Below are 72,089 nucleotides of genomic sequence, written 5' to 3' on the forward strand. Positions count from 1 at the left end.
ACTTGAAAAATGTAGCATATTGGAGTAATCCAGTTCATAAGCAAACAATAAGTCATATGTACATTTTAAATAGTTTCAAAATGATGTTTATAGAAGCAATTCAGTAGTTGAGAATTAATTCAGTTCATGCTTAAAGTTCTCAATATCCTAGGAATAGAAGGGAACTTTCACAGCCTGGGAAAGGACATGTCTAGAAACCTACCACTAGATTTATAATTAATTACAAAACACTAAATGCTTTATCCCTAATATGTGGAACAAGCTAAGGATGTTTTACCATTTCTGCTTAACAATGCATCAAAAGTTCTAGAAAATGCAATAGGTTAAAAAAAAAAAAACACTGGCATCCAAGTTAAAAAGAAGTAAAACTGTTTTTATTTACCTGTGACATGATTTTCTATGTAGAAATTCTAAGGAATCCAAGATAAAATTATTATAATTAATATATTAGGTAATATGATATAAGGTATATATTTAAAAATTTAATTACAGAACAGAAAAAAATAAATTGTGTCTCTATATATTAACAATAATAATCTGGAAATAAAATTAAGAAAATACTTTTATTTACAAAAATATTAAATACTAAGAATAAATTTAGCAAACAAAATCCTAGGTTTATATACTGAAAGCTCATAGTAGTAATGAATAAACATAAAATATGCTATATCCATACAATGTAACACTACTCAGAAATAAAAAGAATTGAAATACTGGTATAGATACATAGCCAAAATATCCATCAGCTGATGAATGGATAAAGAAGATGTGATATATATATATATATATATATATAATGAAATATATAATATATAAATAATATATATTTATATAAATATATATAGTGAAATATTACTCAGCCATCAAAAAGAGTGAAATCCTGCCATTTGCAACAATATAGATGGAGGTAGAGTGTATTATGCTAAATGAAATTAGTCATAGAAAGAAAAATACCATATGATCTCACAATTGTGTGGAATTTAAGACAGAAAATAGATGAACATATGGGAAGGGGAAAAGAAAAAATGGAGAGAGGGAAACAAACCATAAGAGACCCTTAAAGAGAGAGAACAAACTGAGGGTTGATGGAGGGAGGTGGATGGGGGATGGGTTAGATTGGTGATGGGTATTAAGGAGGGCACTTGTAATGAGCACTGGGTGTATGTAAGTGAAAAATCACTGAATTCTACTCCAGAAACCAATATTGCACTGTATGTTCACTAACTAAAATCTAAATTAAAAATAAAAAAGAAGAAATCACATGTAAATACGGGGGGAAAGAAAAGATGTAAGGTATGGGTTGATTTTCCCTTTTTATTTTTTTTGCATATGAACACACAATGTTTTCATCGTCATTTGTTGAAATGACAAGTCTCCACTGAATTTTCAGTACACATTTGTTAAAAATCAGTTGGCTGTATTCATGTGAGTCTATTTCTTGGCTCTCTATTCTATTCTGCTGATTTATGTGCCTCTCCTTTTGACAATACCACACTTTCTTGATTATTATAGCTTTGCAGTTAGCCTTAAAATCATGTACGGTAAATTCTCCAAATTTGATCTTCTTTTTCAATATCGTTTTGACTATTCTAGTTTATTTGTATTTCTATATGGGTTTTATACTCAGACTACAAAAAACTTGCTGGAATTTTGATTGGTATTGTATGGAACTGTTATATTAAATTAAAAATAATTGATATATTAACAATATTGAACAATATAATTCATATACTGCTGATGAGAATGTAAAATGGTGCAGCTACACTGGAAAGAGTTCATCAGTTTCTTTTTAAAATATTAAACATAAAGTTCACATATGACCCAGCAACTCAACTCCTAGGTTTATATTCAAATAAGAACATGTGGTCTGTACAAAAAAACTTGTACATGAAAGTTTATAAGTGCATTTTTCAAAATAGGCAAAAAGTGGCAACAACACAATGCTCATCAATTGAATGGATAAATAAAATGTGTTATAACCATAAAATGGACAGTATTTAGCAATAAAGAAGAATGAAGTACAAACATATGCTACAATATGGATGATCCTTGAAAATAGTATACCAAGTGAAAGAAGCCAGCTAAAAGGCCATATACAAAATGAAATGTCCAGAATTGGGTGCCTGGGTGGCTCAGTTGGTTAAGCAACTGCCTTCGGCTCAGGTCATGATCCTGGAGTCCCGGGATCCAGTCCCACATCAGGCTCCCTGCTGAGCAGGGAGTCTGCTTCTCCCTCTGACCCTCTCCCCTCTCATGTACTCTCTCTATCTCATTGTCTCTCTCAAATAAAAAAAAATAAATATTAAAAAATGAATAAAACAGTAGAAATTAAAAAAAAAAAAGAAATGTCCAGAATTGACAAATATAGAGAGATAGAAGTAGATCAGTGGTTGCTGAGGGCAGGGGCGTTCAGAGTAAATGGGAGTGACTGCTAATAGGTACAGATTTTCTTTTTGTCATGACCAAAATGTTCTAAAATTGAGTGTGGTGACTGTTGGACAACTTTGAATATACTAAAAACTATTAAATTGTAAATTGTAAGTGAGCAAATTTTTAATGTGTGAATTACATCTTAGTATATCTGTTTAAAAAGACCTATGTGAATGTTTATACAACTTTGTTCATGCATTCATATCTGGAGGCAGCCCAGATGTCTTTGAACAGGTGTGTAGATAAGAAAAACAGTGCATCCATAAAACGGAATGGAATATAGTCAGCAATACTGATTCAGACAATGAAATGGATCACTCTTAAAATACTTTTTGGTAGGTAAAAAAGCCAGACCCCAAAAGCCATATATTTAAAAATCCTACTTATATGGCATTCTATAAAAGGCCCAACTCTAGAGACAGTAAAAAAGATCACTAGTTGTCAGGCATTTAAGAAGGAGAGAGATGTTTTGTATAAAGATGATACATAAGAAAATTTTAGGTTGAGCACTTTTTCATGTGTCTGTTGGCCATTTGGATGCCTTCTTAGGAAAAATGTCTGTTCACGTCTTCTGCCCATTTCTTGATTCGATTATTTGTTCTTTGGGTGTTGCGTTTGATAAGTTCTTTATAGATTTTGGATAGTAACCCTTTATCTGATATGTCATTTGCAAATATCTTCCCCATTCTGTCGGTTGTCTTTTGGTTTTATGGACTGTTTCTTTTGCTGTGCAAAAGCTTTTTGTCTTGATGAAGTCCCAATAGTTCATTTTTGCCCTTGCTTCCCTTGCCTTTGGTGATGTTTCTAGGAAGAAGCTGCTGTGCTGAGGTCGAAGAGGTTGCTGCCTGTGTTCTCCTCTAGAAATTTTGATGGACTCCTGTCTCACATTTAGGTCTTCAACCATTTTGAGTCTATTTGTGTGTGTGGTGTAAGGAAATGGTCCAGTTTCATTCTTCTGCATGTTAGAGGGTATTATGCTAAGCGAAATAAGCCAATCAGAGAAAGACATGTATCATATGATCTCACTGATATGAGGAATTCTTAATCTCAGGAAACAAACTGAGTGTCCAGGAGTGGCGGTGGGTGGGAGGGATGGGGTGGCTGGGTGATAGACATTGGGGAGGGTATGGGCTATGGTGAGCGCTGTGAATTGTGTAGGACTGTTGAATCACAGACCTGTACCTCTGAAACAAAGAATACACTATATGTTTAAAAGAAAAAAAGAAGCTAGTAAGAAGGGAAAAAATGAAGGGGGGGAAATTGGAGGGGGAGACGAACCATGAGAGACTATGGACTCTGAGAAACAAACAAATGATTCTCCTCCATCAGAAACAGAACCGGGAGAAGTTGTGGACAGCCTGGTAGGCAAGCAGGTAGAATATGCCAAAGAGGACGGCTCTAAAAGGACTGGCATGGTCATTCATCAAGTGGAGGCCAAACCTTCTGTCTATTTCATCAAGTTTGATGACGATTTCCATATTTATGTCTATGATTTCGTGAAAACATCCTAGATGTCATCATAAACTTGGCCAAATTTGTGTTCTATAGGGAAGGGTGTGGGGGGATGGGTTAGCCTGGTGATGGCTATTAAAGAGGGCACGTATTGAATGGAACATTACATCACTGGGTGTCATATGCAAACAATGAATAATGGAACACTACATCAAAAACTAATGATGTAATATATGGTGATTAACATAACAATAAAAAATAAAAAAACACTAATGATGTAATGTATGGTGATTAGCATAGCATAAAATAAAAATTAAAAATAATAATAAAATGTTCTTGCAAGTTAAAAAAATTAGGCTGATGGAACTGTTCTGTAAAGTACCGTGGTGATGTATGCATGGATCTATACAATAAAGAGTGTACTTCACTGTATGCAAATTAAAAAAAAATCAACCAGAGAGTCTGAGGAACCCAGGGTGGGATATGAACAATGACAGACTTATCTAGATGTATTGTAAATGTGTGACATAACCTCAGTGAGAAGGAAGGGTGAAGGAACAACCTGGACAACTTTGGAAAACAATGCTTGACTTGGTTCTGTACGTCTAAAGACAAAAAGAACTCTACACAAAGACTACTGTAGTTGTTACATTTATTTCTCACATGTTTATAGGGCAGTAACTCTGAAACTATTAACCTAGGGTTAAAAGAATAAGTAAATATATTGACGATAATGAGAACCAGATTATCATTGTCAGAGGAAGAAGCTACAAATGATGAGGGAATGCTATAATAAACTGATTGGCACTACATCAGAATATAGGATATTAATATGAACTCATCATTTTAATTGCTTCGTTCTATTTTCCAAGAAGAAGATCCAGAATTCCCTGGAGAAGTGGCTTGTTTTAGGAAGAATGGACCAAGGGGAACCATAGGATGAGTCTGGGGCATCTTATAGTGCCAGAAAGTGCTTTAAAAAAAAAGAAGAAAAAAAGAAAGAAAATTAAAAAAAAAAAGACAAGAATATGCTGAAAGATGCATGAGACAATCTGAAAAAGATCCTAATGGAACAAGCTAGATAAGTTTTAACAACAAAATAAATAACATAGATTGGATTATGACCTGATGATAAAATAAAATATCCATAAGGCTACACTGATATAAATGAGTGACTGAGTAAATAAATGGAGCAGATGAGATAACTTTTCCTCACAAAAGAATTCTAAAATAGAAACAGAGAAGGGTGAGGAACATAAAAAATCACCATTAGAATACCACAGAAATAAATGTTGCGGGCAAGTTCCATTGATGAATGTTAAAATTAATGGACAAGGCACTTTAATAAAAGCATAGCTGCCTACCATTGAAGTATCTTTTTTTAAAAGCTTCTTAATTTTTGTGGTGGTTTTAACACCTGTCCACAGATACTGCGGTACTTCTTCCAACAATTATGTGGAGGGAGCATAATTCCCCTTTCCTGGAGCGTGACTGCACTTGGTGACTCATTTTCACAAAAAGGGTATGAAAAGTCAGAATAGTAATGTTACAGTCCAGAAACCTGGAGGTGTCATTAACCAAGTGATCGATGTGAACATTATGTTGATATCCTGCACCTCCTGAGATGATGTGATGAAGAGGACACTTTACCTCTACGGAATTTTTTCCAAAAACTATAATCCCAGTCTACACATGGAAAAGGCAAGAAACTGTCACAGATACCAGGGCACTAAAAAGACTGAAGACTAAATGCAATATATCCTGGATTGGATCCTTGGATCAAAGAAAGAGGGCATTAGTGGAAAAACTGATGAAATATAAATAAAGCATGTAGTTTAATTAATAGGATTTTAGCAATGTGAATTCTTAGTGTCGATATATGTGTCATGATTATGTAAGTTTTTAACATTGGGTGAAGCTAGGTGAAAGGGATATGGAAACTCTCTGGACTATCTTTGCAACTCTTCTATAAATCTAAAATTATTTCAAAATAAAAGAAGAATAAAAAAATAAAATCAGCAAAAGTATAGATTCTAAATCTTCTGCTCTTATTCTTTCCCCCCAAATAACCTATGTTTATATTGATTATAGAGGTAAAATATATAAATGTATTCCATATGCTTCAATCAATAAAATCAGGGATGAAAAATGATATAGAGTAATATGTGCCAAATATATTTTTCAATCTCATACCTTTTCCTCAATATTTTGACATTCTACCATTGAAACTTCCATTGATTACAAATAAACATATTTGTACGAATTTATTAAAAATAAGGGTTGTACAGCACTTTAAATCATAAACTGAACATGTGCTATCAATCAATATATTTTTAAAATTGATTTCAAAGTGTTGAGATAATATATATCCTATACTGGATATAGGATACTGGTTTATCTAACATAGTTTGGATTGGAGGTCTGCTAATTAGCTGAAGCAATCACTAGAGGTACATCATAAATCAAAAAAGCATGTGCAACAAACATTTTGTCTAAAGTTAAAAAATAAATGCACATGAATTCCTCAAACTTAAGAGTGCCTCCAAGGCCTTTTCTATGTGTGTAGCTGCTTTTGACTATCTGCATAAGCCATGTCCACAATAGTCTGTGATTTCTGTTTCATTTTCTTTTATCTGAGCCATCTACAGCTAAGATTGAAACTTCTTCCTAGATGTTTATAAAATTTCCTAATAGTTGAACCACCCATATGAAATTTGAAAGAAATATTTTAACTATTTTCATTGAGTTTTTTCAAAATATTCAACTTATTTTTCATGGAAAGAACTCTTTTTACAGCCATATTTTATCTTTTAACATAATATGTAACTGAGTTGTACAATTACAATAAACACTACTGGCAAAACAGGTAACTGCAAGTAAGGAAATGACTCAACACATGGGATTAGAATTACCTGAGCACAATAGAGAATGATCTTCTAGAAGAGAGGACTCAGTGAGTAATGACTATAGCTCAGTATGATTGTCTGAAAAAGACATCAGTTAATTCAGTGAACTGTTTCACTGATTATATGTCTTATTTTTTAATTTTTACACATTTTAATTAAACTGTTAAATCTTTTCATTTGTAGTTGAGTATACATCTGCACTAAATACTATCCAACTATTTTACAATGATCTGGGCAAGAAAGGCAAGGGCTGGAACTAGGGTGATGGAAGGGGAAAAAGGATGGGAAACTGTAGAGGCTCTACAAAAGCAAAATTGCCTGGAGTTCCACTATGCTTGGGATGAAAGAGAGAAGGTTATCTAAGATAAATATCAAGTTTCCCATCTGGGTAACTGGATAGATAGCTGAGTAAGAGAAAAGTGGAAGATAAGTTTTGTTAAGGAAAGGGTTGGTTCATAAACTGGCTATGCAGAGGGCAAGGAAAGACCCAAGAAAGAGGTAGATCACTCCAGATTAGTAGGTGGCAGCCTTAATAAGCAAGGGAATTTACATATGAAGTTTTTCTTGTCTTGACTTGGGCAGTAGATCTCCACACCTTCCCACTTTATCTCAAAAGTTTATATAAAAACCTTAACTGAGTTCAGTCACGTATATCATCCAGATGGTATAAATAACACATTATTTTCTCAAGGTTATGTCCTTAAAAAATGGCTACTAGTATGGTATACATTCCAAGGATAGGGGTAGGAATAATGAACCTCCAACTGCCTAGGTTCAGCTTGCTGGTCAACTGGGGGTTATGTCCTCTTGATGACCATCTCAACAGAAAAGAATTCAGGTTTTGTCATATTGGATTTTATGTACTTTTGGCATAATTATGCAAGTGGAGAGGCATTGTGGAAAACAAAATAAAAGTATGGAACAGTGATATGAGTTTGGAATTCAGCAAATCCTTTTCCTTTTGCACTACATGATGCTTTTGTGAGGGTCTCTGTAAAATGCCTTAATGAATTCTTGTTACCCTATATTGATAGTATTCTGATCAATTTGACTGTTTCTTCTAAAAAGGGAAATCATTTTAGTCTAACATTATATTCATAGCAATCAGGTTAAAAATTATACAATTTTTAATCAAAGATCCAGCTTTTGAAAGCTCAGAAATAAAATAATTTTAGTATACTTTTACAATAAATTCATTTCACTGTTAAAAATACTTGAAAACTTTTTTAGTAAAATATGTTAACTGTGACTAGTGTAAACAAATTCCAGAGCCCCAAAATCATAATCTACTTATTCAAAAATACTTATTGCAATGTATAGACATTGAAATCTACTATATTACAGTAATTGCTCTATAATGACATTTGAGAATCTTCAGTGAGCAAAACAAAAGTGACTGTTGTGGGCCAGGCAATTTATGACAATTACTCATTCTATGGAGTATCATTTAAGCCTTTGCCTGTCTTAGGAAAAATAACTTTTAATCTACTTTATGTGTGAAGAATCTAATCTAACATCAACATTTTCAGGAAGCCTGTGATTCTGACTGGTGTTGCTACATACCAGAGGAACCTCTTGAAAACCTGAAAACAAACAAACAAAAAATACAGAAAATAATAAACATTAACGTTTGTTATGTGCTTAAAATCTTTTGAAGAGGGCATGTACTGAATGGAGTACTGGGTGTTATATGCAAACAATGAATCATGGAACACTAAATCAAAAATTAATGATATAATGTATGGTGATTAACATAACATAATAAAAAAAGAATTGCTAAAAAAATCTTTTAGACACTGGACATAGTATGTATGCATTTTCTCATTTATTCTTTACAACAACCCTATGAAATAGACATTTATCACTTCTTCAGTGTGATGGAAATCAGGTTTAGAAATTTAGGTAAATTCATTAATATCATACATATCATAAAGTGGCATGGCTGGGCAATCCTACTCTACATGCTGTGCTTTTATCACTATGTTATGCTGTCTCCACATGTAAGTTTTGTGTAAGAAAATGTTTAAATATTTTTATTGGTTTATCCTCAGGAGAGTAGAGCTATCCATTTATACTTTTTTCATGAATGCATAGAGGCAGAGAAGAAAAAATGAATAATGTCAATGAGAAATGAATACTGTCAATATTCAATAAGAATAATGTCAATAAGGTCAATGTATCAACAAATTAAGATGATTTCCAAAAAATTTTAATTAGGCATTTTTATTTAAAAATGGAAAATTTAGTTACTTTCTCTTTTTAAAAATAATTGTTTTGTGAGATTCAGCTTTGTATATGCTTCAACATATATTATTCTTTCAATCTTCCAGAAGTTTCACTTAGGGGATGGTGGAGAAGTGCTAAAGTGGCCGTGACAGTAAATCAGCTTTACATCATGTACTATGTTTTACAAGGTGATGGATTACAGGCTGAGAAATCATGCTGATCACTGGATATCACCACTGATAGGCTAGGGTCAGCCCAAAGTCATTCAAATATCTTTGAACATTAATCAGTGTAAATCTCATAGGTTTAGAGATGAAAAGAATGTCACTGATTATAAATAACCACTATCTCATATAGTGACTATTTAAATTCATCAACAGGGAAAAGAAAAAAAAATTTTAAAGATATAACTGTCATATACTATTTTAATTGACTACAATTTACTAGACAACTTTCATCCATGGAAACATTTAAGGGCAGACATTACAGGTATACAGAATATATGGTATATTCAAAAATGTTAAATTTCTATTCATATTTTTGAGATATTATTTACATACAGTGAAATGCACAGATTATAAGTAGAATAGTCAATGAGTTTTGACAAATATACACACTTGTGTAACCACTATCACAATCAACATATGGGTTATTTCCATTACCCCACAAAGTTCTCTTGTGCTTTTTTTGTATTCCAGCTACCGTTACTCACTACCCATCACCACCAATCACAACCCTGGTCCCAGGTGACCACTCTCCTGAATTCTATCAAATTAGTCCAGTATCATCCACTGGAACTTCACATAAATTGAATCATTTAGTGTTTTTGTGTGTCTAGTTTTTTCACCCAGCATAGTGTTTTGGAGATTGATCCATGTTTCAAGACTCAGTAGGGGCACCTTGGTGGGTCAGTTTGTTAAGCAACTGACTCCAGCTCATGTCATGAGCTCAGGATCCTGGGATCCAGGCCCGCCCCCCATAGGGCTCCCCACTCAGTGGGGAGTCTGCTAATCCCTCTGCCCCTCCCCCTGCTCATGCTCTCTCTCTTTCTGTCCTTCTCTCTCTCAAATAAAATCTTTTAAAAAGAAGAGAGACTCAATAGTTTGTTCTTTTTTAATGTTGAACAGTTTTCCATTCTACAAAAAGGCCACGATCTCTTTACCTCTTCACCTGTCAAAAAATATCTGGATGGTTTTTCCATTGGATCTAGTATGAATAATGCTGATATGATCTTTCTTGTAAAAGTCTGTGTGTGTTCAAAAGTAGACTCAAAATGGATGAAAGACCATTTTGAGTTGAGGATAGGAATCCAGGGGGAGAGGAAGCATGAGGGACTATGGACTCTGAGAAATAAACTGAGGGTTCTAGAGGGGAGGGGGGTGGGGGATGGGTTATCCTGGTGAGGGGTATTAAAGAGGGCATGTATTGAATGGAGCACTAGGTGTTATACGCAAACAATGAATCATGGAACACTACATCAAAAACTAATGATGTAATGTATGGTGATTAACATAACAATAAAAATTAAAGAAAAAAACTAATGATGTAATGTATGGTGATTAACATAACATAATAAAATAAAATTTAAAAAATGAAAAAAATATCCTACAGGAGAACACAGGCAGCAACCTCTTCGACCTCAGCTGCAGTAACTTCTTGCTAGACATGTCTCCAAAGGCAAGAGAAAGGAGGCAAAAATGAACTATTTGAACTTCGTCAAGATAAAAAGTTTTTGCACAACAAAGAAAGCAGTCAACAAAACCAAAAGGCAACTGACAGGATAGGAGAAGATATTTGCAAATGTCTTATCAGATGAAGGGCCAGTATCTAAAATCTATAAAGAACTTATCAAACTCAACACCCAAAGAACAAATGATCCAGTCAAGAAATGGGCAGAAGACATGAACAGACATTTTTCCAAAGAAGACATACAAATGGCCAATAGACACAAGAAAAAATGCTCAATATCATTTGGCAACAGGGAAATTCAAATCAAAACCACAATGAGACACAATCTCACTCCAGTCAGAATTGCTAAAATTAGTACAACAAATGTTGGTGAGGATTCAGAGAAAGGGGAGCCCTCTTAGACTGTTGGTGGGAATGCACCTGGTACAACCACTCTGGAAAACAGTATGAAGTTTCCTCAACAAGTTGAAAAGAGAGCCATCATATGACCCAGCAATTGCACTGCTAGGTATTTACCCCAAAGATACGAACGTTGTGATCTAAAGGGGCACTGGAGCCACAATGTTTATAGCAGCAATGTACATAATAGCCAAACTATGGAAAGAACTGAAATATCCCTCGATAGATGAATGAATAAAGAAGATGTAATATGTACACACACACACACACACACACACACACACACACGCACGCACTGGACTACTCAGCCAACAAAAAATGAAATCTTGCCATTTACAATGACATGGATGGAACTAGAATGTATTATGCTAAGCGAAATAAGTCAATCAGAGAAAGACAATTATCATATGACCTCACTCATATGTGGAATTTAAGAAACAAAACACAGGATCATAGGGGAAAGGAGGGGAAAAAATAAGACAAAATCAGAGAGGGAGACAAACCATAAGAGACTCTTAATCATAGGAAACAGTGTTAATGGAGGGGAGGGAGGTGGGGGGGACGGGGTAACTGAGTGATGGACATTAAGGAGGGCGTGTGATGTAATGAGCACTGGGTGTTATTTAAGACTGATGAATCACTGAACTCTACTTCTGAAACTAATAATACACTGTATGTTAATTAATTGAATTGAAATTTAAAATTATTTATTTATTTATTTTTAAAGATTTTATTTATTTATTTCACAGAGAGATAGCAAAAGCAGGAACACAAGCAGGGGGAGTGGCAGAGGGAGAAGCAGGCCTCCCACCAAACAGGGACACCAATGTGGGCCTCAATCCCAGGACCCTCAGATCATGACCTGAGCCGAAGGCAGATGCTTAACGACTGAGCCACCCAGGCACCCCTAAATTAAAAAAAAAATTAAAGTGTGTGTGTGTGTTTGTGTGTGTGTATACATTTTTATTTCTTTTGGTTAAATACTAGAAGTGGAGTTTCTTCTAGTATGTTTACATTTATAAGAAACTGATAAACAGTATTCAAAAGTGGTTCTATTGTCTTACACTCCCACCAGTTATACATGAGAGTATTGGTTGAGCCACAACATAACTATTATTTAATGTTGTCAGACTTAAATTTTAGCTATTCTATTGGGTACACAGTGGTACATGATTTTGTTTTCACTGTGTATATCCTGATGATTAAGTATGTTGAACACGTTTCATGTGCTTACTGGCTCTTCATATATTTTCCATAGTGAAATATCTGTGCAAGTATTTCACCCATCTTTAGTGGACTGCCTTCCCATTATTATGTTGTAGGAGGTTTTTCTACAGTACAGTTGAGTTCTGTATCATATACATCCATATTTCCTAACTGTGATGTTCCCATTCTGTTTTTCATTAATTTTGTAACCTGGAATGTATTTGCCTACACTAACAGTACAAAAATATTTCCCTTAGTTTAAATTTAGAAATTTCATATTTTGGGGGCACCTGGGTGGCTCAGTCATTAAGCGTCTGCCTTCAGCTCAGGTCATCAACCCAGAGTCCTGGGTCAGGGCTCCATGCTTAGTGGGAAGCCTGCTTCTTCCTCTCCCACTCTCCCTGCTTGTGTTCCCTCTCCTGCTGTGTCTCTCTCTGTCATATAAATAAATAAAATCTTAAAAAAAAAGAAATTTCATATTTTTAATGTTTATATAAGGCCATGATTCACCTTAAATTGTAGTGTGAGGTAGGAATCAAAGATTTTTGTTAGTTGTTCTTATACAGATATCCAGCTTTCTGGTATTATTTGTTGAAAAGACTTGCTTTCCTCATTAAATTCCTTAGATGCCTTTGATCTATTTATGTACTCTATTCTGTTTCAGAGATCAATTTATCCATTCTTATGCCAACACTCACTTTAACTTTTGAAATTAGACAAAATAAATACTACCAGTTTGTTCTCTTTATGAAGTTATTTTGCCTTTTTAACTATTTTATATTTCTATATCAATTCTATAAACAACTTGTTAATTTCTACCAAAAAAAAAAGGAAGCAGAGATTTGATTTATATTAAATCTACCTTAATAGGGGGCACCTGGTTAGCTCACTTAGTATAGCATGCGACTCGATCTCAGGGTTGTGAGTTCAAGCCCCATGTTCGGTGTAAAACTTAGCTAAAAAAATATAAATAAACCTTTCTTAATGCAAAATCATGGTATTTTTCTCCATTTTTTAGATTATTATTAATCCCTATCAGCCATGTTCTGTAATTTGTAATGTCGCTCTCTAGCATATCTTTCCTCAAATATACTTCACATATTTTTTCTTTGATGAAATATAAATGACATATAAAATTTTTAATTTCCAATTATTCTTTGCTAAATTATAGAAAAACAAAATAGTTTTATACATTGACTTTAAATTCTGCAACCCTAAAATTTCAACTCATAATTTGAGTAGATGTCTAGATTTCTTCAGATTTCCTATATATGAAAACATTGAGTCTGTAAATCCAGTTTTATATCTTTCTTTCTAATCATTATACTTTTTACCTATATTTTTTGCTTTATTGCACTTATTAAGGCCTCCAATGAAATGTTGAACAGAAGTGATGAGGAGAGATATTTTTGCCTTGTTCCCATTCACAAGAGAAAGTGTCTAAAGTTGCAACATTAGAATAAAATGTTATCTGTATTTTATTTTTTTCTATTTGTGAGATTGAAAATATTTTCTTCTAAGATTTATGATAACTTTTATCACAATTTTTAAATGCCTTTTTCTGCATGGCTAAAATTAACAAGTCAGGAAACGACAGATGTTGGTGGGGATGTGGAGAAAGAGGAACCCTCCTACACTGTTGTAGGGAATGCAAGCTGGTGCAACCACTCTGGAAAACAGTATAGAGGTTCCCCAAAAAGTTGAAAATAGAGTTACCATACTACCCAGTAATTGCACTACTGGGTATTTACCCCAAAGACACAAATATAGGGATCTGAAGGGGTACATGTACCCTGATGTTTATAGAAGCAATGTCCACAATAGCCAAACTATGGAAAGAGCCAAGATGTCCATTGACAGTGAATGGACAAAGAAGAAGTGGTATATATATACAATGGAATATTAGGCAGCCATCAAAAGGAATGAGATCTTGCCATTTGCAATGACGTGGATGGAACTGGAGGGTGTTATCCTGAGCAAAATGTTAATCAGAGAAAGACATGTATCATATGACCTCACTGATATGAGGAATTCTTAATCTCAGGAAACAAATTGAGGGTTGCTGGAGTAGGGGTGGGTGGGAGGGATGGGTTGTCTGGGTGATAGACCCTGGTGAGGGTATGTGCTATGGTGAGTGCAGTAAATTGTGCAAGACTGTTGAATCATAGATCTGTACCTCTGAAACAAATAATGCAGTATATGTTAAGAAAAAAAAAGGAAGAAGAGAAAAGGAAGGGAAGAATGAAGGGGGGGAAATTGGAGGGGGACTCTGAAAAACAAACTGAAGGTTCTAGAGGGGAGAGGAGTGTGAGGATGGGTTAGCCTGGTGATGGGTATTAAAGAGGGCACGTTCTGCATGGAGCACTGGGTGTTATGCACAAACAATGAATCATGGAACACTACACCAAAAACTAGTGATATCATGTATGATGATTAACATAACAATATTTTTTTTTAAAAAAGAAGGTAATGTGAAAAAAATAAATCAATCATAAATGCCTTTTTCTGCCTCTATTGAGATGATCATATGATTTTTCTCCTTTAATTATCTTAATTCAATGAATAATATTGTCATATTTTCCCATTTTAAAATAAACATGAAATCCTGTGATAAATACTACTTGGTCATGATACATATTTTTTTTTTTACATATCACTGGATTCCAGTATCTAAATTATTTTAAGGAATTTTGCATATATGTTCCTGAGAGATATTATTCCATAATTTTTTAATCTTTCTCCACTAAGTTTTATTTAATAATTTACAATATCATGATTACATTTATGGCTTGTTGACTTCTGGGGAATGCAGACTTTTTTTTTTTTAACTGTCTAGCTCTAGTGGAGTTTTTTGTTTTGTTTGTCTTAATTTTTTATTACTATTAATTTTCTTTTAGTTGTTTGGGTATTGGGATTATGTGGCAATATAAAATGACTTGGAAAGTATCAACCTTATTCTGTATTTTCTGAAAGTGTGTAAAAGTGTTATTTTTTTCTTCCTTAAATGTTTAATTGAATTTCCCACAGAAACTACCTTGGCTTGGAGTGTACTTTGTGGAAATGTATTAATTATACATTGAATATTTTACAAAGATATAGACTATTCTGTTCTCTATTCCTTCCAGTATAAGCTTTGATAATTTGTCTTTCAAACAATTTTTCCATATTATATGTTATCAATTGTATTAGCCATAAAGTTCATAATTTTTATTTATTATTCTTTTATTAGTTTTACAATCTACAATGATATACCTTTCTTCATTCCTGATGTTGGTCACTTTTTAATCACATAAATTTTACTTCTACCACAATGGTTTGATAGTGTAGCATTAAAGTAAGCCTTGAAATCATATTGTATAAATCCTCCAATTGTGTGTTTTTTTTCCAAAATTGTTTTAGATAGTTTAGATCATTTACATTTCAATGTACATTTTATATAGTTTTATTAATTTATATAAAAAGAAAACAACTGGAATTTCAAATGGGAACATTTTGAAGCTACATATCATATTGGAGAAAATTACTATTTTAATTATGTACTAGACAGTGGCTAATTGAACATAATAAAAAAATATGTTAAGTATTTCAAAGCGTTAAGTGGGTATATTTCTCCATGTATTTAGGTCTTCCTTATTTCTTTTTTATTTATTCATTTCTTCCTTCAGTTTTATGAGATATAAGTGACACATAACATGTGTAAGTTTAAGATAGACAAGGTGATGATTGGACATGTATATATTGTAAAGTGATTACCACAATAAGGATAACAAACACATTCATCACCTCACATAACTTAACTAGATTTTTTGTAGTAAGAGCATTTATGATCTATGCTCTTAGCAACTTTCAAGATTACAATACAGTATTGTTAACTAACTGAATCATCATGCTATATTTTAGATGCCCAGAACTTATTTATCTTTGACCTGGAAGTTTGTACCCTTTGACCAACATCTCCCCACTTACCCTATCCCTTAGGCCCTGGCAACCACTTCTTTTTTTTTTTTTTTTTTTAAGAATTTATTTATTTGACAGAGAGAGACACAGTGAGAGAAGGAACACAAGCAGGGGGAGTGGGAGAGGGAGAAGCAGGCTTCCCACTGAGCAAGGAGCCCAACGTGGGGCTTGATCCCAGGACCTTGGGATTATGACCTGAGCCAAAGGCAGACGCTTAACGACTGAGCCACCCAGGCGTTCTTCTATGCCTTTGGCTATTTTTTAAGTTTCCACATACAAGTGAAATCTTCATTATTTATCTTTCTCTGTCCTACTTATTTCAATTAGCAATAATACCCTTAAGTTCTGCCTATATTGTCACTGAAGGGTGTTTTCCTTCTCTCTCTCTCTCTTTTTCTTTTTCTTTTTGGGTGAATAATATTCCATTGTATATTGTACAATAAATTTTCATTATCCATTCATGTGTTGAAGGACACTTAGGTTGTTTTCATATCTTGATTATTGTGAATAATGTTGCATTGAACATGGGAATGCAAATATTTTTTCAACCAGAGATAGATGGTTAGATGATAGATAAACACCATTTGAGCTCCTTATATCATTTATGCCTGAAGCCAGATGCATATCTCCCACTGAAGCTGGAAAATTCTCTTTCAGTTTTATTTTGGCCTAACAAATTTATTTTGAGTTTTTGTCACTTACATATTCAGAGTTCAGAGATACAAATTTCAGGATTTTTTTTCTTTTTTTAAATGCATGATTACCATCTAAGTGCATATTATGTACTACAAAAACACATGTTGATAAGAACACTATTTTCATTTAATCTAAGAAAAGGAAATCATGTGTGCAAAATATTTAACATTTTCTTTTACCAATATCCTGAAAATCAAGTATTAGTCCATCAATACACATTTAAGATTTCCTTATCAATCTTTTACCAAGAGGAAATATAAGCACTACTCTTTAAAATATAACTATCTATGTGTTCCAGAAATTCTCTTCTTCAAAGTCAGATACTGCCTCCAGCATATTGATGTAGCTGTCTGGGAATAAAAAGCATTTGGCTCATTTTTCTGTACTTATTTTTATGCCACTTTCTAAATGACAATGTCTATATTTGGGGGAGTAACTTTATAAGTTCACAGATTGCAGAAAGTGATTTGAGATGGAGATAGAGGCTAAATTCTTTATTACCAAGTTAATGTTATTATTTCTCATGATTTCCTTAAACAATTTAAAAATTTTCAGTTAAAATAGTTTGTTTTACTTGTGTGCTAAAACAGCACCTATCATTTTGAGAGCATTTATTTTTAGTGAAATGCAATCTTGGAGTTGCATGAATGCAGGCACAAGGTAATAATATTAGAAGTCAAGTAAGTTGAGGGGTGCCTGTTTGGCTCCGTTGATTAAGCCTCTGACTCTTGAGTTTGGCTCAGGTCATGATCTCAGGGTTGTCAGATGGAGTTCCCTACTGGGCTCTGCAGTGGGTGTGGAGCCTGCCTAAGATTCTCTCTCCCCTCTCCCTCTACCCCTCCCCCCTAAAAAAAGAAGAGAATTTTAATAAGTTGGGCTAAGAATCAGACGTGAAGTTTCAGAAATGTAAAACCCCTCTATTCTCATTGTTATAGTAGCTATAAAGCAAACTTGGGACAGACAACAAGATAAACTAGACATATACAGAATTCTGGCTGCCAATTTTGGTTATCATTGAAAAATATAATAAATCTGGAAAACATAATTTTTGAAGTAATTAAATTAATCATAGAATAATTACTCTTACAGAAAGTAAGCATCTTTTAGTGTGGTAAAAATAACATTAAATTTACGATCTTAACTATTTTTAATTACACAGTTCAGTAGTGTTAAGAATATTTACATCATTGTGCAACAGATCTCTAGAACTTCATCTTGCAAAACTACACTCTATACTCATTGAACAGTAAATCACCATTTTCCCTCCCCCCCCAGCCCTTTTTCTACTTTCTGTGTCTACATTTTGACTGCTTCCTAAATATCTTATGAATGGATTCATACAGTATTTGTCTTTTTGTAACTGGCTTAATTTGCTTAGCACAATGTCCCTGAGGTTAATCCATATTGTAGCATGGGACAGAAATTCCTTCATTCTAAATGCTGCATAATATTCCAATGTATGTATATTCCACATTTTCTTTATCCATTCATCTGTTTGACATTTGGGTTGCTTCCATTTCTTGGCTATTTTGAATAATGCTGCAGTGAACATGGTTCTGTAAATATCTCCTCTAGAAAATAAGCATGCTTTTATTGGCCCATTTGTGGTTGGCTTATCCTATTATTTTTTAATAGAAAAAAAGTAAAAAGAAACCTGAACTCTTGTCTACACTTGAAAGACATATAATGAACATGGACCAGGTACAAAGAAAGACTGTATTTTTCAGTCTTGCTTGGGGACCATGATGAAAACAACCAGCAGAGTTTATAAATGATCTACAGTTAGACACAAGAACAGGATTTTATATATAGCAAGGTGTTGCCTGGTGTGAGAGATGGTGAATGGAGGCAAGATTTACACCTTTTCTCATCTCTATATGCTAGCCCCCTACAACTATTATTTGAACAATATAAGTAGACACAGTGCTATTGCCACACAGGTTGATAAACCAGAGAAATCCTTTCATGTCTCCTTTCAACCTCTTTATCAACATTACTGATTGCCTAAAACTTTACTGTATATTAGAGCTTCCTGCTCCATTTATTTCATATACCTGTGTGGCCTCTGGTCTTGAATTTCTTTTCATGGCTATTACATAAGCTAATATATGTATGGTTTTAACATGCAGTTATAAAACCCATAATATTTGAAATAATTGCATATGGTAAAATAGAAGTGAATATATTTTATTACATAGACTTATTTTTGCATGTGTAAAAATGCTCATCTGAGAAATCCGATCAATAATTTTGTTCACTTACCCAATGAAGCAGATAATTTTAAAATAAAGGGAAAAATTGTGCCCTCTTCCTTAATGCTTAGTTCGTACAAAATATGAAGCATGCCATTTACTTTAGTGGTCATATTATCCTATGCTTTATTAATTTTAAAGCTATTTAATTGTAAAAGGTTATCAAAAGTAAGAAAAACCCTTTCTTCAACAAAATATTAAGATTGTATCTAAAACATCTGCTTTTTCTATCTTGGTTCTATAAATTTAGAAAAAAAGAAGTCTGATTCTATTGATTAAAAAAATAAACACAAGATGTCTATTTAACCCATCGACCATGCACTGCTACTGGTTGGTGGCTACTCTGCCTTTTCCAATCTAAATGCAGTTTTTATTAAATATGAATTCTAATTTTAAATTCTGAGTCTGAACTTTATGAAAAAAATGCATTACCTGTGTTTAGGGTTGTTTTAGTGATTTATATTTAGAAAAATGAAGGAAGAGAAACAAATGTAAATGAGACAGGATAATTAGAAACTCCAGAAAAATACAATATTTTGTAGAAAAGAAATATAATTTAAGGTATGCATTATGTATCCTAGGGCTTCAGTAACAAAATACCACTAACTGGATAATTTAGAACAACAGAAATTTATTCATAGTTCTGGGAGATAGAAATCAGAAATCAAGGTACACGCAAGTCCAGCTCCAACTGAAGAAAATAGAGAAGAATCTGTTCCATGTCTCTTCCTTAATTTTGGCTTGTAGATAACCATTGTCTCCCTGTGTCTCTTTGTATTGTCTTCTCTATGTGCATTTCTACCTGTGTTCAAATATTTGCTTTTTATATATAAGCACAAGAGTCATAGTGATTTAAGGCTCACTCTAAGGACTTCATCTTAACTTAACCACATCTGCAAAAACTGTATTTCCAAATAAGGTTATGGTCCAAGGTACTAGGGGTTAGGACATCAATGTAGCTTTTGGGAGAACACAATTAAGTCATAATAGTATACAGCTTGACTTAGTGTAAATAGTGGGATCATGTCATAATGATAATGGAAGCAGTTAATATTGACCTAGCCAAGGGGAATTAGAGGTGTATGTGTGTATAAAATGAAGGAGCTTGGGAAAAAAAAAGTTAAATCCTCAAGAATCTGAAACTTAGAAAAAAAATAATGAGGTGGCAATGTAAGCAGTTTATTTACATACTAAAACTAGTGTCAGTAGAACCTGGAAAGTTGAAAATAGGTCTGAAGAACTAAACAAAGTTTGGTTGCAGGTAAATGAGATTGGGATGAAATTGCTGTTTTTGTAATATATTTTAGAATTTTATGGATATAAATGTTAATTTTGTATGTGAATGTACTATGATAAAATAAAATCTAAATTAAATACACATCTAAAGTGTCCCAGGCATTTAGAAGCATGGCAATCTGTAAGCCCTAAGTTTTAGACTAACTGATTTTAAGACTGTTGAGGTCCTGTAAAAATTAAAAATGGATTAATAAAATAAATGTTTACTGGACTCTAATAGAAAAAAATTCATTGATACTAAACATTCCTATTTCTTCTTTCTTCCCTTCCTTCCTTCTTCCTTCCTTTTTTTCTTCCTTCCTCCCTTCCTTTCTTTGCCTCAAACTCTGTGACTTTCCAATTTAAGGAATTAATCCTTTTTCTTTCATCACTTGAAAGATAGTCTCCTATTTCTTTCTGACGTACATAATTTCTGATAAGAATTCCACCATTATTTGAATTGATTTTCCCTTATAGGTAAAGTGTCATTTTTCTCTGGATGTTTTCAAGAGTCCTTTTTCACGTGTCTTTATCTCTCAGATGTTTAATTATTTATGATGTATTTTGGTGTGAATTTCATTGGGTTTATTAGTTTTGAGATTTTCTTATCTTCTTGAAACTGCAGGTTTATGTCTTTTGCCAAATTTGGGAAGTTTTAGCTATTATTACTTCTACTACTTCTTCAGCTCTGACCTCTTTTTCCTCTCCAGAATTCTTATGACTTAAAGTTAGATCTTTTATTATAGTTCCACAGGTATCTATTTTTTTCTCTTTTGAATATAAATGTCCAACTGTTTCAGCATCATTTGTTAAAAAATGTATTATTTTTCTTTTGAATTGCTTTTGTATTTTCATTGAAAATCAATTGACCAAATATACATAGGTCTATTGTTGGACTTTCTATTCTGTTGCATAATTTACATGTCTATCTTTTCATGATTCCCACACTTTCCTGATTACTGCAAGTTTTGTCTTAAAAAGCAGTTAATGGGCGCCTGGGTGGCTCAGTTCATTAGGCGACTGCCTTCTGCTCAGGTCAGGATCCTGGAGTCCCGAGATCGAGTCCCACGTCGGGCTCCCTGCTAGGCGGGGAGTCTGCTTCTCCCTCTGACCCTCCCCCCTCTCAGGTGCTCTCTCTCTCTCTCATTCTCACCCTCTCAAATGAATAAATAAATAAAAATCTTAAAAAAAAAGCAGTTAGTGTAAGTCCTTCAACTTTATTTTTTAATTAGTTTTGTAGTTTCTAGTCCTTTTGCTTTTCTATTTACAATTTAGAGTAATTTTGTCATTTCTTAAAAACCCAAAATCTGTAAATTATTTTTATTGAGGCTCTCTTTCATGTATAGATCAATTTTGAGAGACAATTAGTATCTTAACAACATTAGCCTTCCAATACATGAACATGGAATATCCTTCCATTTATTTAGACCTTCTTTGATGTCTTTTATTACTATTTTATAATTTTAAGAGTAAAAGTTACCTACATACCTGTTTGATTTATTTATTGGTATTTCAGGCTTTTCATTGTTTATGGAAAATAAACTTGTTCTGTTCTTATTTTGTTGTTGTTGCTGTTTGGTTTGGTTTGGTTTTAGCTTTAGTTTCCAACTGAATTGAAAATGTATTTTTGTATGTTGCCCTAGTACCCTGAAGCATCCTACATATGCCCATTAGTTCCAATAGCAATTTTTGTGTATTTTTTTTTATTTTTTAATGCATACAACCATGGATTCTATACACACAATTTATTTTTCTACTTTAATTAATTCACAAACTAAGACCTCCATTGCCATGTTTCATAGGGTCCATTAAAGTAGCTTACATACCTTGTTTCTGTTAAGAAGGAAGGATTTTTCTACCCTTTGAGATGCTTCTAGCTGGTCTAAGAATTAAATTGACATGAAACAGATTTATAAGAGAAAAAAACAAGTTTAATTACATACACACAGAGACCCAATAATGAAATTGAGACCCTAAAGAAATCACCAAGGCAGGCAGTTTTTATGAATTTTATTTTTTTAATTTATTTTATTTTTTTAAAGATTTTATTTATTTATTTAAGAGAGAGAGAATGAGAGATAGAGAGCACGAGAGCGAAGAGGGTCAGAGGGAGAAGCAGACTCCCTGCTGAGCAGTGAGCCTGATGTGGGACTCGATCCTGGGACTCCAGGATCATGACCTGAGCCAAAGGCAGTCGCTTAACCAACTGAGCCACCCAGGCGCCCAGTTTTTATGAATTTTAAACAAAGAAACAATGAATCGGTGAGGAATTGACAGGAACAAAGAAAACTTATGTTTGGGAGTTTTGATTAATAAGGATCTCTAAACAAAAGAACTCTAAGGAACTTCCTTATCTCTGTGATAAGGATCTCCTTACCTCCTGGTACAGATAGATACCTTTCGCATGGAAGATTTATTTCTTGCTTTCTGTCAGAGTATTCTTTTTGCACTGGCTGTTTCTTAAGTAATTTTTATTTAAAATAATCTATATGCCAAAGTGAAACATTAGGTTTGCCTACTCTTGGCCTCTATATTCCTGAAATTAAGAGAAAAGATTTAGTTCATCACGAAAGATGGCTATATGGTTTTTCTTCATAAACTCTTGATATGAATTACATTGAGTGGTTCTTGTATTAAGTTCCTTGGAACTACCCGAGGGTTGGAAGCCTCTCTAGTCTAGTATTTAATACCATTTATTTTCCATTTCACTATTTTTAAAGATAAATTTAATCAGGATATTGATAAACTAAAAGTAGAGAAGGCAACCCAACTGCCATGTTAAAATCTGTGCTGGGCTAATAGGAGCATGCAATAAATACTGTTTAAATTTTCAGAAATTTCTTGGTAAAAACATGTATCTTGGTAAAAACTTGGTGCAATGAATTTCCCTAAAACTCTTTACATTAGCCACTAGAAGGAACTCCTAGCTCTTAAACCTGGTGTATATGTTCTTCTGTGGCATGGTCCTTGCCTACCTCTCCAGCCAGCATTTTGTTTTATATATTCTATGTCAGCCACAATATAATTTTGAGAAACCAAACAACTATAAAGTCATCTTCTTCCTTTCCTTGTAACTTTGGATGCTCTGTATTCTTTCCTGGCTTATTCTTATTTTTATTAAAAAATTTAAGCAATGGGAAGGTGCCTTGGTAGCTCAGTCAGTTAAGCGTCTGCTTTTGGTTCAGGTCATGATCCCAGAGTCCTGAGATCCTGTCCTGTGTCAAGCTCCCTGATCCTCAGGGAATCTGCTTCTCCCTCTGCCCCTCCCTCCACTAATTCTCTCTCTCTCAAACAAATAAAGAAATAAATAAAATATTTTTTTTTTAAAATTGAACAATGGTGTATCATTACATGGTGGATATTGTCATTCCCTTCTACTATGTGTAGAATGTCCTACTCTATATTACACAATATTAAATATCCTATATCATAGATACTTCATGATTTTATTTGCATGTCTATGCCACTAGACTGTAAGGTTTTTGAAAGAAAAATTTAAAAAAATGCTACTCTGATTCACTCTATCTCAGGATTTAGAAATGTCAGCACATGTACAATTCTTAAAAACAAAACAAAAAAAAGCTGAGAAATGACTGAACATATTGATTAATCCAGGTCTGATAAAGTTTTACTGATAAGAATTTCTTCAGGAATGCATATTCTAGCTAATTTAGCTTATTGCTTTAAAATATATTCATTATAGGTATGTCTCCTAAGACAAGGGAAACACAAACAAAAATAAATTATTGGGACTCCAAAAAAATAAAAACCTTTTGCACAGTAAAGGAAACCATAAAATGAAAAGGCAACTTACTAAATGGAAAAAGATACTTGCAAATGATAAATAAGAGCTCAATATGTAAAATATGTGAAATAAAAAAAAAACTTATACAACTCAATACCAAACAATATCTGGTTAAAAATGACAGGAGTGCTTGTGTGGCTTAGTCATTTAAGCCTCCAACTCTTGATTTCAGCTGAGGTCATGATCTCAGGGTGATGAGATCGAGCCCTGCATCAGGCTCCATGCTGGGAGCTTCTTTCTCTCTCTCCCTCTCCCTCATCTCCCCCCTCCCTGCCCCTGCTTGTGCTCTCTCTCTCTCCTTCTAAAATAAATAAATTGTGTAAGACTGATGAATCAAAGACCTCTACCCCTGAAACAAATAATACATTATATGTTAATAAAAAATTTATAAAAAATAAAATAAATAAATAAATCTTTAAAAAGAAAATGGACAGAGGACTTGAATAGATATTTTCCCAAAAAAGACATAGAGATACCCATGAAAAAATGCTCAACATCACTAATCATTGGGGAAATGCAAATAAAAACAATTATGAGATATCACCTCACACCCGTCAGCATGGCTAGATTTAAAAAGATAAGGAAAAAAGAAAAGACAAGAAATCATAAGTGTTGGCAAGGTTGTGGAGAAAAAGGATCCCTTATGCACTGTTGGTGGCAATTAGATTGGTTCAGTCACTATAGAAAACAGTATGGACATTCCTCAAAAAATTAAAAATGGAGATACCATATGATCCAGTAATTCCTCTACTGGGTATTTACCCAAAGAAAGTGTAAACATTAATTTGAAAAGATATATGCATTTTATTTTGTCATTGCTTATAAAGCAAGATATGGAAGGAATGCAAGTCTCTGTGGAAAGATGAATGGATAAAGAAGTTGTGGTATATTATTGTTATGGAATATTAGCCATAAAAAAGTATGAGATCTTGCCATTTGCAACAACATGGATGGACTTAGACTGTATTATAATAGGTGAAATAAGTCAGAGAAAGACAAATACCATATGATTTCACTTGTATGTGGAATCTAAAAAACAAAATGGATGAATAAAAAAAACAAAAAGCAGAATCAAATCTATAAATACAGAAAAAAAAAGGACAGTTGCCAGAGGTTGGAGGATGGAAGGATGGGTAACATGGATGAAAGGAAGTAGGAGATACAGGCTTCCAGGTAAGGAGTAAAGAAGTCACAAGAATAAAATAAATAAAATATACTTAATGGTATTTCAGTAGAATGGTATAGTGACAGATGGTAGTTATACTTGTGAGCATAGCGTAACATAAAGACTTGTTGAATCACATAGTGTACACAATTCTTTTTCATGGCTGAATAATATTCTTTCAATCTCCCAGCAAACAGGTGGACTGGAGATTTATTTCAATCTCCCAACAACCAGGCAGGACAGAGATTTCTTTCAATCTCCCAGGCCCTAGACTAGTCTCTGTTAAATAACTTCCATCGTCCAGGATGCTATGGCAGGGTCCTGTGATTATTTGTTACCTGGGGATGTCTAAACTCAACTGTATACCCTAAATGAGTGTTCAGTCCATCACAGTGCTTACTGAAGAGGCTCTGTTTACCCAGAGCATTCTAACTCTTATGCCAGTTGGTCAATCCTGCCTGAATGTATTTTTCATTATGAAATATCTGACAAACCTGGATGAAGAGTAATGTGCAATGTAAATTTAAGAAAATTAAAAAAAAAGAAACTCCTTTAATTAGTTATGATAACAAGGTTGCAGGACAAATATATAATATACAAAATCAATTGCTTTCTTAGATATCAACAAGTGGAATTTAAAACTAAAAGCATAGTATTATTTACATTAGCACCATAAAGTACGAAATACTTAGTTATAAATCAAACAAAATATACACAAGAACTATTTGAGGAAAACTATAAAATTTTGATGAACAAAATCAAAGAACTAAGTAAATGGAGAAATATTCTATGTTCATGGATAGGAAGACTCAATATTGTCAAACAGTCAGTGCTTCCCAACTTGATCTCTGTAATCCCAATCAAAATACAGCAAGTTATTTTGTAAATATGGACAAATGGATTCAAAGTTTATATAGAGGAGCAAAAGACCCATAATAGCCAACACAATATTGAAAGAGAAGAACCAAGTCTGAAGACAGATCCCCCCACCCCCAACAACTACAAGGCTTACTTTAAAGCTACAGTAATCAAGACAGTGTAGTATGTGCAGAAGAATGAACAGATCAGTGGAACAGAGTACAGAGCCCAGAAATAAACCCCCATAAATATAGTCAATCACTCTTTGACAAAAGAACAATGACAATTCAATGGAGTAAAGTAGGTTCTTTAACAAATTCTTCAGGAACAACTGAACATCCATATGCAAAATAATGAAACTAGACACTGACCTTATGCCCTTCACCAAAATTAACTCAAAATGGATCACAACTTAAACATAAAATGTGAGACTATAAAACTCTAGAAAGTAACATAGAAAATCTAGATGATTTGGTGTATGGTGACTCATTTTTAGGTACAAGACCGAAAAACAGATCCATGAAAGAAGTAAGTGATAAGTTGGATTTCATTAAAATTAAAACTTCTGCTCTGTGAAAAACAATGTCAAGAGATGAGAAATCAAACCACAGACTGTGAGAAAATATTACAAAAGACACATCTGATGAAAGACTGGTAGCAAAATTGTACAAAGAACTCCTAAACTCAACAATAAGAAAAAAAATGTTAATGGACAAAAGACTTTAACAAAATCAAGATCTCTTCAATAGATGAGTGGGTAAACTGTGGCCCATTCAGACAAAGGACTATTATTCAGTGCTAAAAAGAAATGAGCTGTCAAACCATGAAAAGACATGGAAAAACCTTAAATGCATGTTACCACATGAAAGAAGCCAATCTTTCATGAAAAGATGAAATGAAAAGACTGCATACTGTATGATTCCAACTGTATGACATTCTGGAAAAGCCAAACTATGGAAACAATAAAAAGATCTGTTAGTTGTTAGCCAGAGTTGGGGGTGAGGTTGGGGAAGAAGGATTTTTAGGGCATTGACAATATGATAACATAATAATGACTATATATCATTATACATTTGTCCAAATCCATAGAGTATACAATATCAAAAGTGAACTGTAATGTAAATTGGGACTTTTGCTGATTATAATGTGTCATATGCATTAGTTAAAAGTAACAAATGTATCACTCTGGTAAAAATGTTCATAATGGGGTAAGCTTACCTGAATGGGGGTCTATATAGGAAATCTCTTTAACTTCCTCTCAATTTTGCTATTAACCTTAAACTCCTCCAAAAATAAAATAATCTTAAAAAAATTTTTTTTGAAAAGCCTCTACTTCAGAGATAAGGCTTTCTGTTTTTTTCTGTAAAATCTCCCTGAATACAGATGGGAGAGACATTGAACATAAACAATAAATTCTTTGAGCATGGATAACCAAATAAAATAATAAATAAAAATTGATGGGATGCATATATAAATCCCAGCCTTAGAAATCCAAAGGAAATTTTTAGAGTAAATTAAAATATTTTCTAGACTTGATTCTCACTACTGAGAGAGCTCTCTATAATTTTAATTGACTACTTTGCCATTATTTTTTATTCAATTAAAACGTGTGCCACAAAGTATGTTTTTTTGTTGAGGAACGTGGCAAGGAAGAGTGTGGTGGTGAAAAATCAACTAACACGTTTCTGGAATAAGATTTGTTTAATTAGATTTGAGGCACCCACCCAAAGCCCCAAGATCAGTAGGACAACGGGAACAACAATAATAATATTATGTTGATGGTCACTTAGTACTTGCATTTTTTATGATGATGAATAAAAGTAAAATCCAGAGTACTCTATTAAGCAATTTGGCCAGAAATCCTTCATTGTAATTGCCTATAAACTATTTCATATTTGAACAAACACTACTGGATATCTCTGCAGCTTCTTTTTAGACATAAATACCACATGTTCTGAAAAATATAAAATTGGTAGTAGTATATTTCACTGCCAGCTGTATTTTCTCTCTGCCAATTATGTAATAAAATCAATTGAAATTACTGCTTTGCTAACTTGGCTTTTATAATATGCTTGCTGGTTCAATATAGTGAATGTCAATTTGTCTATTCAGGTATTTATACATCTTATGTTTTGTTTTTATTAATTTTTTAGTGAAAGAAACCCCCCAAATCCTAGGTTAATAAAACTCACTATTCATTAGCCAGCAAATAAAATAAAATGTGTAACAAAATATTATCCTGGGTAATAGGAAAGCTCAAGATTTTAGAAAAAAAAATTGTTGAGTACAGCTAGAAATATTTACATTTAAACATTTCAAACACTGTTTTTCTTTATAAAAGATGAAAGCTTAAATTTACTTTTTAGGAAAGTATTACTTGATTCTTGGAAAAATGATAATAGTATGTATATTTCTTTCAGTCATGCTAATGTAGGCAAGTGCCTAAATATTCTTGGGGTAGATTCACATGCAATAAAATATCTTGAATAATGTTTGACATAATACGGGATCATTTTGCAAATGTAAATTGGATGATATTTATTTGAACTGAAATTTCCATATATTTTGTGGATTTTTTTGAGGAGAAATGCTAAATTTCTCATTGGATCTAGATTACCAGATATATTCCTGTACTGGATAAATTATGTCTTGTTCTTATTTGAGGACAGTTTTTAAATTTGTTTCCTTTTCTCATTTTCCTCCCTTGATTTGTGTCTGTGGGTGTTTCTTTCATCTTTGTATTGTGTTTATTATTCAGAATATGTTAATTAGAAATGGTGAAAAGTGTCAGATAAAAATACGAGCCTCTTTGTGTGAGACCATGGACCGGAATCAGACCTCACCATTCAGGGTGGCATGGCTCATTCTCAGAGAAGCCCCATTTGTCCACTCTATTTTAATTAGGTCTCTTCTACTATTGTTTATGTCTCAAAACCTTTTTTGTTTTGTTTTTCCCTAAAAATTAATCCTTATATATTTTTACATTAATTACCTGATAGCATTAGAATATAATTATTAAATTTACATGTGCAAATCACCAAGGAGTTTTATTTTATTCCTGTAACTGTCCTCCTTGTACTCTTGAGATTCCGTCTTAAAAAAAAAGATTTATTTATTTGAGAGAGAGAGCAGAGAGAGAGAGTTTGATCCCAGGACCCTGAGATCATGACCTGTGCCCAAGGCAGACACTTAACCAACTGAACCACCCAGGCACCCTGAGATTCAATCTTTTTGAAAGGAACTTGAAAATGTCAATTAATAATAGCCTGGTTTCAAACTTTTTTGTCTCACATAAACTCAGTGTCATATACATAAGAAATAAGTCATTAAGGCTTTGCTTCCTTTCCCTTGACAGATGGTACAGTCACTAGAGCTAGGCTACTAGTTTTCTAAACATGGTGATATATGAAAATAATTGCTTTGTTTATTTTTCCCGTGGAGTCTTTCAGCACTTTGAGGTGGACTCCATGGCACGGAGATAATTAGAATACTTGTGTACATGTTTGTGTGAGAGAGCAAGATGAGGTAATCTGGCCTTTGCCTACAACGTCAAAGATAAGACTGGGGTTGTAGACTCTGCAAGTGGCCACATCAGCCACAACAGTAAAATATCTTTGCTGCTCTTCCCTTCCCTCCATCATTATGGATTATTTGACAAAGTTTTATGTAACGTCACAGATTCACAAGTGAAATCTTATGTCTGTTCCTTATGCAAATGCACAATTTGGTTTCTTTATTAGTGTAGTGCATTAAGAAGTAAGGTTTGTTCTATGTGGTAATTTATTATTGAGTATAATGGCCGCATCCTAAGGGAAAATATCTATAAAATAGGTCTAGGTTAACTTGATTTAATAAAGAATAAAACTGGAAGACTGGCTGAGGATGAATTTGTGGAAATATATTAATCCTCTGGGTATTCCTAGAAAAACAGAAAATGAAGTGGGCATTTGGAGTTTAAAGATATGTTTCTCTGATAAAAAAAATTTTTTTTGAGGAGAATCTGAACTTTATTGTTTTTTGTTTTAGTTTTTGCGATGAGGACAAAAAAAGAATGCAAGCTTAATGGCTGATGAAGCCTTGTAAAAATTTAATCTTACTCAGATTACTGGGTATTTATCCACTTACAATTACCATCCTTGATTTTCATATTGAAATATAGATTTAGACTGATTTTATCCTTTTAAAATTTTGTGTGTGTGTGAGAGAAGTGTTTAAGAATGTTGTTGGGGCTGAATGATATCTGGGATTTTGCTCATTTAATATTTCTACATGTATTTTTTAATTGTGGTAAAGTATATATAACATAAAAATACCATTGATAGCTGTTTTTAAGTGTACAGTTCATCAATATAAAATGTATTCATATTATTGTCCAGCTATAACCACATCCATCTTTGGAAATTTTATCTTCCCAAATTAAAACTTCATACCCATTAAACAATAACTCCCTATTACTTCCTCCTCCCAGTCCCTGGCAACCACAATTCTACTCTGTCTCTATGGATCTGATTACTCTGCACTTCATGTAAGTGGAATCATACAGGATTTGTCCTTTTGTGACTGGCTTATGTCACTTGGCATAATGTCCACAATGTCCATCCATTTTTGAGTGTATGCCAAAATTTCCTTTCTTTTTAAGTCTGAATAATATTATATTGTATATATTGAGCTCTGTGTTGGGCTCCACACTGGGTGTGGAGCCTACTTGAGATTCTCTAGCTTTCCCTCTCTGTTCCTCCCCCCCACCCCTGCTTGTTCTTTCTAAAAATACAAAATATATTATATATATGTTATATATATATATAGAATTACCATATGATCCAATAATTCCACTTTGTGGTATATACCCAAAATTATTAAAAGGAGAAAGTCAAACAGATATTTGTAAATCCATGTTTATAGCAGCATTATTCACAATAGCCAAAAGGTTGAAATAACCAGTGTCCATTGACATGTAAATGGATAAACAAGGTGTGGTATATACAATTAGCCAACATATATTATATCATTAGTTTCAAATGTAGAGTTCAATAATTCATCAGTTGCATACAACACCCAGTGCTTATCACATCATGTACCCTCCTTAATGGCCATCACCCAATTACCCCATCCTTCCACAGTTTGGCTATTGTGCACATTGCTGTTACAAACATTGGGGTGCATGTGCCCTTTCAGATCATTACATTTGTATCTTTGGGTTAAATACCTAGTAGTACAATTGCTAAGACATAGGGTAGCTCTATTTTTAACTTTTTGAGGAAACTCCATATTGTTTTCCAGAGTGGCTGTACCAGCTTGAATTCCCACCAACAATGTAAGAGGGCTCTCCTTTCTCTGCATCCTTGCCAGCATTTGTTGTTTCCTCACTTGTTAATTTTAGCCATTCTGACTGATGTGAGGTGGTATCTCATTGGTTTTGAATGGTATTTTGCTGATGCCAAGGGATGTAGAACATTATTTCATGTGTCTGTTGGTTATTTATATATCTTCTTTGGAGAAATGTCTGTTCATGTCTTCTGCCCATTTCATGATTGGATTATTTATTCTTTGGGTGTTGAGTTTGGTAAGTTCTTTATAGATCTTGGATACTAGCCCTTTATCTTATAGGACATTTGCAAATATCTTCTCCCATTCCAGAGGCTGCCTTTTAGTTTGTTGACTGTTTCCTTTGCTGTGCAAACGCCTTTTATCTTGATGAAGTCCCAATAGTTCATTTTTGCTTTTGTTTCTCTTGCCTTTTGTGATGTGTTTAGCAAGAAGTTGCTGTGGTCGAGGTCGAAGAGGTTGCTGTCTGTGTTCTCCTCTATGATTTTGATGAATTCCTCTCTCACATTTAGGTCTTTCACATATTTTGAGTTTTTCTTTGTGTATGGTGTAAGAAAATAGTCCAGTTTCATTCTTCTACATGTGGTTGTCCAATATTTCCAGCACCATTTGTTGAAGAGACTGTCCTTCTTCCATTGGATATTCTTTCCTCCTTTGTTGAAGATTGGTAGACAATAGAGTTGAGACCCCATTTCTGGATTTTCTATTCTGTTCTATTGATCTGTGCCTGTTTTTATGCCAGTACCATACTGTCTTGATAATTAAGCTTTATAATGTAGCTTCAAGTCTGGCATTGTGATGCCACCAGTATTGGTTTTCTTTTTCAACATTCCTCTGGCTATTCAGGGTCTTTTTTGGTTCCATACAAATTTTAGGATTATTTGTTCCAGTTCTGTGAAAAATACCGGTGTTATTTTGATAGGGATTTCATTGAATGTGTAGAGTGTTCTGGGTAGCATAGACATTTTAACAATATTTATTCTTCCAATCAATGATCATGGGGTGTTTTTTCATTTCTTTGTGTCTTCCTCAATTTCTTTCATAAGTGTTCTGTAGTTTTTAAAGTACAGATCCTTTCCCTCTTTGGTTAGGTTTATTCCTGGGTATCTTATGGGGTTTTTTGTGCAATTGTAAATGGGTTAGATTCCTTAATTCTATTTTTTCTATCTTATTGTCAGAGTACAGAAATGCAACTGATTTCTGTGCATTGATTTTTATATCCTGCCATGTAGCTGAATTCCTGTATGCATTCTAGCAATTTGGGGGGGGTCTTTTGGGTTTTCCATGTGGTATCATGTCATCTGAAAAGAGCTGAGAGTGGGACTTTGCCAATTTGAATGTCTTTTATTTCCTTTTGTTGTCTAATTGTTGAGGCTAGGACTTCTAGTACTACGTTGAACAAGCATGGTGAGATGGGGCATCCCTGTCACGTTCCTGACCTTAGGGGAAAAGGTCTCAGTTTTTCCCCATTGAGAATGATATTCGCTGTGGGCTTTTCATAGATGGCTTTTATGATATTGATGTATGTTCCCTCTATCCTTACACTATGGAGACTTTTAGTCAAGAAAGGATGCTGTATATTGCCAAATGCTTTTTCTGCATCAATTGAGAGGATCATATGTTTCTTGACCTTTCTTTTATTAATGTGATGTATCATGTTATTTGACTTGCAGATGTTGAACCACTCTTTCAGCCAAGGAATAAATCCTATTTGGTCATGGTGAATAAACCTTTTAATGTACTGAAGCCAACATTAGAACAGATCAATGAAACTAGAAGCTAGTTCTTTGAAAGAATTAATAAGATCGATAAACCCCTAATCAGACTTACCAAAAAGAAGACAGAAAGGACCCAAATTAATAAAATCATGAATGAAAGAGGAGAGATCATGACCAACACCAAGGAAATGCAAAATAATTTAGAACATGTTATGAGAAACTATATGCCAACAAATTAGACAATATGGAAGAAATGGATTCACTCCTAGAAACTTATAAACTACCAAAACTGGGGGTGCCTGAGTGGCTCTGTAAGTTAAGTGTCTGCCTTCATCTCAGGTCATGATCCCAGGCTCCTTGGATCGAATCCCGCATCCAGCTTCCTGCTCAGTGGTGAGTCTGCTTCTTCCTCTACCCTTCTCCCCCGCTCATGATTTCTCTCTCTCTCAAATAAATAAAATATTAAGGAAAAAAAAAAAAACTACCAAAACTGAAACAGGAAGAAATAGAAAACTTGAACAGACCCATAACAAGCAAGGATATTGAAGCAGTAATCAAAAATCTCCCAACAAACAAGAGTCGAGGGCTGGATGGCTTCCCAGGGGAATTCTACCAAACATTTAAAGAAGAATTAATACCTATTCTTCTGAAGCTGTTTCAAAAAACAGAAATGGAAGGAAGGCCTCCAAACTCTTTCTATGAAGTCAACATTACCTTGATCCCAAAACCAAAGTCTGGCACATGGCATAACAGTCCAACTTCAAAGAATTACAGACCAATAACTTTAATGAACATGGATGCTAAAATTCTTACCAAGATACTAGCTAATAGGATACAACAATACATTAAAAGGATTATTCACCATGACCAAGTGGGATTTATTTTTAGGTTTAATGGCAATTCTAATGGATGTGAAGTGGTATCTCACTAGGAATTTGATTTCCATTTCCCTAATGATTAGTGATGTTGAGTGCTTTACATGCACTCATGGCTCATTTGTGTATCTTTGGAGAAATATTTATGCAACTTCTTTGCCTATTTTTTAATTAAGTTTCTTGCTTTCATTTTGTTGCTTTATAGGTGTTCCTTATATATTTGGTATATTAACTCCCTTATCAAAAATATGATTTGCAAATATTTTCTCCCATTTTGTGGGTTGCCTTTTCATTTAGTGATAGTATCTTTTGACGCACAAAAGTTTCAAATTTTTATTAGTCCAATTTTTTGGATTTTTCCAAATAATTCCAAAGAATTATTTTTCTTCTGATGTCTGTGCTTTTGGTGTCCTAAGAAATCATTGCTAATTCCAATGTCATGAAGCTTTCCCCCTAGGTTTACTTCCAAGAACTTTATAGTTTTAGTTCTTACATTTAAGTGTGATCTATTTTGAGTTAACCTATTTTTTAGTTAAATATATTCTTGTACATGGCATAAGGGTCCAACTTCATTTTTTTTTGTATATGGATATCCCGTTTTCCCAACATTATTTGTTAAAAAGACTGTCCTTTTCTCTACATATATTTGTAATGAATTTAAAATGAATTTTATAAGAAATGATAGTACTATGTTGCTATCATTTGAAATGATTTCTAATATGTGGCACATTTTGTTTTGTTTTTTAAAGATTTTATTCATTTGAGAGAAAGACAGAGAGCATGAGCAGGGGGAATGTCAGAGGGAGAAGCAGACTCTCTGCTGACCAGGGAGCCCGATGTAGGCTTTGATCCCAGGACCCTGAGATCATGACCTGAAGCAACAGCAGATGCTTAACCAACTGAGCCACCTAGATGCTCCATAATATGTGGTATATTTTGAATAAGGAAGATAATGTGATTGCAGATAATGAGAATTTATGTTTGAAAGAATTTTGTTATTTCATAACAAAATGCATTTGTTATTTTTTTATATTGTATCCTATTCTTTAGTCTACTTTATAGTGTACTATTCAAAATATAGATTACCTTAATTCCTAAATCTGAGAACAATAAAATAACATCTAAGCTCATAGAAACATATAAAAATGTACTCTGGAAGCAATAAAAACTGTTTTTGTGTGTTTGGTGCATAAAATTTTAGGGACCTATAGTTACGGGATTTTTTTTCTCTTTCTTTATAAACTATAACTAAAATAAGTACTTTCTGTTGAATTTTGTGTATGAAAATTCCAATCAGTGAGAACACTATTAGTACACAATTTTTTATAAGTGGAATACAATAAATATCTTAAAACTCAAAAGGGAACACAAAAATTGAAAATAGCAAGAGTTAAGATTTTCACTTTGTTGAAGTTATTAAGATAATACAGTTAATTAATACATACTTATAATTTGAACAATTACATAAAATCAAAGACATGTTATTTTTTGTACAGTTAATTCATATTTTTAAGATTTTAAAGATTTGCTATTGTCAAAAAATAAAACTAAAAAGTAAAGATTTGCTATTGTACCTTTTGAATATTATTTAAAATTTATTAAACCATAAATTTGGAATATTAGGGGCTTTTTTCTCACATCTCTATTACTTTTAAATAGCAGTATGATAACACATCATATCATTACTAAATGCTTTTCAGTAGTTTTTCATTGAACTTTAAGGAAAATTAAGTCTACTGATGATTTGGCATTTAGTCACAGAGTAGCTTGATTGGACTAACCCTCTTTCCTGGAAACCAGGAAAAATTGTAGAAAAAAGAAATAAAATGCAACATTTTTAAGGCTCTGGAGTGTGACCAATACATTACATTACTAAGTACAAGACATAGTTAAAAATAAATGTATGGCTTACCTCAGGGATCTCTGGTTGGCTCAATATTTGGAAGTCAATTCATGTAAGCAGTTCAGAGCCAATGGGATAATACAGCTTAAAGGAATGGAATAGGACCATGGCTCTATTTGTTGGTCTATCGAACTGAGGCCATGATTAAGAGGGACAGACAGGGGCTTTCAGATTCCATCACTGGGGGTGAAATTCTTGGGACCAGTGCAAGATGGACCAGAGCAAAAACATTTGCCAAGATTGGTTTAATTAATCAAGAATGAATGAGTTTTGAGGACAATCAGATACCATGGTAATTCTGACCATAAAATGATGGTGACTAGTGATAGAGTGGCATTATTTCCATGACCCTCTGGGCAGGTTCAGGAAAGCCAAAATCTTCGGATTCAGGGGAGTATTGTTGCAAAGCTGAAACAGAGGAATTGATAAAAGGGCACCAACAGGATTGGAGCTTGCAACTTATTTTGACTCAACACAGGAAACCTCACTATTGTGTTAGACTGAAGGAGTAAACTACCACAGCAATATTTAATTACCTCATTACTGGCCAAAAATGCACTTGACAAAATGCATATTGGTCATTTGCTTTATTCCTGGTTTGCTGAAAAATTTTATCCTGATTTTGTGTTCCATTTTCTTTGTCAGGCAACCTCTGAATATATTTGAATAAAACAATTGCAGTGTACATTTTTAGGAACTGACTAGTAGGTCTAACTGAGTAACACATATTAGATGTTAAAATTTCTGAAAAAAAGATTGAGCTAAGCACAGTACACAAAAACGAAGATACAATTTCAGTTCTCTAGCACATGGGATTAGCTAATACTATGCTTTAATTGCTGGAATACTGAGAAAGTTTAATTGGCAGAGAAAGAATCTCAGATGGGGTAGTTGATTACATCATTCTAGTCAGTAACAATGAACTTAACTGGACTATAGAATTATCTGGTGAATGAAATGTGCTTTTATTGTTGTTGTTTGTTTTATCGTTCTTGAAGTGTGGACAGAGGCTATCATTTACTTACCTGAATAAGATATGCGGTAATATAGTAATGTAGAGTTGTCTGATATAAATTTAGTTTGTCTTGACCTTACCAAAGCACATTTTTTTTCTTATGCTATTACAAATCATGATGTAATCAATAGGTGTGAATTAAAAAATGTAAGCAGAATTCAGTCTGATTTTAAGATTTTTTTTCTAATCTATATCTAGATTTTCTATTTTCATCTCTGTAATAACAGACACACAGCATAGGAAGTACAAATCATTTCAGCTAAGAGATAATGTGGAGGAAGTCCAGAAAGAAATCTTAATTATATCTTAATTAAATAGTTTACATTGTAAAATGCTTCATCAAAATTTAGTGCTGTAATTCTGGAGGCTACATTTTTGTCCCAGAGGGTGACTGTCACTGTTTATTCTCTTGACTCTGATTAGAACCCACCTGCATAGGACAGTCTGTTTTACTGAACAAATGTCCAGCTATAGAATTTGTGCACTGACTCTCGTTTTTTGACTTAAATTTCTACAATGTTGTTATGTTCCAGGCACATGATCTCTTATCAACCCATGAGGTATATATTATGATTGCAATTTTACAGATGAGAAAACTAAGGTTTAGACAAAGTAGCTTACAAGAATTAAATTTAATAGCCAGATGAGTGGCACAGCAGACTTATATCAAGGTCTATTTCACACCAAAATGAGAACCACTATGTAACACTGCCCCTTATGAATGGTTGTTAAATCCAGGTACATTTTTATGAATAAAATAAAGAAACATTATTGAATTTCACCTTAGAAATCCATATGGAGAAAAACAGGCTACTTGTTCCCCCTTCTATTTTTTTAAAATATAAATAGTACATACTTTTTAAAAGATTTTATTTATTTATTTGACAGAGAGAGAAAGACAGCGAGAGCAGGAACACAAGTAGGGGGCATGGGAGAGGGAGAAGCAGGCTTCCTGCTGAGCAGGGAGCCCAATGCTGGGCTTGATCTCAGGACCCTGGGATCATGACCTGAGCCAAAGGCAGACACCCAACGGCTGAGCCACCCAGGCACCCCATCTATTCTCACAGATATTACAAACTTTCCAGTGTTGTCAGTTTCCAATTCCCACCCCCAGCCCCAGATATTGGAGATACTTTTCAATGATTTTTTTTCTTCCCAATCCAATTAGTCAAGAAAGACCTTAGAAAAGAAGAGATCTTTTAGATATTCAGCAGCTAATATTTCTGGAATTTTCCATTTTTCATTAGATTGCCCATTTACAATGTTTTCCAAGTCCTTTTTAAGGTGCTGTTGTCCTAAAAGCAAGAAATATATAAAATAATTTATTTCATGTTAAAAGCTAATATTGTTAAGAATATTGTTTAAGTCAGATTATCCAGAAAGAACAACAAGAAGCTGAAAATTTGGTCAATTAGATCCTAAAATTTACCTTTGATATAAAAACAGAAAAGATAAATTGACTCAGTTCCCACATCTTTGATCATGAACAATCCTGGAGGAAGGAAAACCAAAAAGTCTTTTTGTAGAATGTCAAAATATAAGATATAGAATTATAAGACAACATTTAATGAGTCACCTGAAATCCCATGAAGAAGTCTAAAATAAATTGGATGAACTACTGACAATCATTCTATTAACAATTTCAGATATTATCAATTGAAGCCCAACATACACTAACTTAATTATACATTTTATTTTAACTTAGAAATTTGTACTTGTCAGACATAGATGAATTGCTTCAACAGGCTTGGGTACTTGAGCCCAAAGGGAGAGATTTGAACAAACATTTTAAGTTTAGAAACTAATTCAATCTCAGTATTTCAAAAATGTCACTGATAGTTCTTCTGCTACGGTGGAATTATGTTAGCTATTAGATAATACCTCTGACAGCCAAAATTTGATTTTGAAATTAACACACATATATATGTTATGTGATTACTGATCCTAAATAATAGAAACTTGGCAATAATCTTGGGAAGGGGAGATGTTAGTGAGGGAAAAAAATCTGTGTCAACAATTATGAATGGATGTGAACTTTTGGTAGTTTTTACTCGACAGAATAAATGGTGAGAATAACAATGTGCTATTGATAGTTAAAGATGGTATTAGTCTTGTTTTTAAAGAGTTATAAAGTATCAGAAGGCTTGCTTTTTAATCAAAATTTAATGGAGACGTTTTATATCTTATTTAGTCTATAAGGGAAATTACAAAGTGAATGTGGAGTTAAGAACAAATTAAAACACTGATTGAATAGTTTACTAATTTAGTTCAGAACATGCTAAATATATTAAAGGTCTCAGAAGGTCTAGATTCACTATGATATATGAAAGGGAAAAAAACACAGTCATTGTTGGAGACAATTAACTAAACCTTATGGCACCCCTCATTTTTCTCTTCTTCCAAAAAAGGCATTGTAGATCAAAACTTTAAAGTTTTGTAGATATAGTCAAATTCCCCAAGAAAGGTTCACATATTTTTAATACTGCTGAGACTGTAAAAGTGTTCATTTTCTTCCTGCACTCACCAACACTTGGTATAACTAAATTTGTGCCAATATAGTAAATAAAATATGATATTGTTAACTTATTTTAATTCATTTTGCCTTTCTCATTTTGAGGTATAGAGACATATCAAACATTTATTGGCCAATTGTATTTTTCTTCTGGGTTCTATATATTCATATCATCAGCAAATTTGATATTGCTCATATACGTTTCAAATTTTACAATGGTTCTAGTATTTTCTTAGATATAGCACAGTTTTAAATAACAAGAAGGTGAAAGAACATAAATTATCAATGTCAGATATGGATTTTGTTAGCCATTAAGTTAAATTAATTTCCTATTGTCACTGAATATTTGTTTAGGAAGTATTAAGTCCAATATACTAAATAAGATGGATAAGTTCCTTGAAAATATTACCTAAACTGAAATGAGACGAAATAGAAAATCTAAATAGCCTTTGTGATATAAACAGTAAATAATTGTTTATTTTTTTTCAGTTGCAGCTGCTAAAAGTGCTATCATCAGACATCCTTCATCTGTCAACCTTCTAGGGTTGTTTCAGCTTCAGAGAGTCATCCTCCACAAGGCTGAACCCTTCCCCAGAGGCTGCCATCCAATGGTTAATTATTGGGGGTGGAGGGCAGTGTGTAATGCCTCCACTATTTTAGCCTAAAGTGGAATAACTCTAATAATCTATTTTAATAACAGAAATTTCTGTGTATCAAATGAGGTTGAGGTGCAGTCTTGGCTTTTTCTCTACACAAACTTGTTTTTCTTTTTTTGTTTGTCTTTTTGTTTATTCCTGTTCCCTTCAAGAGGGATTGCTATTAAGGGCCATTATAAATAAACGCCCCGCCCAGTAAATCTAAAAGTTTGCTTCCAGAGAACTCAAGATGCAACATCCTTATATGTATTGAGAAAAATGAATTTATTATTTTTTTAAAAGCTCCCAATAATGAAAATTTCAGGTGCAGATAGTTTTATTTGTAAATTCTGTCATGAATTAAAAAAGAAAAAAACACCAAACTAAAGTAAACTCTTCAAGAAAACAGAGACAGAAAATATGTCCTAATTTGTTTTATGAGGCCAACATAACCATAACACCAAAAACATACAAAATTCTAAAATTAAAGAAAAGAATAGGAAGGAGCAAGGTGGCAGAGGAGTAAGCGCCCAAAATTTCATCTGGTCTCAGGAATTCAGCTAGATAGGGATCAAACCATTCTGAACACCTATGAACTCATCAGGAGATCAAAGAAAAGAATAGCAACAACTCTGAAGAGAAAAGCGACCACTTTCTGGAAGAATCTTATTCTATCCCTTCATAGTAGTTAACCTTATTTTTGGTATATGTATATAACTTGTTCTCTCCTTAAAATTTTGGATACAGTTTCTTCTAACAGACCAAAATATACCATAACTCTTGATTATAAGGCTTTGATCTGGTCTCCTGCCTGATCACATTCTCTCCTTTTTTTTTTTTAATTTCTCTTTCTTTTTTCAACAACTTCTTATCTTATTAATTCCTTTTATAAAATCTTTTATAATTTTCATCTTTACAGTAATATTCCACCCCTTCATTGTATTTACCCTTATTTTTGTATATATATAAGCTTTTTTTCTTTAAAATTTTGGGAGGCATTTCTTCTAACAGACCAAATTCTCCCAAAATCTACTGTGTGGCACTGATCTATTCACCAGCCTGCTCATATTTAATCATATTCTTTTTTTCTTTTATCTTTTTCTTTTCTTTATTTTCTTTTATCTTTCTTTCCCTTTCTTTTTCCCTGGATTCAGGTCTCTTCTGATTTGTTTAGGGTATATTTTTCTTGGGTCATTGTTACCCTGTTAGCATTTTGTTCTCTCATTCATCTATTCTCCTCTGGAGAAGATGACAAGACGGAAAAACTTACCTCAAAAAAAAAAAAAAAAGAGGCAGTACTGACTGCCAGGGACATAATCAATACGGACATTAGTAAGATTTCAGAACTAGAGTTCAGAATAACGATTTTAAAGAAACTCGCTGGGCTTGAAAAAAGCATGGATGATATTAGAGAAATGCTTTCTGGAGAAATAAAAGAACTGAAATCTAACCAAGTCGAAATCAAAAAGGCTATTAATGAGGTGCAATCAAAAATGGAGGCTCTAACTGCTAGGATAAAAGAGGCAGAAGAGAGAATTAGTGATGTAGAAGACCAAATGATGGGAAATAAAGAAGCTGAGAAAAAGAGAGATAAACAACTACTGGATCACGAGGGCAGAATTCGAGAGATCAGTGATACCATAAAAAGAAACAATAGTAGAATAATTGGGATCCCAGAAGAAGAAGAAAGAGAGAGAGGGGCAGAAGGTAAATGGGGCAAATTATAGCAGAGAACTTCCCTAATTAGGGGAAGGAAACAGGCATCAAAACACAGGAGGCACAGAGACCCCCCTCAAAATCAATAAAAACATGTCAACACCCCAACATCTACTAGTAAAACTTACGAGTCTCAGAGAAAAAGAGAAAATCTTGAAAGCAGCTCAGGAAAAGAGATCTGTAACTTAAAATGGTAGAAATATTAGATTGGCAAAGACCTACCCAAAGAGACCTAGCAGCCCAGAAAGGAATGGCATGATCTATTCAGAACACTAAATGAGAAAAATATGCAGCCAAGAATACTATATTCAGCTAGGCTGTCATTGAAAATTGAAGGAGAGATAAAAAGCTTCCAGGGCAAACAAAAACTAAGGGATTTTGCAAACATGAAACCAGCCCTAAAAGAAATATTGAAAAGGGTCCTATAAGCAAAGAGAGAAGCTAAAAACAACATAGACCAGAAAGGAACACAGACAATATACAGTAACAGTCACCTTACAGGCAATACAATGGCACAAAATTCCTATCTTTCAATAGTTACCCTGAATGTAAATAGGCTAAATGCCCCAATCAAAAGACACAGGCTATCAGGTTGGATAAAAAAAACAAGACCCATCGATATGCTGTCTGAAAGAGACTCATTTTAGACCCAAAGACACCCCCAGATTGAAAGTGAGGGGGTGGAAAATCATTTATCATGCTAATGGACACCAAAAGAAAGCTGGGGTGGCAATCCTTATATCAGACAAATTAGATTTTAAACCAAAGAGTATAATAAGAGATGAGGAAGGACACTATATCCTACTTAAAGGGTCTGCCCAGCAAGAAGATCTAACAGTTGTAAATATCTATGCCCCTAACATTGGAGTAGCCACTTACATAAGCCAATTAATAACAAAAGTAAAGAAACACATTGGCAACAATACAATAATAGTGGGAGACTTTAACACTCCCCTCACTGAAATGGACAGATCATCTAAGCAAAAGATCAACAAGGAAATAAAGACTTTAAATGACACACTGGACCAAACGGACTTCACAGATATATTCAGAACATTCCATCCCAAAACAACAGAATACACATTCTTCTCTAGTGCCCATGGAACATTCTCCAGAGTAGATCACATCCTAGGTCACAAATCAGGTCTCAACCGGTACCAAAAATTGGGATCATTCTCTGCATATTTTCAGACCACAGTGCTTTGAAACTAGACTTCAATCACAATGGAAAAGTAGGAAAGAACTCAAGTACATGGAGGTCAAAGAGAATCCTACCAAAGAATGAATGGGTCAAATAGGAAATTAAAGAAGAATTAAAAAAATTCATGGAAACCAATGAAAATGAAAACACAACTGTTCAAAATCTTTGGGATGCAGCCAAGGGAGTCCTAAGCGGAAAGGATATAGCAATACAAGCCTTTCTCAAGAAACAAGAAAGGTCTCAAATACACAACCTAACCCTACACCTAAAGGAGCTGGAGAAAGAAGAGCAAGTAAAGCCAAACCCAGCAGGAGAAGAGAAATAATAAAGATCAGAGCAGAAATCAATGAAATAGAAACCAAAAGAACAGTAGAACAGATCAATGAAACTAGGAGCTGGTTCTTTGAAAGAATTAACAAGATTGATAAACCCCTGGCCAGACTTATCAAAAAGAAACGAGAAACAACACAAATAAATAAAATCATGAATGAAAGAGGAGAGATCACAACCAACACCAAAGAAATACAATTATAAGAACATATTATGAGCAACTCTATGCCAGCAAATTAGATAATCTGGAAGAAATGGGTTTAGTCCTAGTGATGTATCAACTACCAAAACTGAACCAGGAAGAAATAGAAAACTTGAACAGACCTATAACCACTAAGGAAATTGAGGCAGTCATCAAAAATCTCCCAACAAACAAGAGCCCAGAGCCAGATATCTTCCCAGGGGAATTCTACCAAACATTTCAAGAAGAATTAATACCTATTCTTCTGAAACTGTTCCAAAAAATAGAAATGGAAGGAAACTTCCAAACTCTTTTTATGAGGCCACCATTACCTTAATCCCAGAACCAGACAAAGACCCCATCAAAAAGGAGAATTACAGACCAATACTCCTGATGAACATGGATGCAAAAATTCTCACCAAAATACTAGCCAATAGGATCCAACAGTACTTTAAAAGGATTATTCACCACCATCAATTGGGATTTATTCCTGGGCTACAAGGTTGGTTCAACATCCACAAATCAATCAATGTAATACAATACATTATTAAAAAAAGAAAAAAACAAGAACCATATGATCCTCTCAGTAGATGCAGAAAAAGCATTTGACAAAGTACAGCATCCTTTCTTGAACAAAACTCTTCAGGGTATAGGGATCGAGGGTACATACCTCTCTAACATAAAATCAATCTATGAAAACCCCACAGCAAATATCATTCTCAATGGGGAAAAACTGAGAGCTTCCCCCTAAGGTTAGGAATACGACAAGGATGTCCACTATCACCACTGCTATTCAACATAGTATTACAAGTCCTAGCCACAGCAATCAGACAACAAAAAGAAATAAAATGCATCCGAATTGACAAAGAGGAAGTTAAACTCTCACTGTTTGCAGGTGGTAGGATACTTTATGTGGAAAACCCAAAAGACTCCACCCCAATACTGCTAGAACTCATACAAGAATTCAGTAAAGTGGCAGGCTATAAAATCAATGCACAGAAATCAGTGGCATTCCTATACACCAACAAGACAGAGGAAAGAGAAATTAAGGAGTTGATCACATTTACAGTTGCACCCAAAACCTTAAGATACCTAGGAATAAATCTAACCAAAGAGGCAAAGAATCTGTACTCAGAAAACTATAAAATACTCATGAAAGAAATTGAGGAAGACACAAAGAAATGGAAAAACGTTCCATGCTCATGGATTGGAAGAACAAATATTGTGAAGCTGTCAATGCTACCCAGAGCAATCGACACATTTAATGCAATCCCTATTAAAATACCATCAACTTTTTTTTGAAGAAATGGAACAAAAAATCCTAAATTTGTATGGAATCAGAAAATGCCCTGAGTAGCCAGAGGAATGTTGAAAAAGAAAAGCAAAGCTGGTGGCATACAATTCCGGACTTAAAGCTCTATTACAAAGCTGTAATCATCAAGAGCATATGGTACTGGTACAAAAACAAACATATAGATCAGTGGAACAGAATAGAGAGCCCAGAAATGGACCCTCAACTCTATGGTCAACTCATCTTTGACAAAGCAGGAAAGATTGACCAATGGAAGAAAAGACAGTCTCTTCAACAAATGGTATTGGGAAAATCGGACAACCACATGCAGAAGAATGAAACTGCACCATTTCCTTACACCACACACAAAAATAGACTCAAAATGGTTGAAAGACCTAAATGTGAAACAGAAGTCCATCAAAATCCTAAAGGAGAACGCAGGCAGCAACCTCATCGACCTCAGCCGCAGCAACCTCTTCCTAGAAACACTGCCAAAGGCTAGGGAAGCAAGGGCAAAAATGAACTGTTAGGACTTCATCAAGATAAAAAGCTTTTGCACAGCAAAAGACACAGTCAGCAAAACCAAAAGACAACCAACAGAATGGGAGAAGATATTTGCAAATGACATATCAGATAAAGGGCTAGTATCCAAAATCTATAAAGAACTTATCAAACTCAACACCCAAAGAACTAATGATCCAATCAAGAAATGGGCAGAAGACACGGGCAGACATTTTTTGAAAGAAGACATCCAAATGGCCAAAAGACACATGAAAAAGTGCTCAACATCACTCGGTATCAGGGAAATCCAAGTCAAACCTCAATGAGATACCTCTTTACACCAGTCAGAATGGCTAAAGTTAACAAGTCAGGAAATGACAGATGTTGACAGGGATGTGGAGAAAGGGGAACCCTCCTACACTGTTTTTGGGAATGCAAGCTGGTGCAACCCCTCTGGAAAACAGTATGGAGTTTCCTCAAACAGTTGAAAATAGAGCTACCATACCATCCAGCAATTGCACTACTGGGTATTTACCACAAAGATACAAATGTAGGGCTCCGAAGGGGTACGTGCATCCCTATGTTTATAGCTGCAATGTCCACAATAGCCAAACTGTGGAAAGAGCCAAGATGTCCATTGACAGATGAATGGATAAAGAAGAAGTGGTATATATATATACAATGGAATATTATGCAGCCATCCAAAGGAATGAAGTCTTGCCATTTGCAACGACATGGATGGAACTGGAGGGTATTATGCTGAGCAAAATAAGTCAATCAGAGAAAGACATGTATCATATGATCTCACTGATATGAGGAATTCTTAATCTCAGGAAACAAACAGGGTTGCTGAATGACTGTTGACTCACAGACCTGCATCTCTGAAACAAATAATACATTATATGTTTAAAAAAAAGAAGATAGAAGGAAGGAAAAGTGAAGGGGGGCAATCGGAGGGGGAGATGAACCATGTATTCTGAGAAACAAACTGAGGTTTCTAGAGGGAGGGTAGTGGGGGGATGGGTTAGCCTGGTAATGGGTATTAAAGAGGGACATATTGAATGTAGCACTGGGTGTTATACGCAAACAATGAATCATGGAATACTACATCAAAAACTAATGAAGTAATGTATGGTGATTAACATAACATAATAAAATTTAAAAAAAGAAAGGAATGGAATATTAAAGACTAATACCCTTATTTAAAATAGATTTCTTAATCAAATATAAGCAAATCAAATACGTCAGTATATACATGATAATATCTTATAGCCAAGCAGTATAGAAACCAGTAATGTGAGATTTGTTTATCATCAAAAATCAATTAATAAAATTTACTGTATTAATGAATGAAGAGGAAATATTATCATCAAAATAGATACCTGCAAAGTATTTCAGAAAATAAAGTTGGAAAGATGAGAGAGAAGAGAGAGCCCAAATATTGGGTCATACACAACAGTTCTTTGGGGTTTTTTTGTATGTATATTTTAATGGATCCAATGGCAAATCTATGAGCAAAGAAAAGTATTTCAACTAATGGTACTGGTAAAACTGAGTATGTATATGTACAAAAATTAAATATGCATGCTGTATGTTTCATACCATACACACACACCCAACAATTTGAGATACATTAGCCTAAATCATGAAAGTTGAAACTATAAAGCTTCTAGGAAAAATTTGATAAATGTCTTTGTGACAGGCAACATTTTCTTTAGTAAGTTTTAGAAAGCAATAATGATAAAATTTTATAATGTTTCATTACATTTAATCAAAATTTTAAATTGTTTATTAAGATATAACATTAATAAAATTAGTAAAGATACCACATACAATAAGAGGAAATATTGACAGTACATATATTTACCAAAAGAATTGTATCTGGGATATAAAAAGAACTCACAATTTGATAATAAAAAAATAAACCATCCAATACAAAGAAAGGAATTGAAAGAACTGAACAAAAACCTCACAGAGGAAGTTACATAATTGCCAAAATCACATGAAAATGTGTTCAATATTATTTCTTATCAGGGAACAGAAGATGACAACTACAGTGAAATGCTATTACATATACACTACAACAACTTGTACTAAAACATTACAATACCAAATGTTGACAAGTATACGGAATGGTGTTGCTCAAGAGTGCTTCCTATAATGATGAAAATATGTATGTACATACTTCCTAACAGAGTAGTCACTAGCCACATGTGGCCACTCAGCACTTGAAAAATGTTTAGTATTATTGCAGAACTAAACATTATGTAATTTCAATCAATTTAAATTTGATAACCATATATCAGTACTGGGGCAACTAAAATCCTTATACATCATATATAAGATGAGAAATTATACAATAACTTTAGTAAATTTCTGATAGGTTTTTATAAAACACTCCTAGATATTTATAAAACTTCAATACAAATGTGATTTTACAAGATGACCAAAAATACTTGAAAAAGAGGTGCCTGGGTGGCCCAGTCAGTTGAGCATCTTACTCTAAATTTCAGCTCAGGTCATGATCTCTGGGTCATGAGACTGGGCCCTGCATTGGGCTCCAAGCTGAGCAGGGATTGGGCTCGAAATTCTCTCTCCTTCTCCCTCTGCCCCTCCCCACTCTCTCTCTCAAATAAAAATAAATAAATCTTAAAAAAAAAAAACTTGAGCAACTTAATAACAACTTTATATCTAATAACCCAAACTGGAAAGAAATGCCTACCAAAAAGTAGTTAAAGGACTTTGGTATACAATGCAATACTACTAATCAAGTACAAGGTGTGAAGAAAACATAGACAAGTCTCAAAAAAATATTGTGCTAAGTAACAGCTTACAGAATATTTTATATTTCATATGATTCCATTTATATGTATTTCTAGAATAGACAAAATTAAAATGGTTGAAAAAAATCTAAACAGGTTGTCTTTGGGAGCTAAAGGCAGGAATATAATGAAAAGGGGTGTGAGGGATCTCTGAGGGTAAGTTTCTGTATCTTCATAGATACTGATGTTGTGCAGGTATATGCATTTTTCCAGAACTTTTCAAATTATACACTTAAGATTTAAATATTTCATTGCATATAAACTTTACCTCAAGTAAAGGAATCTTAAACAAATGTACAACACTAGTTAATGATATATGCATGCAGACATATTTTAGTGGAAATTTACTATTCCCTGTAGCTTTATTTTTTATTTATTATTGAAGTATAGTTTCCATACAATTTTATATTAGTTTCAGGTATATACTACATATTGATTTGAGAATTCTATATATTACCCATGTTCACTATAGTAAATGTAATCACTACCCTTTGCCATATATTATTTACAATATTAATGACTGTATTTCCTATGCTGCACATAACCACAACTAGATTCTGTACTTAGTATTTATTATACTTGTTTTATCATCTATCTATCCCTTTATTCATTTATCAATGCATCTTTATACGCTCTTAAAGTAAACCTGTAGGTATATGGATTTTTAGTATAAAATTCTTTCCATTTTGTGAATTTTTAAAAATTTTGGATGGATGCATATGAGGGCTTAATTTTTTTATTATATATATGATATATGTTCTAATAATTATTTTCTGATAATTTTACATTTCTTATCACTCCAAAACCAAAGGATCTTCTAATCTGTAAAATAACTTTTGAATTAATTCTTTTCTAAGGACTATCCCCCCTAAATAATCACTTGAAGATATCAAGATCTTACACTGTGATACTTTTTATTAGACTTTAGCTGCATCTATGGCAGAAAATACATTATGTGGGAGGAGTAGGAATTCTGGTGGGTATTTACCCCAATATTTAAATTCACAAAATATAAAATTATGTACCATCATAAAATGCAGGCACCTAAATACAAACACTTTTCAAGAGGGACATTTTAAGAAGATAGATACTAGGTTTATCTTGCTTGAAAGTTGGAGATTCAGAGTGTCTTTGGTGGAATTATTCCAAGAAATAGAAAGAAAATTATAGATTGGCTAATTTAAAACAAACTTCCTCATGATAAAATAATTTATTGGAAACATAAGGTGTATTTACAACTCACGTTAGCTGGGAATACTATATTTAATAGATAATATAAACACAGTGAGAGATATATAAATAAAAAGCAAATACATAAAAACTCAGACCTCATTGAGGAAAAAAATGATTGATTGAACCAAATTCACTTTATTCAAACAACTAAATCACCACTGCCAATGGATGTTTTAACAGCTTTGATAATGGAGTGAATTTTATACAATATATAACTGTACTATATCATGTTAAGTGGGTTAGTGTATCCTTCTGCAATCAAATGAAAGTACCATAAGTCACATACAGCATTTTTAATTTATGAAGGATCTCAGAATCCCTAGAATATTCTAACATTGCTGTGTCATATATTCAAACTCTCTATCCATTTATGTAGCCAGAGCTTAAAAACTAAAAGCTTTTATCTTTCTTTTTTCTAATGGTGAAATCATTGGGACATGGTGCACAATGTATGCAAGACATTTTCAAGCATAATAAGATTAGACAGTAAATGTCAGAATCCTATTATACTAATTCTACACAAAGCATGAATTATTAATGGTTCACCTCTAATTCCAATGATCGAACATATATAAATATAAAGTGGACTCTTTGTGGGGAAGATATATTTTCTAGACAAGAATAAACATAAATACAAATTGAAAGTTCCGTTGGATTAATAACACAGAAACTTTGATGTATAAGTATACTTATAGGCAGACCATGATTTTAGTTACTAAGAATTCCTGGAAACTGCATCATGAATTGAAGATAAAATATTTGTTTGCATGCATTTTAGAGATACTGTGTAGTATAACTTTGTAAAAGGGATACCAAATGTTTTATTATTTTGGGATGATTATCTACTGGAAAAACTAAAGGTAATCAATGGAAAATCATTAGGCTAGGAAGAAGAGCACTTCTGGATAGTCATTTATAAAATAAATGGTTCTAAGGTAACAGAAATAGATTTAATTTTCTTCCTTCCTATTACCTTTAAACAAAAATAATAATAAATAAGAGTACAAATATCATCTATAATTCTACATTATAAATATCAAATGCAATTTATATGAAGTGTTGAAGTGGGAAGACATGAAGAACAAATACTGTGACTCTGGAATTCAAAGATAATTTGTAGGTCAGTTTTTCAAAAGAGGCAAACCAAAAAAACAGACCCTTAACTAGCGAGAACAAACTGATAGTAACCAGAGGGGATGTGGGTGGGAGGTTGGGTGAAACAGGTGATGGAGATTAAGGAGTGCACATGTTGGGATGAGCACCAGGTGATGTATGGAACTTTTGAATCACTATATTGTACACATGAAACTAATACTACACTGTATTTTAACTAACTGGAATTTAAATAAAAACGTAAAAAAATAAAAATTAAAAATTAAAAAAATAAATTTAAAATTAGGTGATGTAACCTAAGAAATAAGTCCAACCATTTCTTTTGGAAGCCAAAAGGACAGCAGCTTCAGCTGGTGATGGGACCTACCTGAACAACACTTGGTATCTTGGAATAATATGCTAAAAAAACAAAGGGGTGAAAGAATCAGGAAAAAATAAGTCAGATAAAGAATACTCAACAACTTCCCTCTCCCCTCCCCCCAAAACCTGCAACTTTGTAAGCAAATAAAAAGTGTGACTAAATACATTACTATGCATTAAACAACTCAATAAAGGGACACATATTTCACAATGGTGGAAAAGAGCACAAGGCAACATACAGAAGTGAAACAAGAACTGACAGGGTTCAAGGAAAGAGTGAAGGACAAAGATAAATCATCACACAAGTGCTCCACATGCAAAGCAGCTTAAAGAAAGGAAACAATCCTGAAAACAACAAAGGTGGAAAAATTGGATTTTATAAAGTGAGCAAATATTTTAATAATGATTACATTGTTAGATAGGCTTATAGAGAAAATAATAGCTATGAAATGTGATGTTTGAGCCCCATATTTCTTAATTAGTGTTTCTTTTTTTTTCTTTCTTGGGGGGTGGGGAACAGGAAGTGCAGAGGGAGAGGGAGAGAGAGTCTGGGTGTGGAGCCTGACAGCAGGGGGCTCAATCTCAGAACTCTGAGATCAGGACCTGACCCAAAATCAAGAATCAATGCTTAACTGACCAAGCCACCAGGAACCCCTTAATTAGTGTTTCTGATGAAGAGAATGGAAAAATGGAAAAAGAGAATTATACAAAAACCTTTAGAAAAAAAGAATCAAAATATTGAAAAGTTGCATGGTGTCTATGAATAAATGGATAGAATTAGCAACAACGAGATCTATTCTAGTTAAAATCCTGGAGGAAAAAGGAAAAGAAATAATCCTTTGTCATCTAGACAAAAGAGAAAAAAAATCAGGCTGACTTTATACTTCTGCCCTACATTTTACTTCAAGAGACATTAAAACCATGACTGCAATGTAAAATATGGTCTAGGATACAACAGCCTGCATATGACGTTGGAGAAAATAAAGAAGATATTTTCAAATTAATGAACATTCTTCTAAAAATTATTTCCAGACAATTGAGAAATGAATAAACAAGAAACAATAATACATGAAAGTAATAATTAAAAAATAAGTAAGAGTATGTTTGGCGACCAACGAAGCTATTTACATAAGGGACTCCATGTTAAGCTGCTGTGGAACGAGGTGCCTGGGTGGCTCAGTCGTTAAGCGTCTGCCTTCAGCTTGGGTTACGATCCCAGGATCCTGGGATGGAGCCCCACATTGGGCTCCCTGCTCAGCGAGAAGCTTGCTTCTCCCTCTCCTGCTCTCGCTGCTTGTGCTCTCTCTATCTCTCTCTGTCAAATAAATAAATAAATAAAATCTTAGGGACCCCTGGGTGGCTCAGTTGTTAAGCATCTGCCTTCGGCTCAGGTCATGATCGCAGGGTCCTGGGATCTAGCTCTGCATGGGGCTCCCTGCTCGGCAGGAAGCCTGCTTCTCCGGCTCCCACTCCCCCTGCTTGTGTTCCCTCTCTCGCTGTCTCTCTCTCTAGCAAATAAATAAAATCTTAAAAAAAAAAAAAGCTGTTGTGGAACTTAGGAAGAAAACGTACATTTTATAAACCATAGCAAATAAAAAATGCTATAACAAAGAAAAGATGGAAGATAAAAGGTTTGGAATCATTTTATATTGTACACTTGTATATTTTTAATTTTCCAAATTTTCTTCAGTAAACATGTGAACACATATTATGCTCTTAATCAGAAAATGCAATTTTAAAAATAAAGTCAGGTACTGTGAAAAGCCTAAACTTGTACTCTATCTTCAAGCTAAGTCAGCCTACCACAAGCTGTGTACTTACACATAAAACAGAGGAGACTTCTAAGTCAGACACAAAGACAGTTTATTACTTGTAGTGAAAGGAGCAGCCAGACTGGCACAGCAAGGCTGGCTCCCCGAATCCCAGTTTCCACAGTGAGTCACGATGAGGATGACTCATAGGAGAGGAAACCCAAGTTTTGTAATCTCTGACCCTTTATAGGGGCTACTGACAAACCTGTCCAAACCTTCCAATCCTCTTTTTCATAGAAAGAGAGGTGATTTTTAGCACCATGGAATATCTTCAGAAAGGGATGTCTCTAAATCTCTCTAGAGGAAGTCACTGTCTTTATCTTAATGTATCCAGGAATGTACATACTTTTTCTTAAGAAGAATTCCCTATTCTTATCTCTCCAGAGCTTGTATGTCACCACAAATTTTCCTGAAAATATATCAAGAGCACCTGTCTTTTAATACTTGGACATGTAGTAATGCCACAGATTCTTGGAGAATCGACTCACAGTTCAGTTGCGATAGAGTGATAATGGCCCAATTTTGGAGGCCTTTTTTTTTTACTTTCCACTATTGCTGTCTTTCAAGAACATGATTTCTTTTAAAACTAATGGATAAATTGGGCGCCTGGGTGGCTCAGATGGTTAAGCGTCTGCCTTCGCGTCAGGTCATGATCCCAGGGTCCTGGGATCGAGTCCCACATCGGGCTCCCTGCTCCTTGGGAGCCTACTTCTCCCTCTGCTTCTCTCTCTCTCCCCCTCTCTCTCCCTCTGTCTCTCATGAATAAATAAATAAAATCTTAAAAAATAAATAAATAAATAAATAAAATCTTTAAAAAAAACTAATGGATAAATTTATAAATACGATTTGACTGCATTTGCTAGTTGTTTTAATTGAAGGAAACTAATGGCAGAAACAGAACCTGAAAACTCTGTTCCATGTCACATCTATAATTGGGAGAGGATAATCACTCTGATCATCCAGCTTTTTGGGAAGGCTTGAGGTGATTCCCAGGCTTGGCAGTCTGCCCATCTCTATTACATTCTCAATTGTTGGTCAGTTCTAGAGCAAGTGCTGGAGGCAAATACCTCACTCTTGGTATTTCATTCTTCAGGTAATTGATATGATATTTTACGATCTCTGCTGTGGCTTCCAGGTCTCTCTGAAATGATTAGAAATGACATGAGTCAAGAAGCAGGATCTTGGACCTTCTGTATAACTTGAAATAGGTTTATGTTGTTTCTGCTTCTGCAATCACTTTTAATCAACATTATTTAAATTTCCTGCTTGCCCATATCCAACATGGGTCAAAAGGAAGCGTGTGTGTGTGTGTGTGTGTGTGTGTGTGTGTGTGTGTGGTGTTTGTGTGTGGTGATGCTATTAAAAATTAATTTATAACTGTAAAAGTAGAAAGAATTCTGAGAAAATACATGCAATTTCCAGTAGAAATACATATCATGCTTGTTATTTGTGAGGAAATACTCTGCTATTTGCGTGCACACTAACCCTCAAGCTGCTCTCATACCCAAAACATTACAGAATTCATTCTTCCCCTTCGAGGTATCATGTGCCTCAGGAAAGGTGGCCCCATACCTGAGGGATGAATCATGATGTTAAACTCTAAACTGGGGATCTTCATCCTTTTTCTGGAAAGGGTCAAGAAGTAACTATTTCAGCCTTTACACGTCAGACTTTCTCTGTTATTAGTCAAATCTGCCATTGCTGTGTGAAAGTAGCCATATACAATAGGTGAGTGAGTGAACATGGCTGGGTTCCAATAAGACTTTATTAATGGATACTGCATTCCTTTTCTGGGGCTGCCTCAGCAGATTATCATAAATTGGGTGCCTTAAAGAAACATAAATTTATTCTCTCTCAGTTCTGGAGGCCAAAAGTCTGAATTCAAAGTGCTAGCAAATTTCCTGCTCCTTCAGAAAGCTCTATGGAAGAGTCCTTTCTTGGCTGTCTTTTAGCTTCTTGTGGTTGCCTTGCAATCCTTGGTGTTTCTGCACTGTGCCTCCTTCGCTCCAATCTCTGCCCCCATCTTCACACTTCTCTCTCCCCTCCATGTGTGTCTGTGTCTCCAAATCTCCCTCTTCTTACAAGGATGAGTCCTCAGATTTGGGACCCACCCTAATTCAATATGATCTCATCTGAACTAATTACATCTGTGAAGACACTGTTTCTTTTTTTTTTTTTAAGATTTTATTTATTTATTCATGAGAGACAGAGGGGGGAGAGAGAGAGAGAGAGAGAGAGAGAAGCAGGCTCCCAAGGAGCAGGGAGCCCGATGCAGGACTCGATCCCAGGACCTCGGGATCATGACCTGAGCCGAAGGCAGATGCTTAACCATCTGAGCCACCCAGGCGCCCAACACTGTTTCCAAATAAGGTCACTTTCATACTACAGGGATTGAAGGTTTAACAGCTTTGAGGGATACAATTCAACACACAACCTATATTCAAATCTGAATGTCTGTAATTTTCATATGTTATGAAATAGTAAAACTTTTTTCAACCATTTAAATTGTTAAAACCATTCTTCACTTGCAGGCTATACAAAAATAGGCAGCAGGTTACATTTTAAGTGTTTGAATAATAATGTAGGAGGATGTTAGGTGATCCTGAGGTCAATTTATAATCCCAAGGAAATAAGATTTATGAGAAAGGCAGTTTGTTGGGAATGGCAAAGTAACAAGATGGGAAAAAAAAAATCTGAATCCACTGTGGGGCTGCTGACTTTGCCAAAGCATAACCACCTACATTTGGACTTCTTTTTATGAAATTTTATGTTCTAACAAATCATTATAGAACACCGCCATGTAGCAAACACCATCTTATTCCCCGGAGTGGATGGAACAGTGAATAAAGCAGGCAGAACATTTGCCTACATGAATTTTATATTTGAGTGGAGAGAGAGAAAGAAAGAAGGAGAGAGAGAGAGATGGAGGAAGGGAGGGAGGGAGGGAGGAAGGAAGGAAGAAAGGAATGAAAGGAGGAAGGGAGGGAAGGAGGGAGGGAGGAAGGAAGGAAGGAAGGATAGAAAGAGTGAGGGAGGGAATTAATGCCTCTATTTCAAACTTTATTGTGTGTACACATCACCTGTTTTGGGACCCGAGGTTTTCACATGCTTCTAAGCAATACTAATTCATGTGGTCTACAGACTACACATGGAGTTGCAAGGACTAGAGAATGAACAGAAGTAGCAAGGGCCTGGCATCTAGAGGATATGTACCACTCAAATATATCAAACCATCTGCTGCCAGCCCAGCATTGCATCAACTTACTATTTATTTCTTAATATTTCTGTCCCATTAGTGTTATCATCAACAGAAGATTGCTTGCTGAATTTTCTATGAATATCTTGGAGTTGATCTTCTCCAAAAGTATGAGATTAGCAATCTAAGATTTGGACTCTGATTGTTTTTTTTTTCTTTTTGTCATTTTTTAAATTGAAGTATAATTAACACACAGTGTTATATGAGTTTTAGGTGTACAATATAATGATTCAACATTTCTTTTTTTTTTAAAGATTTATTTATTTATTTATTTTGAGAGAGTGAGAATAAGAGAGAGAGAGAGAGTACATGAGAGGGGGGAGGGTTAGAGGGAGAAGCAGGCTCCCCGCCGAGCAGGGAGCCCGATGCAGGACTCGATCCCAGGACTCCAGGATCATGACCTGAGCCGAAGGCAGTCGCCTAACCAAATGGGCCACCCAGGCACCCAACATTTCTATACGTTACTCAGTGCTCACCAAAATAGTATGTTCTTCATCCCCTTTATCTGTTTCATCCATCCCCCCACCCATCTCCTCTCCGGAAATGACCCATTTTTTCTCTGTATTTAAGTCTGTTTTCTGTCTGTTTACTTTGTTTTATTCTGTTTTAGATTCTACATATATGTGAAATTGTATGGTATTTGTCTTTCTCTGATGGACTTATTTCACTTAGCATTATACCTTCTACACCCACCCATGTTGTTGCAAATGGCAAGATCTCATTCTTTTTTATGATTGAGTAATATTCCATTATACCACATCTTTTTCCATTCATCTATCAATGGGCACTTGGATGGCTTCCATATCTTGGCTATTGTAAATAATGCTGCCATACACATAGGGGTGCTTATACATTTTTCAGATTAGTGTCTTCATTTCCTTTTAGTAAATACCCAGCAGTGGAATTAGTGCATTATATGGTTATTTCTATTTTCAATTTTTTGAGAAAGCTCCACACTGTTTCTCACAGTGGCTGCAACAGTTTACATTCCTACCAATGGTGCATGAGGGTTCCTTTTTCTCCACATCCTTACCAACACCTATTTTTCTATTTTCTTTGATCCTAGCCATTCTGACAGGTATAAGGTGATATCTCATTGTGGTTTTGATTTGCATTTCCCTAATGATGAGTGATGTTAAGCATCTTTTCATGAGTCTGTTGGCCACCTGTGTGTCTTCTTTGGCAAAATGTCTCTTCAGGTTCTCTGCCCATTTTTCATTGCATTATTTGTCTTTTTGGTGTTCAGTTATTTAAGTTCTTTATATATTGTGAATAGCCAGAACAATCAAGAAAGAACAAAGCTGGAGGTACCACAATCTCAGATTTCCAGATATACTACAAAACTATAATAATCAAAACAAAGATCAATGGAACAGAATATAGAGCTCAGAAATAAAGCAACACTGACATGGTCAATTAATCTATGACAAAGGAGGCAAGAATATAAAATGGGGAAAAGACAGTCTATTCAACAAATGGTGTTGGGAAATCTGAACAGCTACATTGAAAGAAACCAGACCACTTTTTTACACCAAATAAAAAATAAACTCAAAATGAATTTAAAAACTTTAATGTGAGACCTGAGACCATAAAACTCCTAGAATAAAACATAAGCAGTAATTTCTTTGGCATTGACTGTAGAACCATTTTTCTAATTATAGAAATTGTTAGGCAAGAAAAACTCCTTAGGCAAGAAAAACAAAAGCAAAATTAAACTATTAGGACTATACCAAAATAAAAAGCTTTTTCACAGTCGAGGAAACCATCAACAAAATGACAAGGCAACCAAATGAATGGTAGAAGATATTTGCAAATGGTATATCCAATAAGGGGCTAATATCCAAAATACATGAAGAACTTGGACTGATTCTAACCTTAACCAATTCTAATGACATTCATAATCTTTTGCCCTTTCTTTTACCTATAACTCATAAAATATTTTTGAAATACTATCTTCTTACATTGCTCTTTTAGGAGTATCTAACAGAACATAAATGCCATAGTAATTTGAGGCGTGTAGTAATTAAAATAAATTAATAATTTCTAACAGTTGAAAAAATTTTCCTTGTCTATGTTTCTCATTGAAATAACTTCAATCCTACATTTCCTATGGAATTTTATCTCAATGTATTATATGTTATGCAATAATGTCTTTACTTGATCATCTAACCTACTCCACTGTATACAAATGTGTATTTTTTAATTTTTTTTAAAGATTTTATTTATTTATTTGAGAGCAAGAGAGTGAGGGAGCACAAGCAGTAGAGAGGGAGAAGCAGGCTGCCCATCCAGCAGGGAGCCCAAAGCGGGGCTCGATCCCAGAACCCCGGGAGCATGACCTGAGTCAAAGGCAGCTGCTTAACTGACTGAGCCACCCAGGTGCCCCTATTTAAAATTGTATTTTAAGAATTTCTTATACCTGTAAAACTCTAAATGTTAAATTCCCTTTGATTTAAGTTATTTCAATTCAGAAAAGATATGTTTATAAATTTTCAAAAATTATATTTAACCATAAAATATAGTTCATTGTAATTGTACTTCTTCAACAGATGGACTAAGGTGGAAGGAAGGCATGAGGCCTGGATGGAAGGTAACATTGTTGACATTAATATTCATGTTTAGCTCTTTGTTTTCAGTGCCTGTTTTTGTTTGTTTTGTTTTGTTTCATATCTGGAGCAATGTATTATAGTAAGTCAGGACTAATGATAGGTATGGCATTTTCCTTTATTTATTTATTTTTTTAAAGATTTTATTTATTTATTTGAGAGAGAGAATGAGATAGAGAGAGAGCATGAGAGGGGAAAGGGTCAGAGGGAGAAGCAGACTTCCCGCCGAGCAGGGAGCCCGATGTGGGACTCGATCCCGGGACTCCAGGATCATGACCTGAGCCGAAGGCAGTCGCTTAACCAACTGAGCCACCCAGGCACCCTGGCATTTTCCTTTAAAGTGGGGAAGAGCAAGTGGTGAAAGGAGAAATGAGAATATGGAAAAACATAAAAAAGAGGAAAAGAGAATATGTTAGTTTTCAGGTAACATATATTTTTAAAAAAGAGAAGATGTTATCAAACAAAACAAATGAAGAAATAAACAAGAAACAGAGACTCCTAAATACAGAACAAATCAGTGGTTGCCAGAGGGGAGGTGAGTGAGGGGATGGGTGAAATAGGGGAAGGGGATTAAAAGGTACAAAATTCCAGTTACAAAATAAATAAGTCATGAAGATGAAAAGCCCAGAATAGGGGATATAATCAATATTTTTTTTTGAGAGAGAGAGTGTGTGTGCGTTGGGGAGGGTGGATAAGGGGCAGAAGGAGAGAGAGAGAGAATCTTAAACAGGCTCCACACTGAGCACAGAACCTGATGCAGGGCTTGGTCTCAAGATCCTGAGATCATGACCTGAGCTGAAATCAAGACTCGGACAATTAACTGACTGTGTCACCCAGGCACCCCAATATTATTGTTATTGCATGGTGACAGATGGAAACTATACTTATCATTGTAAGCATTGAATAATGTATAAAATTGTCAAATCACTATGTTGTCCACCTGAAACTGATATAACATTGTATGTCAACTATACTTCAATAATACAACTTTTAAAAATTAGAAAAGAGAACATGTAGGGATATTCAGTTTTTCTTTCTTTTTTTTTATTTTATTATGTTATGTTAATCACCATACAGTACATCATTAGTTTTTGATGTAGTGTTCCATGATTCATTGTTTGTGTATAACACCCAGTGCTCCATTTAGTATGTGCCCTCTTTAATACCCAGTTTTAACATTAAAATATAAAGATTTTAAAAGTCAGAACTCCCAATCTTACACTGAGAAAACTAAAAACTAATTACCTTTCTGGGATCCATCAAAGAAGAGAAACTGTGGGACAAACTACCACCCAGAAATCTGGAGACAGGTGAATACAGAAATACAGCTAAGATTGGCTTACCAGAAGCAGAAACCTCTGGGACTATAAGCAGGTAGGAACACTTGAATGGTCATTTTGATGACTTGCTAGAGGTTGAGTGTGGACTTGCATGAGAGTGAGAACCCCTGTGAGGCTGAAGTCTTACAGAACCCCCGACTAATTAGTGAACTTTATCTTGAGGATCCTGAACATGTTCAGTGAAAATCTGAGAAGGATCCCCTTGTGGCTCTGATAGGAGGGGAAGAATGATCACAGTGAAATATACCCAGAGACTTCCCCAGAATGGAAGCCTACTCTCCAGAGGAAGCAATGCTGCAGAGCCTTAACCTAGATGAGAGAGCCTTCCTCTACTCCAGTTCATTTAGTCTTTCTATCTACATAGTTGTCAGGAGGCAGGAAGAGAAAACAGATGGTGACTACTGCAGGAAGGGATGGGGGTAGGGGTAGGAGGAAAAAGAGCACTAGAGCAACATTTTTGAAGGTCATAAGCCTAAAACACAAGCCCCCAAAAAATCTGAAATTAAATTGAAAAATTAAAGAATTGTTTCTTCATGCCATACACCTTACCACCACACCAACGGGGCTACAATGTAATAATGAACAGTGGATGAGAGCTGAAAGAGATGCAAGATGTGAACTCTTTCTGAGGGGGTTCTTAGGATATCCCAAAGCCAACATGGGAGAGAAAAACAAGGAGACTGGACAAATTGGTAACCTTTGTAACCTTTAGGTACAGAAAACATTAAACATAGCCTAACTCCTACTTATATTACCATTAATTTTCACACTCAGTTTGTATTACTCAAATTGTGGTACATCCATATAATCAAATATTATTCAGTGATGAAAAAAAAGAGGTATCATGCCACAAAAAGACATAAATGGTTTTTAGATGCGTGTTACTAAACAAAAGAAGCCAGTCTGCAAAGGGTGCATACTGCATGATTTCAATTACATGACATTCTGAAAAAGCCAAACCTATTAAGATAGTAAACAGATAAGTGATTGCTAGGGGATTGGGAATGAGGATAAATAAATGAAACACATGGCATTTTTAAGATGATAAACTCTTCTATATGAAAATGTAAGGTGAAACATGGCACTATTCATTATTCAGAACCCATTTAACTTTGCTTCACAAAAAGGGAGCCCTAAAATATACAAATTGAAAAAATCATTTAGAGGATTAGAGAATCCTGAGGGATGGATTATAGCTTGTGACAAAAGAATCTGTTTTACAAATGTATGAAACATCCTCACTGGAGGAAATGGAAGAGAAATGGTAATTTTGGAAATGAGTAGAATCTGTAAAACTAAAGGAACAAAAGCATAGCTGCCCTTAAGCACTGACTGCACTGTAGTTGAGGAAAGTTGAACCCCAAAGAGGTATGGATTACAATTCTGATACTGTTCTTCACGTATACTGGAATTGAACAAATAAGTAAATGTGTGGCAAATGGTATGGGTCAAATTTATCATTGTTGTCTGGGAATTTACCAGTAAAAATAGTGAAGAAGCTAGAATGACCCCTGCAATGATGGATTAGTTGAAGACACTGATATAAACTCATGTTTAGCTTACTATAGATACAGATGGCTACATATAAAAATATTTGTAGAAATATCTATAAAAGGATTCATAAGCACGCATACATTTCCTTGCTCTGTTAACTAAGAATATAACCCCAGCAGCAACAGGCAAGATCTTGGTTTCTAATAGCATTCTCCAATAAATCCACATCTGAGCAAGAAATATACAAGTTGAGTGTGGAGCACCTTGTAATGCCAAGTAAGGACATGCTCATACAAACAAACAAACATTGATAAGGGTGTGGAAAAGGGATAGAGAAACCAACTGAAAGAGCTCTCAAAGGCCAAAACTGGAACAATTTATGCAACAAAATAAATCAGTATGAGAATATAACCAAAGTACAAAATAAATATCCATTAAGTCTATGCTGATATAAATTACTGAAAAATTACTGAATAATAAATAAATGTGAGACAATAGGCAGATCTCCCATGTAAAATAATTCCAAATATATTATCGAGATACTCTGCTCAAGGAGGTAGAACATCATTACCCACTCCTTAAGTATTGGCTGAGAACAGTGACTTCTTTCCAAAGAATACCATATGGAAAATGGGGAGGGGAGGTGTAACTTTAAAGTGAAACCTGCTGAGAACTACCTCAGCCAGGTGATCAAAATCAGCAGCAACAGAGATAGGAATGTTGCCTGCATATACCTTTGATATGGTTTGATGAGAACGGCCTTTAACTCTGTGATGTTCCTCCCCAAATCCCATAAACCCCAGGCTAACCATGAGAAAACCATGAAATAAATCTTAATAGAAGGACATTCTACAAAGTACTTAACCAGGACTCCTGAAAACTGTCAAGGTCATTGAAATCAGGGAAGTCTGAGAAAATAAGAGCCTAAGGTAACACCACTACTAAATGTAATATGGTGTCCTAGAAAACATCCTGGAATTGGATCAAAGATAAAAATCATTTCATAAAGAAATGAGAGTTATAACAGAAAGGACTACAATTTTTAAGAAATTAATTTGCACGAGACTGTTGAATCACAGATCTGTACCTCTGAAACAAATAATGCAATATATGTTAAGAAAAAAAAAAGAAGAAGATAGCAGGAGGGGAAGAATGAAGGGGGGGAATCGGAGGGGGAGACAAACCATGAGAGACGATGCACTCTGAAAAACAAACTGAGGGTTCTAGAGGGGAGGGGGGTGGGGGGATGGGTTAGCCTGGTGATGGGTATTAAAGAGGGCACGTTCTGCGTGCAGCACTGGGTGTTATGCACAAACAATGAATCATGGAACACTACATCAAAAACTAATGAGGTAATGTATGGTGATTAACATAATAATAAAAAATTTAAAGAAAAAAAAGAAATTAATTTGCATGGGCAGCGGGTGGCTCAGTCAGTTAAGCATCTGACTCTTGATTTTGGCTCTGGTTGTGATCTCTGGTTGTAAGACTGAGCCCTGCATTGGGCTCCACCCTGGGTGTGGAGTCTGCTTGAGATTCTCTCTCTCCCTCTCCTTTTGCCCCTCCCCCATCTCTCTTGCTCTCTCTCTATTAAATAAATAAATCTTTAAAAAAAGAAATTAATTTGCAAACATTTCTCCTCTACTTAGAAAAATTACTCAAACCCTTATTATCCACTGAGAAGTCGCTTAGCATTCAGTTCTGTATACTGGCAAGGTCACAGAAATTCAAGCCAATAAATACAGATTCTAATTACAGTGCTTTGCCTCTTATATTCAAGACTTCTCTGAAAATCACTTTCCTTATTTGTGTCCAAAAAACTGCAAATCTTATATGGGCACATATATTTCCTTGCTCTGTTCTTTTGATGTTGTATAAGGGATACAGCCACTCAAGGTTATGTATAATTCTAGATGTATATTTTTAGTAAAGTTCACTGTTAACTCTATTTTTCCCAGCCTTACTGAGATATAACTGACATATAACTCTGTGTACACTTACGGTGAACAGTGTGTTGATTTGATACCCTTATCTATTACAATGTGATTACCACCATGATCTAGTTAACACCTCCATCAACACATAATTACCATTTCTTTTTTATGGTGAGAACCCTTAAGATTTACTCCCTTCATAATTTTCAAGTATACAGTGCAGTACTATTAACTATAATCACAATATTGTGCATTAGATCCCCAGAATGTTTTCATATTCTAGTTGGAAGTTTGTACCCTTTGGCCAACATCTCCTTAATTCTCCCACCTCTCAGCCCCTAACATGACCAATGGGTCAAAGAAGGAATTAAAATGGAAATCAGAAAATATCTCAAAACAAATGAAAACGTTAACTCTTAATTAAAGATCCCACACTTAGTAAAATTGCATGATAAATTTGATTTGGCCAGTTAGAGATGCAAATGATTGCTGTTCAGTGGACATATCACTTTATGTCCCAGGTGGACATTAACACCTCTATATGAAATCCTGCTATAATTTATGTAAATATATAAATATAAATGTTTTCTGGTCATCACACCCCCTTACTGCTTTTGTTACTGGAGTAGTAAGTTCATTCCTTACTCATACCATTTGCCAAATAACCAAATAACAAAACAGTATTTGATGGCAAGCAGGTAATTTATTCAATGACCAGAGAATGGAGAAGGAGAGCGCTAAAGGCACCGTCTCCTTGATTAGGTCTCATGGTATGGGTTTTACAGTGTTAGAGTAATTAAGGGGCTGGTAAGTAAGCTGACCTTGGGTATTTTTGTAGAAGGGGGAGATGACTTCTTCAATTCAGAGTGCCACCTCTTTATTCCCTTAAATGGGCACAGTTGGATCTGTTATGGCACTGGTAGGTATGTTTTTTATTATTACAATTAAATGATAATGATCGAGGATTAGCAGGCTGTCTTAACTGGACCAAACCTGTGAAAACTGGGTCATGGGGGCTTGTTTGGACATCTGACCTTAGTTTCTGATGGCAAGCAGCACCTGTACAAGCCAGGGCTATAAAACTGGGTTATTATGGCTTGTTAGCAACTTCCTGGTGACACTCTCTTCATTAATTAATGAGGTAAATAAAATTTTGACATGTGTTTATTTTCTATTAGTGTAAGAGTCATGATATTATTTCTTCTTTATACTTTGACATTTGTTAGGATGAATAAAAATTCAAAATTTTGTTTGAAGAGTCAAAGAGCACTGTATTAGGGTTACTGATTTAAGTCTTATAGAGATTAAGCAAATACTTTAAATGAGTAAGTGAGAAATTTTTTCATATGAAATGAATAGGAAATGGTGAGCCATAGGGATCTGGAGAGCACATGGAAGTATGCATGGAAAATTATCCAGAGAAAGTGGGTTATCAAGTGCCCTCATATAAAATAGAAACTGTTTTAATACTGTCAACTCTTTCTAATCACACTTGTGTTATATCATCCTATAAAGTAAATAAATACATAAGTAAAAATATTAAAAATAAAAGTCTGAGATCAGAATTAACTCTTGGGCTACCAAATTAAGTGTGTTCTAGGTGTGTCATTTTTCTACATGTGATTTATAAGTATAATAATTTGCTTCCTCTCTAGATACAAGATTTATATTAAAAGTGCTTTTATCACAATTTTAAAAATATGCTGGGAGAGTCTTGCTTACACAACACTTGAATAATTTCTCTAAATGCAATGTCTGATTTCAGAAAAAGACAGTTTTAATATTATAAGCAAAATCCATCACACAGGGAACAACAATATTTCAAACACGCTACATTAACATTTTGTTCACCAAAATGTACACCATCCAGAATGCTACATAAACACAGGCAACATCGTTGGACAATTTAGTGTTGAAATGTTGCTGATTTCCCTTTCCAGGTTTCTGAGCAGCTGACAGAACAGGAATAAAGTTTACACTTTAAAACCCCTTGGTAATTGGAAATGAGCGCTTTGTTGCTCTTGTCATTGGAGCAAGCAGTTTCTGAGTCATTTGGGGCCTCACATCAATGCATTTGACAATAAATTGCTGGACGGAAATTCCCAGCAGTGTTACTCCTGAACTTCTCTTTTGTTGCCCTAGGCTGTAGTCAAAGTTTCTCAGCACTCGACAGGTAGAAACTTTCCCAGTATTGACATTTGTGATGGCATCACTTATTTATATGAAATGAGAACCAATTTCTCGCTTAGGATTGCTCAGGTAAAATGAGCAAGTCAAATGTTAGATCCTTCTTTTAAATTGCATGGGAGGACACTAGGAGCATTAGATGCTCTGTACTTACAAAAAAGTAAAAAAAAAAAAAACTTTTACAAAATTGCATCTCTTGTTGCTGTCCTCCGAACACCTCTAAACAGCTTTCAGCCTGAACTGTACGGTATGAACACTGACTTAAAAAAGAGTTAGTCAAGAAATGCTTTGTCTATCCTGGGGAAATATGGTTTTTAAAAAAAGAAAAAAGACTTGAATTCTTTCCTTTTCAAGTCCTCCAACTTTCATTGCAGAAACACTTAGATACCCATCCAATCAGATTAATAGAGCAACATTTTTTATTATGTTATGTTAATCACCATACATTACATCATTAGTTTTTGATGTAGTGATCCATGATTCATTGTTTGCATAAAACACCCAGTGCTCCATTCAATACGTGCCCTATTTAATACCCATCACCAGGCTAACCCATCCCCCACCCCCCTGCCCTCTAGAACCCTTAGTTTGTTTCTCAGAGTCCATAGTTTCTCATGGTTTGTCTCCCCTTTTCCCCCTTCATTTTTCCCTTCCTACTATTTTCTTCTTTTTTTTTAACATATAATGTATTATTTGTTTCAGAGGTACAGATCTGTGATTCAACAAGCTTACACAATTCACAGCGAATAGAGCAACATTTAGTTAAATAGTTTTAAGTTAATGTATTATGGTATTGACTAGAAGTAATCTCTAGTGGCATACGCTTCTTGTTCCTACCTAGTTCAATATCATCACAAATGGCATTGCTGTGATGTTCACCAAATTTGCATTTTATACAAAACTGTAAAGAGAAGTAATAGATTAAGTAGGTAGGAAACAACCTGTCTTTTTCAGCTGGAATGATGAACTGAATTTACAAGACTAAATGCAAAGAAAAAAATATATATGTTGATAATATATGATACATTAAAATATATATATTCAAATATGTTTATGTGTTTATATATGTATATATATTACACATATATGCATTGCATATATAAATATTATGTAACATATAAAGATGCCAGTAATTATAAGATATTTATTAAGTATGAATGAGCAACAATATAAATAAGTTTGTGATTTTTTCACTTATTCCTCAAAATACTTTTGTGGGATAAGTCATTTATATTAATAAATCTAATTTTGGAAACTCTGTCTTTACTATGGAGAAGATAACCCATCTAATAAATTGTAATTACTCTTCTATTGAGTTAAAAAGTTTTCCTAGAATTAGTTTTCACCATATCTTGACTTTCAAAATTTATTTTTAGTGTTTTAAAAAAGAAATCTCTAGCATCCTATTTCAAAGAATTTCTTTTGTAATAGGGAGTTTTTATATCAAAAAAGAATTGTTATGTAATCATTTTTAAACTGAATATAAACAAAAAGAAGGCAGAATGGAGATTATCGGAATTTTAACTGTCATTTAGATAAATAGGTGAGTAGTTTGTTTCCCAGAGGTCTTAATTTCCTTCATATTTTATATTAAAGCTGCTAAGCATTTTATCATGAATGCCAATTTTTTTCTGGAAGGAAGTTGTGAACTATATCACTAAGAAAGAATCTGTGTACAACCATGTTTAGAATATTAGAATAATACTTCTTGATTATTTACAATACTGTGGGGATAAATATTTCTCAATTTATTATTTTTTTCTGTTCTCACTTCTTTCTAACTTTTTAAAAAAATTTCCATACATGATTTAAAAAAATTTCATTTACAGAAAACTTTCTTATGCTGTTATGAATATTATATGCACATGATAAAAAACCTCTGTACTGTGCCTATTCATTTCTCCTAACCCACAAATCCCCGGCAATCCCTGATCTTTTTATCTGTCTCCCTAGTTTTGCCTTCTTCAAAAAGTCATATAGTTGGAATGATACAGTATGTAACTTTTTCAGATTGCCTTACTTCACTTAGTAATATGTATTTAGGGTTTCCCCATGTCTTTAGATGGTTTGATAACTCATTTCTTTTTAATGCTGAATAATAATCCACTGTCTGAATGTACCACACTTTATTTAGACATTCTCCTGCTGAAGGACATACTGGTTGCTTCCAAGTTCTGGCAGTTTTGGATAACACTGCTATTAACATACTTGTGTGCAGGATTTTGTGTGGAATTAAGTATTCAAAGTATTTATGTAAATAGCAAGGAGTATGATTGCTGTATTACTCCAATTACAGTTAGTTTAGATTTGTAAGAAGTCACCAAATAGTCTTTCAAAGTGGCAATACCATTTTGTATTCCAACCAGAACTGTATGAGAGTTCCAGTTGCTCTACATCCTCACTGGTAATTGGTGTTGTCACTATTCCAGATTTTGACCATTCTAATAGGTGTATAGTGATATTTTATTGTTTTAATGTGCATTTTATGGATTCCATATTATTTGGAACATTTTTATATGCTAATTCACCATGTGTATATCTTGCTAGTAAAAGTCTTTAACGTCTTTGGTCTATTTTTAATTAGGTTGTTTGTTTCTTATTGTTGAGTTTTAAGGGTTCTTTATATATTTTGTATACTATTCTTTATCAGATGTGTCTTTAGCAAATATTCTCCCAGTGTGTAGCTTGTCATCTCATTCTCTTGATTTTTTTTTTTAAATTTACTATGGTCTATTATTCACCATACATTATAAAATTAGTTTTTGATGTAGTGTTTCATGATTCATTGTTTGCATATAACACCCAGTGCTCCATGCAGAATGTGCCCTATTTAATACCCATCACCAGGCTAACCCATCCCCCACGCCCCTCACCTCTAGAACCCTCAGTTTGTTTCTCAGAGTCCATAGCGTCTCATGGTTCATTTACCCTCCGATTTCCCTGCCTTCATTATAAGTTTCCTATTATCTTCTTCTTTTTTTTAAACATATATTGCATTATTTGTTTCAGAGGTACAGTCTGTGATTCAACAGTCTTGCACAATTCACAACCCTCACCACAGCACATACCCAACCCAATGTCTATCCCCCAGCCACCCCATCCCTACCAACCCCCACCACTGCAGCAACCCTCAGTTTGTTTCCTGAGATTAAGAATTCCTCATATCAGTAAGATCATACAATACATGTCTTTCTCTGATTGACATATTTCGCTCAGCATAACACCCTCCAGTTCCATCCATGTCGTTGCAACCGGCAAGATTTCATTTTTTTGATGGCTGCATAATATTCCATTGTATATATATATACCACATCATCTTTATCCATTCATCTGTCAATGGACATCTTGATGCTTTCCACAGTTTGGCTATTGTGGACATTGCTGCTATAAACATCAGGGTGCACGTACCCCTTCAGATCATTACATTTCTATCTTTGGGGTGAAAACCCAGTAGTGCAATTGCTGGGTCTATGATACCTCTATTTTCAACTGTTTGAGGAACCCCCATACTGTTTTCCAGAGTGGCTGTACCAGCTTGCATTCCCACCAACAGTGTAGGAGGGTTCCTCTTTCTCCGTATCCCCGCCAACATCTGTCGTTTCCTGACTTGTTAATTTCAGCCATTCTCACTGGTGTGAGGTGGTATCTCATTGAGGTTTTGATTTGGATTTCCCTGAGGCCGAGTTATGTTGAGCACTTTTTCATGTGTCTCTTGGCCATTTGAATGTCTTCTTTAGAAAAATGTCTGTTCGTGTCTTCTGCCCATTTTTTGATTGGATCATTTGTTCTTTGGGTGTTGAGTTTGATAAGTTTTTATAGATTCTGGATACTAGCCCTTTATCTGATAGGTCATTTGCAAATATCTTCTCCAATTCTGTCGATTGTCTCTGGTTTTTTGGACTTTTTTTTTTTCTTTTGCTGTGTAAAAGCTTTTTATCTTGATGAAGTCCCAATAGTTCATTTGTGCCATTGCTTTCCTTGCCTTTGGTGATGTTTCTAGGAAGAAGTTGCTGTGGCTGAGGTCGAAGAGGTTGCAGTTTTGGGGTGGAGTCTTTTGGGTTTTCCACATAAAGTATCATATCATCTGCAAAGAGTGAGAGTTTGACTTCTTCTTTGCTGATTTGAATGCCTTTTATTTCTTTTAGTTGTCTGATCGCTGTGGCTAGGACTTCTATGTTGAATAGCAGTGGTGATAGTGGACATTCTACCTGTGTTCCTGACCTTAGGGGGAAGCTCTCAGTTTTTCCCCATTGAGAATGATATTCACTGTGGGTTTTTCATAGATGGCTTTTATGATATTGAGGAATGGACCCTCTATCCCTATACTCTGAAGAGTTTTGATCAAGAAAGGATGCTGTACTTTGTCAAATGCTTTTTCTGCATCTATTGAGAAGATCATATGGTTCTTGTTCTTTATTTTACTAATGTATTTTCACACTGATTGATTTGTGGATGTTGAACCACCTTACAGCCCAGGAATAAATCCGATTTGGTTGTGGTGAATAATCCTTTTAATGTACTCTTGGATATATTGGCTAGTATTTGGGTGAGAAATTTTGCATCCATGTTCATCAAGGATATTGGTCTGTAATTCTCCTTTTTGATGGGGTCTTGATCTGGTTTGGGGAATCAATGTAATGATGGCCTTATTAAATGAGTTTGGAGGTTTTCCTACCATTTCTATTTTTTGGAACAGTTTCAGAAGAAGAGGTATTAATTCTTCTTGAAATGTTTGGTAGAATTCCCCTGGGAAGCCATCTGGCCCTGGACCCTTGTTTTTTGGAAGGTTTTTTTATGACTGCTTCAATTTCCTTAATGGTTATAGGTCTGTTCAGGTTTTCTATTTCTTCCTGGTTCAGTTTTGGTAGTTGATACATCTCTAGGAATGTATCCATTTCTTCCAGATTATCTAATTTGCTGGCATAGAGTTGCTCTTAATACGTTCTTATAATTGTTTGTATTTCTTTGGTGTTTGTTGTAATTTCTCCTCTTTCATTCATGATTTTATTTATTTGGGTCATTTCTCTTTTCTTTTTGATGAGTCTGGCCAAGGGTTTATCCATCTTATTAATTCTTTCAAAGAACCATTCTGAGTTTCATTGATCTGTTCTACTGTTATTTGGCTCCTTTTTCATTGATTTCTGCTCTGATCTTCATTATTTCTCTTCTCCTGCTGGGTTTAGGCTTTACTTGCTGTTCTTTCTCCAGCTCCTTTAGGTGGAGGGTTACGTTGTGTATTTGAGACCTTTCTTGTTTCTGGAGAAAGGCTTGTATTGCTTTATCATTTCCTCTTAGGACCACCTTGGCTGCATCCCAAAGATTTTGAACTGTTGTGTTTTCATTTTCTTGCTTTCCATTATTTTTCTTAATTCTTCTTTAATTTCCTGGTTGATCCATTAATTCTTTAGTAGGATGCCCTTTAGCATCCTGTATTTGAGTTCTTTCGACTTTCCTCTTGTAACTGAGTTCTAGTTTCAAAGCATTGTAGTCCGAAAATATGCAGGGAATGATCCTAATCTTTTGGTACCAGTTGAGACGTGATTTGTGACCTAGGATATGACCTATCCTGGAGAATGTTCCATGGGCACTAGAGAAGAATGTGTTTTCCATTGTTTTGGGATGGAATATTCTGAATATGTCTGTGAAGTCCATTTGGTCCAGTGTGTCATTTAAAGTCTTTACTTGCTTCTTGATCTTTTGCTTAGATAATCTGTCCATTTCAGTCAGGGGGGTGTTAAAGTCCCCCACTATTATTGTATTGTTGTCGATGTGTTTCATTGCTTTTGTTATTAATTGCCTTAATAATTAGCTGTTCCCATGTTAAGGGCATAGATATTTACAATTGTTAGATCTTCTTGTTGGATTGACACTTTAAGTAAGATATAGTGTCCTTCCTCATCTCTTATTATAAACTTAGGTTTAAAATTTAATTTGTCCAAAAAGAGGAATTACAGACCAATATCCTTGATGAACATGGATGCAAAAATTCTCACCAAAATACTACCCAATAGGATCCAACAGTACATTAAAAGGATTATTCACCACAAGCAAGTAGGATTTATCCCTGGGCTGCAAGCTCGGTTCAACATCCACAAATCAATCAATGTGATACAATACATTAATAAAAGAAAGAACAAGAACCATATGATCCTCTCAATAGATGCAGAAAAAGCATTTGACAAAGTACAGCATCCTTTCTTGATCAAAACTCTTCAGAGTATAGGGATAGAGGGTACATACCTCAATATCATAAAAGCCATCTATGAAAAACCTACAGCGAATATCATTCTCAATGGGGAAAAAGTGAGAGCTTTCCCCCTAAGGTCAGGAACACGGCCGGGATGTCCACTCTCACCACTGCTATTCAACATAGTATTAGAAGTCTTAGCCACAACAATCAGACAACCAAAAGAA

This window comes from Callorhinus ursinus, unplaced genomic scaffold (assembly GCF_003265705.2).
Source record: "Callorhinus ursinus isolate GAN/ISIS: 27379988/994484 unplaced genomic scaffold, GSC_fseal_2.0 scaffold31, whole genome shotgun sequence".
Taxonomy (NCBI): domain Eukaryota; kingdom Metazoa; phylum Chordata; class Mammalia; order Carnivora; family Otariidae; genus Callorhinus; species Callorhinus ursinus.